This window comes from Excalfactoria chinensis, chromosome 12 (genome assembly GCF_039878825.1).
Source record: "Excalfactoria chinensis isolate bCotChi1 chromosome 12, bCotChi1.hap2, whole genome shotgun sequence".
NCBI lineage: Eukaryota > Metazoa > Chordata > Aves > Galliformes > Phasianidae > Excalfactoria > Excalfactoria chinensis.
In genome coordinates this window covers 3,837,934-3,908,642 of record NC_092836.1, presented here as the reverse complement: position 1 = coordinate 3,908,642, position 70,709 = coordinate 3,837,934, and the positions used below count along the sequence as shown (strand labels likewise).

At 47.8% G+C, this 70,709-nt stretch overlaps 3 protein-coding genes and 1 long non-coding RNA gene across 6 annotated transcripts; 1 reads left to right on the top strand and 3 right to left on the bottom strand.

The window, feature by feature from the left end:
• Positions 1-14,913: 14,913 nt before the first annotated feature.
• Positions 14,914-40,428, bottom strand: EIF4E3 (eukaryotic translation initiation factor 4E family member 3). Of its 3 annotated transcripts, none has more exons than XM_072347174.1 (7): positions 40,147-40,428; positions 23,878-23,950; positions 22,001-22,095; positions 20,361-20,421; positions 17,399-17,465; positions 16,647-16,802; positions 14,914-16,316 (listed from the first exon to the last, which is right to left on the bottom strand). In XM_072347174.1, the coding sequence occupies exons 1-7, from the start codon at positions 40,317-40,319 to the stop codon at positions 16,270-16,272; spliced, it is 672 nt and encodes a 223-aa protein (XP_072203275.1). In that variant the 5' UTR covers positions 40,320-40,428; the 3' UTR covers positions 14,914-16,269. The 3 variants fall into 3 exon arrangements, with proteins under 3 accessions (XP_072203275.1, XP_072203273.1, XP_072203274.1); XM_072347172.1 differs by lacking the exon at positions 40,147-40,428 and adding an exon at positions 30,047-30,405; XM_072347173.1 differs by lacking the exon at positions 40,147-40,428 and adding an exon at positions 30,022-30,333.
• A 181-nt stretch (positions 40,429-40,609) lies between these two features.
• Positions 40,610-42,634, top strand: GPR27 (G protein-coupled receptor 27). The gene has a single exon (XM_072347171.1). The coding sequence runs from the start codon at positions 40,610-40,612 to the stop codon at positions 41,750-41,752; it is 1,143 nt and encodes a 380-aa protein (XP_072203272.1). The 3' UTR covers positions 41,753-42,634.
• Positions 42,635-44,121: 1,487 nt separating this feature from the next.
• Positions 44,122-49,154, bottom strand: LOC140257694 (uncharacterized). The gene is made up of 5 exons (XR_011905104.1): positions 48,932-49,154; positions 48,167-48,215; positions 46,406-46,544; positions 44,950-45,126; positions 44,122-44,233 (listed from the first exon to the last, which is right to left on the bottom strand). It is a non-coding gene; the product is annotated as an uncharacterized lncRNA (long non-coding RNA).
• A 1,135-nt stretch (positions 49,155-50,289) lies between these two features.
• PROK2 (prokineticin 2) lies at positions 50,290-54,976 on the bottom strand. The gene is made up of 3 exons (XM_072347446.1): positions 54,841-54,976; positions 52,002-52,127; positions 50,290-51,205 (listed from the first exon to the last, which is right to left on the bottom strand). Exons 1-3 carry the CDS (start codon positions 54,916-54,918, stop codon positions 51,080-51,082), a joined length of 330 nt encoding a protein of 109 aa, XP_072203547.1. The 5' UTR covers positions 54,919-54,976; the 3' UTR covers positions 50,290-51,079.
• Positions 54,977-70,709: the final 15,733 nt, after the last annotated feature.

Sequence of the window (70,709 nt, the reverse complement as noted above, 5' to 3'; positions counted from 1 at the left end):
CTTGTAAAATGATTAACTTATTTGATTTCAACATCTAATCGTGAAATAATTACCCAGCCCAGCCCCGAGATACCTTGGCAGAGTTGTTCGAGATACTTTGGCACAGACAAAAAGCTCCCTCAGGAAGGCATCCATCTTCCTGCACCAATGAAACCGGTCCTTAGAAACGAAGGGTGCAGCTCTGCCCCGGCTCCGGCACACCCATAGCTCCCAGACATGTCCCTGCACACCAGCCCAGCCGGCTTGGGCTGCATATGGCAGCATGACCTAATTTATTGGGCTCTGCTGGACAAAATCTGCATAGTGGAAGGCTTATTGGCCACCTCTCACGGGTTCTCTCTAATTTGCCCAAGGAGCTGCTGGGCAGGAAGCTCACTTAACCTCAATGATGGCAAGGATGGATTAAAGAGAGTCAAGCCCCAAAAGAAGCAGGTCTCAAGCACCCTTCTTAATAAAGAAAAACAAACCACAGCACTAATTGGAGCAATTGGATGGAGCAGCAACTGAAGCTCGAGCCTGGGAGAGGAGGGACAGCCTAAGCTCACATGGGACGGAGGCCACACTGGGGGTGTTCCAGCACAGAACAAACCTGGGTGTGCCTGCAGCAGACCAAGCAGAGAAAACCAAGACCACCACAGGCAGAAATCCACCTGCAAGGTCCCTACCCAGCCTTCTGCTTTTCGAGCAGCTTGGTGCTTGGCAGCACCAAAGCATAGCGCATCACACCTGGGGGATCAGATCACCCCCAGAACACACAGATCAGCCCAAACTGGCCACTTTCCTTGTTGTTCAGCCCTTGTGTACTGTGGCTGGGGTGGGATGCCCATCCTGCCCTCAGCAGCAGGCAGCTGGTGAGGTGAGATGGCTCATCCAGCCTTGCCCAGATTGAGCAGGAACTGATGCCAGAAAGGTACCCAGCCTCCCAGGTTTCTGTTTGTTTTATAAAGTGATTTCTCCTAGTAGATCTCATCTTCCTCTTTACATAATTCTATCAACAATAGCAGGTAGGACTACAGCCATTGTGACCATTGAGCAAACCCAGGTAACAAGCAGCACACTTGGCAGAAGGAGATCCCCTCAACTTCTGGAGCAGGCTCCAGGAAGGTTGGTTCCCTTGCCAGCCGCCCTATTTCAGACTTCAGTGCTTTCCATTTTGTTTCCAGTATTTTTTCCACTTATATCATCAACACTTCTCCCCCCGTTGTTTTATTTGTAAGTCACACTTGCCATAGGGCTGCCATCTCTGCATTCTGACATTCACATTCAGCAGAACTGAGTGAGGTCAGCAGCAGGACTGCTTCGCCCACTGAAACGAGCACAAGCATGGGGCAGGAGCAATATCAGAGCTGCCGAAAGCTTTCTTTATCAGCTCGACCTGGAGACCAGATGTTTTGCTACAAACTCTTTGGCTCTCAGCGGTTCACAAGCGCTCTGTGCCATCTTCACACATCAAACATCAGCTGAGCAAGAAGTGTTTTGAATCTCAGCAAAATTTCAGACTTTCAGGAGGGCCATTATTTCTGGGAGAAGAAATCATTTAAATGGGATCCTCACGCCCAAGAGCCTTCTGGCTGTTTTTTTCCTGCTCAGGGTAATTCTCTGGCGGACGCGTTGCAGCTTCCACCCCGATACTGAGAGGCTGAGGCACATCCCTGCCAACCCTCGGACTGCCTTAATCACATGAGATATTTTGTTTACGAAGCTCAGCTCTATGAAGCCCAGCCTGGAAGCAGGTATTCATCCTGCCATAGACAACCACTTTTGCTGTAATTTCTTTTAAAGTCAAAGCTGATCCTTATCTACAAAAGGCCGGAGCAATAAGGATTTAATGTGTTTAGAAAACACGGCTCTTTCACCACACCTGCAGCCTGGCTGCCAGCTTTCCACCATCTGCACTCTCTGCTGTTCTGGGAGCCGTGCGGGAAGCAGGAGAGCTTTCCCTGCCATCCCCTCCAGCCGGCACCTCTCCCAGATGTCTGCACACACTCACGTGCCTGAAGGGTTTTGCTCTGGTCCAGCATTTCCAAGGGCTCACATCTGGCAGTGGGAACCGGTGGCACTTGGTTTGGGTTTTTCCTGCTCCACTTTCTCCACCTCCTCATGACTTTGCAACAGACACAGAAGAGCTCTCACTGCCGAGCAACAGCAGGACCCGTTTCTGGAGTTACTCCTAAGATTATTTTTTTTTCCCTCCCTTTTCAAGGGATAGATTAAATTCCCTTTTTCAAGCTTCCAGAGATCGCTTATCCCAGCTCCCCAATTTGCTCCTGCCATTACCTCTGTCCAACACAAGGCAGTGTCCCGTACATCCCTCCCGTGGCACTTCCAGTGCTCATTTTGGTCCTAGTGATGCCACCAGGCAAACTTCAAAGCAAAAAGCAGCACGAAGCCAAGGAGAAGTGCTCAGGGTGGGGCAAAGGGTGAGAGCACGCTGGTGACAAGTCTCCCAGCACCATCCTCATGCCAACAGCTTCAAGGTTTTGGTGCCTCCCAGTCCTATTGTGGTTTCCCAAGATCCCAGTTCATTATGGAGAAGAAAGGAGCAGGCAAGGGTTAAAGCCCAGCCGCGCACCCCACCCCCAGCCCATTCACAGCAGAAGGAAATCTGTCTCTCCCACCCCTCAGCATCCTGTCTGGGCTGCCTTGGAAAACACAGCTCCCTGCCCGCATCCGGAGGTTCCGGACCTCAGCACGACCCCAGCCCCTGCCCTCCCGCAGCAGCCCCTGGGTGCTGGCCTGGCTGTTCCCATGGCCAGGTGCACAGACCCAATCCCAGGTGAACTCCTCCCAAACAGCTTTCTTCCCCCTGGTCACTCTCAGCAGGTCTGCCCCAATGGCTCATTTCCCCTGTTCTCTCTCCAGCTGATGTGATCAGACAGAAGGGAGTCAGAACTGCTCCCATCCAGCTGTCCCAAGCTGTTCCCATGGGTCTCCCAACTTTCCCATCTCACTGATGTACATCCAGTGGTTCAAAGGAGCTGAGACATACAGTCCACAGGGCAACAAGCTGTTGGAGATGGGGTATGCGTAGTTACAATGGCAAGTGAAGTCCCCCAGTTGGTCACACAAGTGTCACTGCTTTCCCACAGAAGGCCCCTGGCACTGCAGAGCACACCTGCCTGGCCAAGCAGAAAGACCACAAGTCTTTATCCTCTTCCTTTCCAACAGACCCAGAAAATGCACTGATCCAATTACCCCTTGACACAAAGGTTCCATAAGAAGCCAAAGAGGGAACACAGCACTGCACTCAGCGTGTCTCAGAGCACTCTGAGCCTGAAGGGCTCAACATCCATACAACAGCATCATCTAGGAGCCATGCCCATGCCAACAAGAGCAACGCAACATTCAAAGTTATTTCTGGTCCACCACCACATGGCTGCCAGCTAGAGGGGCTCCAGCGTGCACACCCCAAATTACTCAGAGGCATGTCCTGAGACTGCTCCCAAAGGGCAGGTACGCAGGGAATGCATGCCATGGAAGCAGGGCACCGCGGATTCCCAGCCCAGCTCTCTGTGCTGGGACTTGTTGGTGCAGACAGACGAGCCCCGCGTGGCTCCTTCCAGCGCTCCCGGCCACATGGGAGCAGAGCTGTGGCCGTGCCAGAACTGAGCACTCAAAATCATGAGTCACAGTTTCCAAAAGTTATCTAACTGGGATTAAAAAAAAAATTGAAAAAAAGGAATTTAATGAATTCCATTTTTTCATCTTTCAGATGACACCCAAAAGTTTATCCACAGCTCTCGGTGCTGGAAACTGAAGGAAAAACAAACACATGACAGAAAGCAGAAGTAAGAGATTTACATGCATTCTCGTGATCCCAGGAGCTGGAGCTTTAAGGAGAAGGAAACAACAAACAACAAAAGCATATGATATAAGAATTATGATTTGGCTGGCAGCAGAAGGAAAACCTCATGATTTATGTGACAAACCTCAACTGAACAACCCAGCTCAAAAACTTGGAAAAAGGTGAAACATTCCAGCATCGTTCAGGCTGCCAAAATAACAGCAACAATCATGCAAAAATTCCAGCACAAGAAAAAAAAATAAAACGAAATGAATGAGATTTTCTCCACTTTCATGAACTCAAAGACAAACAGATGTTGACAAGAAGATGTTGCAAACAGCTTTGCTGTTGTTGAGCCGAGCCCAGCTCACAGCAATAGGAGCACATCTCTCCCTCACTGCCAACCCCCCTATTCCTGGTGCAGCTCAGGCAGCAGCCAGTGCCTGATGCTGTGTGCTCTTCCACATCTTGTTCCAACACAAGGGGTTTAATTCATATGCCACATTAAAAGTTGCAATTAGTTATTAAGCATCACTCTGCCAGTAAACACCGGCACTGGGTACTTCCCTAAAAGTGCCCTAATCAATAACATCTACACTTCTCAATGTGATCCTACAGTTGGGACTACAAGTTCTAAAGGGCCCGGCAGTCTCCTGTGTGCTACTTTCTGTGCTCCTTTAATACTGAAGAAGCCATTAATTTTATTTAGCAGAGATTAGACTTGCAGGACCCAACCTAACTGATACAGAGCTCCAAGAGGCCCTCTCCTGGAAAAAGGCCTCAGAAATGGATCCCATATCCAAATGGAAGATGACGCCAGCACTGGTTTCATTTCAAGGCCATCCAGATGTTCTGTAAAATGATTAGGAAGTGCCGTGTATCAAATATAAGATACCCTGCACTGAACTAATGCATTTATTCGCTCTGAATGGTTTTCCAGTTCAGGGCAGCACTTTGCCTGTCACAAGTAAAGTGCTTTGACAGAACACATGGACATTTCTGCTGCTTAAACTGAGCCAGGGGACAGAGTGGCCAGCAAGTCTCAGATCTCAGCAAGAGTCCAGAGAAGTACTGTCACTCTGATATATTTATTTTCTGGTCAACTAAAAGATGAGTTCAAATCCCATTTGTCAGCATCCTGCACATCCATGGCCATTTGAAAGGAAGCAAATAAACATAATGTTATCATGGAGTCATTGAGTTTCTACTCTTACAGGCTAGCAGGTGTTCAGAACATCACAGAGATTGAGTAATGCAGCTTTCTGCTTTGAAGAATGAGGACTGAGAGCTGGTCCTGTCTATTAGAGACACTGAATCTCTACTGACATGCTTGGTCTCCTCCAGCACTGGATCCAAGCACACTTGATGTGGTGAGGTGCTGGTACAGATGTCCTGTCCCTAGAGGTGCTCAAGGCCAGGCTGGATGGGGCACTGGGCAGTCTAAGCTGGTGAGTGGCCATCAGCCCACAGCAGGTAGAGAGACCTAGGTGACCTTTAGTGACCTTGGAAACCTTAATGTCCCTTCCAACCTAATCCAGCTATGACTCTGATAACCCGGCCTCAGCTGTGTGGCTGTGACAAGGCCATAGCCATGGGGACCTGCTGCTGAGCTCCTTGCAAGAAGGGGTAACAGAGCTGAGAAACAGCAGGGAAGGCTGGATGGCTGGGTCTTCTATTTTGCTGCCAAACAAAATAGACCTAACCCCCTGTAACCAGAGAAGGGGTAGGTCTCTTCTTTCCCTTCCTTCTTTGGTGGAGAAGCTTTCAGCAGATGTGCTGCCTATCACCTCTGTCACCAATATATATATACATATAACATATATATACATATATATATGTATGTATGTATATGTATATATAATTATATATATATATATTTAAGAATCAGTTATAAAAAAAAAAAAAAAAATCAAACCAATCTCCAAATAGTCACACAGAAAAACCCACCAACCTCTAAATCTGGAGACACCACAGCCTATGTGAATGTGGCTCCATCCAGCTCAGGAAGGGCAATCAGCCACACCATCCCATCCAAACATTGCATCCACTCACGTGCATGGGATCTTCTGTGCCGTCAGGGACCCTTCTGACTTCAGCTTAGGTCTCTGTTTTCTCACCAAGCGTCTCTTTGCACCTTCTACTTGTGTACAGGAAAGAACTCACAAGCACATGGGAGGAAAAATATCCAGATAAGAAATTGCAGCTGGATTGTAATTTGTAGTTTCACAGTCCTCTGTGGATAAGCCCCTACACAATACATCCATTTGCCTGCAAATTGAGAATTGTGTTAAACCCACAGTAGTTCTGATGTAACAATATCTTCATGCTGAGAAACTCGAAGACTGCTGAGAAATACAGCACTTAAGCAGAACAAAAAGCAAATTCCCAGCAGCACCTTCCACCCCCATGTTTTTATTGAGTTTTAGTAGAAAAGAATTCAAGAATACAGAGGGCCTGCCGACCAGACTAGGCATTGTCTGCATTAATTTGGGGTATACATTACTTTCAGCTGATACTCAGCTGAAGAATTAACCCAGCATTCCTCCATGGCTTGGGATTTCGCCAACAAGTGTTGCAGACACATCCCTGCTCCCTGGACACAGAGCTCTTCAGTTCCACAGGCACGTGGCGAAGGAGGAGCAGCTCTGGGTGGGTGCATCAGGGGGCTGAAGTCTCCCAGGTGGGACAGGGCTATGCAGAGCAGCCACAGCTCTGAGTTCAGAGCCCTTCTGCAAGCAGTAATAACAACGGGACTTCTCACCAGCTTCAGTGAGCACAGACTGTGGCCAGCGGGTACCTGACCTGTGCTGACCACACAAAAGCAAGCACAGGGAAACGAATGAGTGGCACTAAGATCTTCAGCAATGCCCGAAGGAGCTGGAGCCCACACCCCATCCCCTCAGATTGAGGTAGTGTTGATAATTTTTATCCTAAGCTTTTTTCCTTAAGTCAAAAGCCAAAGTATCCTAAAATATAGAGGTGTCATGCTCCCAGCTGCTCTTACACTACAATCACAAGACTTTTATTCTCAGTATATGTAATTTTATAGTTGTCATTTCATTAGCTTATACAGGATGCAAAGGAAAAAATTTATCAGGGGAACATGCTGACATTTTTCTAGTTTATTTCTGACAGGCATTTTCATCAACCACATATGACTTAGAATTATTAAGGTTGGAAAAGACCACCAAGATCACCAGGTCCAACCCCAACTCATTCTCACTAATTGCATTCTTTAGTGGGACATCTACACATTTCTCCAGTGCCTCCAGAGGCAGCAACTCCTCCTGCAAGCATCCAAGGCCTTTCCTTTCACCAGAGGTTACACAGTTGGACCCCAGCCTTCTCCAGAAGCTCCACTGAAAAAAAGCTCACTTGAGCCGCACAGGACTCCAAGGCATGCAGATCACTTCCAGCACTACCAAAGCTGCTTCTCCCCGGCAGCACCTAGGAAGAAAAGAGCAGTAAGACTTACCTTCCCTTCCTCACCCTCAGCCCACTTCCCTTGGAGCTGCAATTTCTTCCTACAAATCCATCCCCAAGGAAAGAAAGCTCATCTTCCTCTTGAGCTCTTATAGCCCTGGGGAACTCTGGGATAGCAGCACAGGCCCATTCCATTACTCCCTGCCCACAGGTGTAGTCACTTCCCTCTCCTGACCATGGCTGCAGAAGCACTCTGAACCACCTCCATCCCACTAGGAAAGCTGAGCCCTTTTTACAACAGATAAAGCCAATGTCCGTGTCAGGACTAGAGAAAGTCAAGCATTCAATTTTCAACAAAATACAATAAAAGCAATGCTAGCAGCAAGAGGTTGGCAAGAATTATCTTGGGCACCATCACTGGAGCATGGTCCAAAGCTGCAGCCTCTAAATGTGCCCATTTCCATCGAGCATCACTCTGTAGATGCCCAGTGAAAGTGAATCATTGGGTGGGAAATGAAAACCGAGGAGGAAAAATATACCTATGTTTCTGATTATTCTACCCTAATGTTGTGTTCTGTCATTACGGCAGATTGCTTAATTGTGCTGCTGATTACTTTTCCTGAATTCTTCCTACAGCTGTAGTTTTTGCAGTGCCGTAGAAACACTAATTAGCAGGAGGAATGTTGCCTTAAATTCTGTTAGAACATCATACATGTTAAAATATATATGTATATATACAAAACCACAGTGTTACTTACTTGGTCCCCTCTCTTGGTGACTTAACTCAGCACAAGCACCGTCCATCCATCCATCCGTCCTGAGTGAGGTGTGGGTGGGAGAGCTGTGCCAGTGATGGCAGCCGTCACCCAGACAAGTAGCATAGATCAGTCCTTTCCACCCCACAAAACTCACCTTGTAGAACAATCCAAACGTGCACTCAGCATAGGACAGGCTAGACTTGGCCTGCGTTTGCTACTACCCGGAATTATCTCTATACTTTGCAATATGCAAAATAAGCTGCTGGTACAGGAACATCTGCACGATGCTGTAATCTTACTGCACATTTAGGCTCCACATTCTTAATGATCCATCACGGGGAATGATTTGATGTTGTTTAACTCTTGTTTCACTAAGCTGGGCCGTGCATTCCCCCTGCTTGTTCTGCAGTATATCCACACGCTGAGGAGAAATGCTTCTTACTGTGTGAAAATTGAGCGCTGTGACTTTTTATTTTGGATTTTTCTGTCCCTAAGTGTTAGCTGCTGGCTCAGCCAGCCTTACTCTTCTTTCTTCCCAATCATCCAATGGGCTCAATTCAGCACCTTCAGCAGTGGGGCGTGCCTAAAAGTTGCCAGAATGGGGTTTGGCCATCTGAAAATCAGGAAAGAAACTGGAAATCTGGGCCCAGCCAAGGGCGGATCACTGGGCCTCATCTACAAGTGAGAAGCCAACCAATGAGTGCTCCAGAGCAGAGGCGATAATGCACTGCCAGGTACTGCTCATGGGTAGGACATTCATTGGCTTCTTCCTGCAAATGGTTTCCTACCAATACACTGCTCCTGAAACACTGCTAAGGCATCGAGCAGCAGAGCAGGGATGCAGGATGCACCCCCAATGGACAGGGTGTACAGGCAGCAGCCAAGATCAGGACCTTCATCCCAGCAGCAGTCCGGGTTCTTTGGGGTTTAGCTGATGTTACCGGGCCTCTGTTCTCAGACCCCAACCAAAAGAGGAGCGGGAGGCAGGCAGCAGGTATTAGTGAAAACCATCAGCACACACAGCAGATTGCTACAAACCAACACCAGATGCACCTCCTCCAGGAGAAAAGCCGCTCTCTCTGCCTGTTCCTGGTAAGCACAGGAAGAGGTTTCGTGGTCACCGTAAGTATTAGGATTGAATAATGTTTGGCTATATTAATCCAAAGTGCACAGCAGGGAATAAGGTAATTTTTCCATCCTCTTGATTATATGTAAAAATTGTATATGCACTTTTTGTAGATTTGATTGCAGCAGCTTGGGACGCTTCCCAATTCGCTCCTCTCCCAGGACACTCTTTCTGGATCAGCTGCGAGCGAGCCCTGGAGGAACACATGGTATATAGTATTTGTTGCTTTAACATCTTAAACAACCTAGAGAGACAAGGTCATGCTCTCCTGGCACACGGCCCACGCGCTGCGCCTTCTTGTTCTGCTTCACTCTCTGCTGCAGCCGAGCAGCCGGAGCAGCGAGCTGGGGCTGCCATCCCCATGCACACATACAGGCATAAAGCCACGCTTCCCTGCCCTGGCACTCTTGCCTTTGCCAACAGCTTTCTGTTTGGTTACGGTGATGACATTTGACAACACCTTTCTGTTTGGTTACAGCACTGGCACGTTGGCTAAAAGCAGCCTCCTCCCTTGCTGAGCATGCAGGTCACCTTGTTACTTAATTTCTGTGTTCTTTTATTAGAGGAGATGCTGCAAAGTACTTGAAATAATGTTTGCAGCTGTGAACCGTGGTGCCCGATCAATGAGGGACACAGCAGCCAATTACCCTTCCACTTTCTGATTGTCCCCAACAATCAGCCCAGATCGATGCCTTCAAACTCAATTGGCAGCACATATCAAATCTGAAATAATATGTTTCATTGTTTTGGAAGTGCTGTTGTGTTGCACGCAGGTGGATGCAGCATTAATTTAGCCATTCCTTTTGCACCCACCTGGCCTGGTCTGGCTGACTGTTGCACTTCCAAGTGCTTGAGTGCAGTATTGCAGCACAAGCACCCATCAGCTGCTGCACTGCACTGTGTGGGGACCCTCATCACAGGAACAGCTGCCCAGAGGGAGAAAGATGATGGAAACGGGGCTGGGTGGTGCAGCAGGGGAAAGCAGGAACAGTGGAAGGGAAACTCGTGGAGAAAGGAGATGGCGAGCACGTATTCTGTCCATGCATCTGCCTTTGTTTCAGGAGACTCAGCAAAGCTTCCAAGTACTGGAAGCAGCACCGTGCCAGGAGCTCCTTCAGAGTTTCCTTTACAGGTGCCAGTTCGCACAGGCTTTTGTAATTGAGAAGGAGCATTTACATGCGTAATGGTTTAAGCCAAAAAACAGACACCGTGCAGGTATGATGAGCCCCTCGCTGTGAATCAATGCAGAGGAGCACTCCTGTGCTGCTGACCTAAAGCCCTGTGGGTTTGGTGCCCCTGAGCATCCCTGTGGATGCAGGCTCTCTGCCTGCTTTACAGCATAAAGCTGTGGTCCCATATAGGTGCTCCTCAGCCATACAGGTGCGGCTGCTCCCTCTGAACCTCTGAGCATCCTTGCCCTGCCTGGTCACCCAGTAAAACCCCCAGGGTGATCCCACAGGGGGACAGCTGCCTGCCCCAGGGCATTCTCCAGCTCCTCTTCCGGCTCCTATCCCCACTCTGGACCCAGTACTGCCTTTAGAGACCAAGGTAATGAAACAGATGCAGATAAGCTCGCCATGAGTCGCTTCATTGAAGTGCCTGCACACAAGAGAGGCAGGAGCTAATGGGGCTGAAGCATTAGTTCTGCGATCGCAGCACGGCAAGGAGCCAAGGCACTCCCTTTTTGTTAATCCACAGCACTTGTTATAAGATTGAATATCCATTTGGGGGCAGAATTCACCCACTTTCCTTCACCAGCTCCCCTCTGAAAGCATTGTAATGCTTTACTTATTGGCACTTTGTTTTGATGAACAGACTGCAACTGGTGCAAAAAAAAAATATCCCAAACTGCATTAGGAGGTTCAGCCACGTGACCATTGGCCCATGTGCACTGAGTACCATCAATCACGGTTCATATTGCTCACGGGATGCTCCGCCAAATGTTTTCCTACCATCACCACCGCCAGGAGCATCAGCAGGGAAAAATCCCACTGCTGATCCCCATCACCAAACCCTCCACGTGCCACAGGGCAGGCTCCGAAATGCCACAGCCCACGTGCTGGCAGAGGGAAGGCTGCTGCAATGTGTGGGTTGTGCTGGGTCCTGCCAGGATCGCTCCTGACCTTGTCAGCTCCACAGCAAACCACGCGGGCGCATCCCACTCTCCTGACGGCACGGAGCCATTGATGCACCGCAGTTTGCTTTGGGAGTGCAGCAGAGCCAAGGCCCCGCCTGAGCACCGCTGGTGCTGCTTCTGGGCAAGGGAAGAGGGGGGAGGCAGCGATTCAGAAAGCAGTTCCTCTGCAGCACATAAAGAGGAGTCCACCGTGGTTTAGGCTTCCCCATTACAATGAATTAGGAATCGTAGCTGTCGCGCTGTTTCTCATGTGGTTTCGGGCAGGACTGCTGGCAAAAGTTGTTTTCAAGAGCATTTTGTATCAAATGCACCATCGATGCTGCTACCATGGCCTGGGCGTGTGCTGGGAGAGGGGGAGCCCAGCAGAAAACGATGCCATCGCTGTTCTGATCGTGCTTTTACACTCAGAAACGCCCCCACCAACAAAAAGCTTTCTGAATTCACCAGCCAGCGGTTTAGAGCAAACCCATTCCCTTGCTGCTGCTTATAATTCAGAGAGCTTCCCCCACTCCTGCACTGTTGATACACGAATTCCTACAGCGTTCTGTGCTCTGTGTAAGCAGGAAAAGTCCGGTCCAGACACGGCAGCACTGAGTGACAGCACAGCCTTCCCCCGCGAGCCGCGGGCAGCCCCGGGCTGTGCCGCCCATCCCCGGTCTCGCACTGCCATCTCATGGCAGCTCCGGGCCCGCACCGAACCCATCCGTTTTCTTTCAGCTCTTTGCAAGTGTTTGATTCAGTTGTTCTGCGATGGTTTCGAATCTGTACGTTCAAACAAAATGCAGAGAGTAAATGAGTTTTTAATTACCGAAAGCTCGCCATCCAAAACCTAGAAACCTTCAAAGGCGGCTCTGGGATGGAGCACACCAGCACAGAGCTCATTTATCTCCTTGTGAGACGTCCCGTTCAGACTGCTATATACATGTAACACTATCCAAACATGTGTCTTCCACATTACAGTCCATCTCTAATGGCTCCTTTATTTCAGGAGAAAGAGGGGAAAAAAAGGGGGGGAAAGATAAAACCAGACTGGAATCTGGAAGCCATTGCAGCCTTCAAGAAGGAAAACTATCGCAAATGTGGAACTTCCAACATCACCTCCCCGTGGCTCCAAGGAGTTTCCAGCAGTAAAACCTCCCCATCACAGGGACACCACTTGCTGCACCTCTGGGTGCGCAGTGATAGCCCTTGATCCCCTGCTCAGAGGAGGAGGTGCAGCCACCCTAAAAGCTACCACCCCCCCATCCCACAGCATGCTGCTGAGCCACAGAGGTGTGCCAGGAAAGCCGAGCTGTCAGAGAGCTTTCCTCTCAGGCTTCAGCTCTCCCTGTGCCTGCAGGAGGATCAGAGGAGGCCTAATCCAGGGATTAGGAGCTGGATGCAGGCGGAAGGAAAGGCTCAGCGCTGTGCTGTGGGAGCACAGTGCTGCAGGGGGTGGCTGCCAGAGCAGCAAAGCCCAGCAAAACTAGATGTTTGGCTTTGTTGTTCTTTTCCCCAACAGCTCAGGATCCTGTTACAAAGGACAAAGCCACGGTGGGAAATGTGACATTAGCAGAGCATTGGGGACGGAGCACAGGACCCATCCTGGGGCACCCTGGGTGTCATCTCCTCCATGGAGCAGCACCCAGTCACAGCTGTGGGATTTCACAGCATGCAATGCAAGGAACAAGGAGCAAAGCCAGCCCAACCCACAGAGAATTCTCAGCCCGGAAGGTGGCTGGAGGCCTGGCACCACACATAGCTACAGTAAAACCAGGAGCAGCAGTGAAGAATCTAAGTTTCTCCCATTTCATGTTTCAGAGATCTGAAGATCTCTGACTGCACCAATAAGTCCTTCCTTGGAGAAACCCTGTTTTTACACAGCTCTGCTGCTGAACCACCCAATGATCAATTGCATGATAATGCTTTGCTCACCCAGCACAGCACCAGGCAATGCACACTGCAGTACAGCACAGGGCTACACACACTGTCTTGACACCTGCTGGATGCCTTGTTTTTCCTTTGCACACTTGTATGGAAATATAACTACAAAACATTCCTTCAAACTACTCCCCAGCACGCAAATATAGCTTTATATGACTTCTCTAGGAAAGAATCCTCACTATTTTATACAAATTGTCTCTCATGTTTATTGCTCAGAATCATGATCCAAGAAGAAGGGGATTCATCCCATGCCTATTCATAACACTGCTCTCCCAGACTCATTACGAGCTGAACACAGTCCAGGCCCCGCACATGATGGATGATGCCTGCTTCGGGCTCTGCTTTCAGCCTGCTCTGATTTGCTTATTTATGGAGCTGGACCAGTGGAAACCCCTCTTGCACAGTTTTACCCTCTTCAGCTTCATCCCCTCCAGTCAATCCCACCATAGGAAAAAGAGAAGCGGTTATTTCTCTGTGCCATCACCTGGCTAGAGCAGGGCATTGCCTGAGCCCCTCCTGCCCTGCAGAGCTTTGTGTTCCTCTCGCTCAAGTACTGCGTTTATTAATTACTACTGAGGACAGCATGTCATCCTGCCCTGAGCCTGCCAGGCTGCAATAAAGGCCCACAGAGGATCCAGCAAGACCCATAGCAAAAAGTGGCTTTAGACTGAAGATGCCTTGATGCATTCCTCCACAGCCACAGAAAAAGAAGAACAAAACACAACAGAAATAAAAACAGCAGCAAAGCCAAGCTGGCTGAGTCACTCGTGTCTCTGCTGGAGAATGAAAGAACTAAGCCCTGTGGCCAGAAGCAACTGCTTGGGTACGAGCTCTCGAGGCAACATTGCCTATCCTTGCTTGCTAACTCTTAGGCCTTCCACACATTTCATCAAATAAGCTATGTTCAACAAACTGCTATTTAATTAGCAGAGCAGAATCCTGCTAATTAGCCTGACCCAGAAGGCAGCCCTTCATCCCTGCTAAGTGGTATTCCCAGGTAACCCCTGTGGGCACAGCCATGCTGCAGCCTGGGGAGCTCTCAGCAAGAGATGGGAAGGGGCTGCACACATTCTGCATGGTTCTTAAATGCAGCGCTTGCTAAACTCCAAAATGCCATTTGTCTTGTACCTGAAAACTTGTTTTGCATGTTTCAGTCCAAGCTCAGTTTCAGACATGTGGCATACATGCTGAATTTTAGATATCACCCATCAAAACGGGTATTATTACCAGAGTTTTAAGATGTACAGGAAAAAAAAATACACAAAACAAATTAAAAACCCAAACCCTAACTTAATTTTACATAGTACAACAGGGATACAGTGTAAGGAAAACCTGACCAGTTTGCAATGTACCCTTTGGTAATGAACAGACAGCTCTTCTATATCGTGACTAAGACAAAAGCACCACACATCCAACATTGGAGCAGCTAGAAAAATCCTTCAGTGAGATGAACAAAGTAATAACTATTCCATGACACTGACAGACATCACTGAAGCCACGAAGCAGGACCATTTCATCCTGGAAATACAATTTTTAGGGTAGTGACACACTGGAACAGGTTGTCCAAGGAGGCTGTGGATGCCCCATCCCTGCAGGCATTCAAGGCCAGGCTGGATGTGGCTCTGGGCAGCCTGGGCTGGTGGTTGGTGACCTTGCACACAGCAGGGGCTTGGAATGAGATGATCGTTGTGGTCCTTTTCACCCCAGGCCATTCTGTGATTCTATGACATGATTCAGAAAGCAGCCACAGAAGCAAGACACTGGACTTTCGAAACTCTGTTTAATGAATAATGCTCACTAACTGCACAGTTTTAATTCATAAATACAAAGTTGTAAAAAATAAAAATAAAAAAACAACCCAAACAACCTCTCCTATGTGTGATTCTTACTGCTCAATTTGATTCTAATGGCTGCTTCTTAATACACCAAACATGTGGAGATCAGTTCAACTGGACCATTTGCCAAACAAAACCTCTTACCCACAAGGTAATGCTGAGCAGAGTGTACATCCTTCTATCTTACAGCTTCTTATTGCAATAGGAGATAAAATAATCTTTGGTAGAACAGTAAAGCAAACCAACACCTCAATTAATGCAAACATTTACAGATTAACATCATTATTATTCACATTTGTGCCATAAAACAAAATCCATTTGTTTCCTGTAACTTAAAGAGATGACCTAAAGAGCCACAACAGCTTGAAAGAATGAGGGACAGAATTTCTTCCTTTGCACTGAAGTAAACAGCACTTCTGATCTGAGCCTCTATAGGGGCAGGCCCAACATCTCCAGAAGTATGAGGGATGGATCAGGTTAGGCAAATGGGTTAGAAGGAAATTGTGACTCTTATCATGAATGTACAGGGAAAGACCATGTGGTGAAAAGATTATAATCATCATCCCTTCTTAAATAAATAGGAGGTGGGGGGTTCACAGGGTTTCTTACTGCAGAATCTCCAAATTCCAGCCTGAACCAGGGTTCTCTGGAAGTCTCCACACTTTAAACATTCACCTCACCCAGGGTCAGGCCCGTATGAATGCAACTCTTCAGTTGCCCATTCAGTGAATACTTTGCTATTTACTTTTGCACGATGTGTGCTGTTGTCAGCACAAGAGCAGATTACGCAGCCCATTAGGATAATGCCGTGCAACTCCTTCATCTCCTGGGGCAAAGACAGGGGAGTAAATCTTCATGTGATAGGAATGTCTCAAAAAGAAAATTGAAAACACATTTCTCCAAGGCAGTATTTCCCCCATCTCAAAAAAGCAACATACCACGTCTGTGCATGTCTGCACTTAACTACGAACAGTTCAGAAGAATCCAAAGTGTTGTATCTCAACAGGAATCAATACAACCCGATTGAAAAAACAAAACAAAACAGGCCAAGTAACTTTTTAAAGAAAAAAACCCAACGAATTAAAATCACAACCAAGCAAAAAGTAATGAATGGCACATTCAGCAGTCAGGGCAACTGCGCTTCCTCGTTTTCAGTAGCAACAGATCAATGAGAAGCATTAAATTCAAGAGGACCACTGTGTGAAGTGTTTCTGCAGGGCCTCCTGCCATCCTTCTCACTCAGACACCTCACCACACTGCGAGTGACAAATGTAAGGCTGCACTTAATGTCTCCCACGTTGGCCTTCAAAGGCATGGTGCTCTCTGTGTGCTGGGGGAGAGAGAAGGGGAAAGATGTACAAAGAACATAAATCCTGCCAAGGAGTTAAAAAGACAAACAGAAGACAATGACGTCCAAGCAGCCTAAGAAGACACAGCGTGCTGAGGAGCCTTTGGGAATGCACTACTTAAATACACATTTAAATAGAGCCTTAAGAAAGAGATCTCTTCAATTCCATAAATTATAATTTCAGTGCAATGAGAGATGTTGCATTTCCAAATAGCTGATGAGGAACCAGAGAGGTTATTCCCATGGAAATATCCCACCAGCACACCTCTTCTCTCTAACAAAGGCAGAGATCAGCCAGCAGAAAATACTCACGTTTGTAAAACACGGCTCTGAAAGAGGTGTGTGGCAGAAGTTTATGTATCTTTTCTAACACTTTTGCTTCACTTGCTAAGGATGCATTCCCATTCCAGACCTGTACAACATCCTCACGGTCACGAACGCTGATGCTCACCCCTATGACTTCATCATCTGCAGAGCACAGGAAGCATCATTAAAAACTACTTTAAGTGAGACATGTTTAATTCAATACTTATGTGCTGTGAAAGCGCCCAAGAGTTGAACAAACTGAAGCAACTGAAGAGCAATCCCCAATGAAGAGAATACCAGTGTTCAAACCAGACAAAACAGTTACGAGAAAGAAACAAACATTGTATTTATAGAAACTTTTGTACTACGTAAATGTTACCTCACTGTGGCTTTAATGAAGTGCCATAGAATCATTCATCTTTAATATCACTTCTGTCCTTGCCTAGGAAGGAATCAAGAGCTCACGAATGCTAACAGGGGCATCTATCCAGTTTGGTTTCTTCCAACTGTGACAGTACAAATGATGATAAAGAAGCATAATTTGGAGTTCCAGAATTGTGGTGCTGCAGAATTTAGTACCAACCATTTCAGTGCTGGCTAAGAGATGTTTACAACCCTGATAAGCTGCCAGCCTCCTAGGAAGACAGGCTGGTAAGCTTGGGACCAGAGGCAGCTCTGTGCTGGAACACCAGAATGCCTCGTCTTCCTCCTCCTGGTTAATCACATGGACACGACAGGAGCAATCACTTACAAGTTACCTGCAGCACAGCAGTCTGTGAACTGCTCTCCAACAGTTGCTAACAGGAGCTCTTTCCAAACTGCTGCCTAAAGAGAAGAAAAAAAATAGCAGTTACTTTTGCCCTACTACCTCAGTTTAAAAATTCCCTTTGTTATCTCAGTTTTGAGTGCATTCTCATTATCAGGTTGTACAGACAATAAAGAGTATTTGCAGCAAGTACGCCTTGTGCTATATAATTTCTTCAATACATTTGGAACAAGAATTTAGACCTTGACAATAAAAACTGATAAAAATATATTTTAGAAGGAAAAAAATTGTTTAGTATTTAAACTCTGAATTTACCGTCACTATCTCCATGTCTCCTAAGAATTTCCCATGATAAAAGACCATAAGGCTTCAATTGTGATCGTTTGTTTCTGTGGAAAGGAATCACTGTCTGTGCTAAGAAAAGTGCCAGAAAAACCCTACCAGTAAATTAAATGGATGTATATTTAAGCATCACATCTGATTTGCCTTGCCTATGAAATAAGCCTGTCTTTCAACAGTATGAGTGCTCACCAGGCAGTTCAAATAAGAGGGAACAGCTATCTGCAAGTTTTCTTTGGCTCTGTTAGATCAGTTACACTCTTATTTCCTTTTGACATTTGTTATCACCTAAGCCAAAGCCCATACAAAACTTGGAATGCCTCTGGACCAACACATACAGTAATATGTTACAAGGTGAGCATTTTGAGTGACAGAATATATATACATACATATATATATAACACATCAACATCTGTATTTGGCTGTATCACCATAATACATGCTGCCTTTAAAGAATGTCTTCTCTGCTGTTTGAGATTGAGTTTTAGTGCTATTAAAAAGAAACAGCAACTGAACACACCAACGTTAAAGCAAAAAGCAAGCAGCTATGAAGACAACCAACCAATAAACTGCTTTAAGGAGTCTCCAAGCACTGCTATACCTACTCTTTGGGAGCACAGAGGGCTGCACGTTTCTGTAACTCATTATCAACTCATCCTATATAATATATAGTCAGGCAATGGGAAGAACTGATGTTCTAGAGGTGGGACAGCATGCAGGGCAATGTCCTTGCTAGTGACCAGCCCAGACATGAATGTGGGATGACCATGCACTCTCATTACCAGGCACAGTGCTCACTACTGAGTTGTCCTAATGGTCTGGGTAGGAAGCACTTCATCCAGTAGTAAGCAGTTACAGGATCAGGCTTATGAGGATCTAAAAAGTATTAGTTTTCATACTGAAAGGCAGCATACAGAAGCATCACTGTACACATGCAACAACACTTCAGTGTCAGTATTTTGTCAGTCAGTTTTTCATACCACTAGAAAGACTGATTTCCTCAGAAAAACTGCCTTTCCCTCCCACCCTCACCAAGCTTTGCTCAAGCGTATCAGCTTTTCCAGCAAGGGCTGTACAAGATGGTTCTTCCTGGTCTAAGAGATGCTGTGGGGATTTGTGATGGCTAGAAGCACAGAGTCAACATGGAGAAATGGGCATGCGTTATTATTTATGCTATTTACAGAAGTACTAAATATCAAGTCAGGATCTCTTTCAATTAAACCTTTCAGAGGTGAGTAGGGATATTTATCATTTGAGATATCAGAAAGTATCCTCGTCTCAAGAAGTGGTGATCATTCAGCCTCTGAAACATGTGGCTTCTCTGAGCTCCCTAAACTCACCACCCAGCAATGCAGCTCCCAGAACCATTTGTCACCTCTGACCATCTTCACACCTTGGATTATAACAGAGAAAATAATATTTCAGAGGTTTTTTGTGATCACTTGGGATTGGAGGGAAGAAAGCTGCAATTCACATATGGAAGAAAGTCCACAGGCAAAACCAATTAGCTTTTGGCTGAAGTTTCAAGTACCATCTTTCAGCATTTAATGCCTTCCTCAAGGCTGTCACATTTTTCTTACACCTCACGTTCACTGCTTGAAGGTCTGACCCAGCCCCCCCTTCACACACAAATAACACATGTGAACAGCTCAGACCTCCCCCCATGACAGGTTGCAGGGAAAAATCACTCAGCACGCATTTGATAGGGGCACAACACTCAGCACAGTCACTTGTTTCAGCAGGGATAGAACAACAACATGCCTGAACGTATCTCTTCTTTCGTGTTTCCAACTACCTAAAAGAAAACTAAAACACTGCAGTTTCACAAGAGATACGAACAGTGATCAACAACCAAAGGGGATGACACCACTCTTCTCCTCTCCTTTACCCCATATACTTAACAAAAAACTCCCCTGGCTACACAGTCATATTACAAATAAGCACAAAAGGCTTTTTATGACATTACGAACAGCCTGATAAGCAGCAGAGCCATGACAGGAGGGATTGGGAAAGGAGACTGAGCAAGATCCTTCCCTACCAGTGAGAGATGCTGGATAAGACCCACCACCCATGGAGAACATTAGTCCTCATTGGGCACAGCAAGGCACAGTTCTCCTCACCCCCAACACATGGTGGGCACAGGCAGTGCCAAGCACAACACTCCTATTGAGTTGGATAGTTTGGGAGCATTTGGTGCTCAGTGAAAGTCTGGCACTTGTGCTGAAGTGTGTGTGTGGAAGTCTTGAGAGCATTATTGAGGTTCTGGCTATAATCAGGAAGAGATATTTGTATGTTTTGAGTGCCTGTAGGCAAACCAAGTCTTGTGGACACAGTTAGGAAATACCTTGTTTGCCAAATGGAAATGGAATAGAATGCTGCAGCTCTCATTTGATTTGTAATACATCAACAAATGTGACTGAAAGCGCAAAATACTGAATCATCTGAAAAGAAACTTTTGCTCACTACCTTAAAGCAAAACATCGTAGATTTCAATGGTGCCTGGCTGTAACTTTGGGTAATGTCAAACCTAGAAAGTTTTACAACAGCTACTTTGCATGGAACTTAAAGAAACTCCCTTATTAAGCATTTCTAAATAAAGAATCAGTATTACATACCGTACTTTCTTTAGCGACCTTCATTTTCCATATACCTCCCCTGGCATTGCTTTCCTCTTCCCTGGTTATGGGAAATAGATCAGTAAAATAAGCACTGAAATGCACATCTAGATAAAGCCACGTCTGGGGGTTAATTTTCCCAGAAAATTCCCTTTTGAAATGCAATTACCGACTCTGGGTAGCTTGACTCAAGTTATGACTTCTGACATCGGATATAATTCTTTCATTGTTCATATGAACTGCATCTCTCAACACCTAATCTCTCTCCTAAGGTTTGTGTGTTGGAAAACGTACATGATTTCCCTGGCTACAGACAGGCTTCAAAGTGGCTGCACACTCTGTGGCATGGGAACCAGCCACAAAGCAAGTTCATGCCTTACTATGGTAACCTTTTATTTTGGAAAAACTCAGGCATATTTTCACAGAACCATCTTATTACTTTCCCAGTTCAATTAAAACAAAACAACAACAAACACGAGCACGTTTCATTTCAGCTTTGTGATGACCAGAAATTAATTGCCCTATTCTTACGAAATAAAAATTGCAGCTTGAAGCTTGTCTGGGTGAGTGGTGGCATCAACCTCCTGCAATCCCTCCCCAAAACGCAGCATCTTCATTTACTTGGACGGCCTTAACACAGATGCAGCACCATCAGGAAAGGACTCTGCGCTTTACTTGTCTAATAGGGACTTACCAAACCAAAACTAAAGCTAGAGGAAAACCAGAACAGTGTTCTCACTCATCCTTTCCAAGTTCCCAAGTACTGCACACAAGGGCCCAGCTGGCTTCCACAAACATCAACATGTCTCTGTAAACCACCTTAGCTATTCTGACCAGTCACAGTATTGTTAGAAAAGTAACACTGATCTTCACATGAGTTTCCCTTTAGAAAAGCATTTACTTATAACACAGGGTAAGCCAGAAGCCTCCCAGTGTAACTCAACATCCAGTTATTGAGACTATGATCTGGTTAGGAAACCTTAATCCAATCACAATCTGGTGCAAATGATGTCCAAGAGATCAAGTCTCTTCGGTAAATGGCTCGGCTAATTCAGATGTGAAGGAACTGGATCAGGAAGAAGGCATGCTAAACTCAATTTCCGAAAGGAAAACATCAGTGATTCATACATTACTTCATTACTGTTCCACAATCAAGTGGGAATTTGCTGCAGTGCATCACTTCATAATGCCTTAAATTATTTTTAACCTAAGCCCATGTGCACATCTTTATGCATACATTATGCTTTTGTACAGGTGAAGAACAGTTAAGGACACAGTCATCTGCATCACGATTACACCAGCACCAGTACAAAGAGGAAAAAGCAATAGAGTTATTTCAGATACAAGTAGTGTTCCGTGTATTCCCAAACTGGATTTCAAAGCCACATTTTAATTCCTTAACTGTTAACTCACAATTTAATTTCTTTCTGACCTCTGTGTTCCAAAGTAGACAGATAAATTCCAGCCTGCATTTTTAATAAAGATTCCCTTTTGAGCTCAACACGACCCCAAGACACTCCTTGTAGCTCCCACGTTCTGGCATTGGCTGGCAGCAGAAACGCAGCCCATGCCCACCACCTCCCTCCAGGCATGGTTTGTCCCTTCCCATTCCCAGGAGCAGCACATGGCAGCACACTTACCACAGGGGCCGTCTTTCTCCACGCATCAGATGATAACTGCATCGCAGGGGCAAACTGGTCACGGGAGGGATGTTGTTGTAGACACTCCAGAAATCCTTCAATTGAGCAAACACACAGAAATGCTAATTGCATTAAGAGAGTGGATTCGGTGCAAATTTACCTCTGTGGTCATTCTCTCTAAAACTATCCCTGCCAGAGACCCATCGCCTTCTACACTACAATAAAAAGCTCCAAAGTCAATTGATTGCTGCTTCAAGGGGGAGGGTGGGGAAGATGCCAATCCTGCTTCAGGTGGAGGTAGAAAGAAGGATGCCAATGACCTTCTAAAATCTAGCAAATGTCTATCAGTAACTGAATGACTGCCACAGTGTGTGGAAAATATACGTTGTAGTTATTTAATTTGCTTTAGAGCCAGAGCTACACAGAGGCCTGCCAGAACAAACCAGTACTGAGGACTTATTAAACATACCAGAAGTACGTAATTATACAAAAAAAATCTCCACTTTGCATCACTCAGGACTCATCTAAAACCTCACTGGGATCCGCCTGAACTACAACAAATAAACAAAACCAAGCAATAATTCTGCTGAGCCAAGTGCCTAACTACAATCCAAATACTCTGCCTAGATTCACAATAAAAGGTTTCATGAGACCACGAACCTGAGATGCACACATTAGTGCAGGAATGGGGGAGAATGAAAGGACCCAAGACCTACCAGCTCACTTCCCAACTTTTCTACTGGAAAAAGCAGAAGCTGTGATGCATCTGGGTGGATAAAAGGCACTAACAGCAGCAATGAGCAACAGGGAGGTTAAAGAGATCCCAATTCCCTTTCTTCTTTATCCAACAGTTGGGATGAAGAAAGGCCTTTAAAGACTCGTGTTGCACCGACACGCAGAGCTGTAACGCTGAGCATTAGTACAACTAATTAAGTATTAGTTCATCTAATATGTAATCATTAGCACAAGTTTATAAACAAAGATTGCAATGCTATACGGTAAAATCCCACAGCCCTTGGCTATTCTCTCAAAAAGCCATTACCTTCACCAGCAGAATCACTCCAGTTTCCCTCCCACACTCCCCTGCTGCCTCCCTGCACTCCTGGTCCCAAACCCCAGGTCTGCAAAGAGCCTCCATGTCCTGTGTCACCTGTCGCCTCATCCAGCACCTCCTACATGCAGGCAGCTGGAGACAACATCACACACATCACAGAGCTGACAGCCATTAATGAGGAAGCCCAATGGAAACCGCCCATAGCTCACTGCCATCAGAATGATTTCAGGGACTTCATGAACTGAGTGTCATGGTAAGACAAAGACTAATCCTCTAAATTTCATGCTAACTCTGGTATTAAAAGAGAAACCTGATTTACTCGCAAAGATGCCCACTGATTGGCACCAACAGATGACACTGACATGCAGAACTCCTCATTGCTACAAGTGCTCTGTGATGTAAGAGCATTTTAATGCAAGGCAGCTTGAAGGAACTATCAGAAAAATTCATGCTCAAAAGCAGAGAAAAAAATGAGCACAGGCTGTAATACTGAGCCTTGGTGTAATGATTTCCTGCCCCCAAACTTTGATAAAAGACAGAAAACACGCTGGAAATCACCAAGTGTAACAGTGCAGCACGGGCACCAGTGGAAACCCTGGAACTGGCAGAGTGGATGTGCCTGCTCTCATCACCAGGGTCCTTCCATCCCCTTTTGTGGTTGGCAAAGCCAAGGGCATCAAACAGCAACTAAAGGCCACCACACACAGCCCATGGTACATTTCCCATCATGGGGAAACACAACCAAGTGTGGCTGACCCAGATGGGTGTTCGGGGAACTTCACACCTTATGTTCAGCGTTTGCTGTGGCAAAAACGTTCCTCACCTGCACCGTTTGTACTCTGTAAATCTTCTTCAGATTTGAGGCACATTCGGCTGCCGTGGTACCAGGAAGGGACCTTGCGGGAAGAAACAAAAACAAAGCTGTCCAATTCGAGCATCGCTCCTCCCAGCAATCTTCAGCGTAACCGCAGTTGACACAACCCCGACCCGTCCCCGGCCGAACTCCTCGCTCCGAACCTCAGGCAGCACCGCCCGCGTTCGCTGCGGTCACGGCGCTACCCCGTCCCGCCGCCAGGTGGCGCTGTGTCCCGGTCCGCACCGCGCCGACCGCCGCGGCGACCGACGGGACGGGACAAGCGTCACCCGATGCATCCAGCACGGGGCAGCGCGACGGGTGTAGAAAAACAGCGTTACGTGTCGGAATTGCTGCTGTGAGCTTAACTGGATTTTAGTGGGAGAAAGAAAAATACAAAAAAAAAAAAAAAAAAGGAAAAAAAGAGTAAAAGGAGAGTGATGAGAAAGGGGAGAGAGGAGAGTGAGGGAAAGCTATATAGCTCATGAACAACAAAAGCACACAATTGTCCCTAAGTGGGCAAAATCTGAGCTAACTTCACTCCTTTGTGTCTCACACCACTAACCAAGGAATGACCCACGTCTTGCTACCAGCCTGCAAATCTCAGAGCCTCCACTGCATGGGGGTAACTGCAGTACAACAGCCCTGTGTGTCCCACAGAGGTGCTCAAGGCCACATTGGATGGGGACATGGGCAGGGAGTTGGAAGTGGATGATCCTTAAGGCCCCTTCCAACCCAACCAGCATCTTCCCCCCTCCAGGTGCTCACGCTGACACTGCTCTGAGGTGCTGCCATGGTAAGGGCTACTCTCTTAATTATCTGCTCTGTAACAACAGCTTTCAAAGGTTATCCACGTAATCACAGTAGTCATGTAGCTATTTAACACCACTTTCAAGATCAGCTAAAAATAAAAGACAGAATATTCCACTCCCAGGCCAGAAGGAGGTTCATTTTGGTGAACATCTATCAGCTGAAAAAGTCCCACCTGACCATCAAATTATTGGCTTTGGAAGTTAAGGTGATGGACTGTTCATTTATCCCTAGCTAGGAGCAGTCAGTGTGCATACTAAAGGCTCTTTACACAGGATAGGAAGCTTCATTTAAGGGTCAGTATTCGCAGGTTATTATGAAGTTTTTCCACTTTGGATAATCTTACTGCTATCAACAATAGAACTGAGCTGATACACCATACTGAACTTCCAATTACCGCCACTGTGAACAATTAGTTTTGAATTAACTCAAACATAACACCATAAGCAGGAGGGAACAGCCCGGCCAGCCGTGCCAGAAGCAGCAGCAGCTGGACACAGAAAGCTCTGCTGGAGATGGGCATTAATGGGTTGGTGGCCCACTGGACTTGCCCATCTGGATTCCCCAATGAGAGCCTGCCCATGAAATATCCAGCAGCTCTCCCACCTGCCCACTCTGTGCCCTGTGGCTCCCAGCACTTTCCTGCACCTTCTGAATATTCTGAGGTACCACTGAAACGTCCCCCCAGGGTTGCCTGAGCAGATCAGAGCCACCATCCCACATCTCATAGGGCTGTTTGGTCAAAGCATAAAGTGGAAACAGGAATAACCACCCAAACCGAGCCCTGCTGCCAGCTTCCTTTGCTGCTCCTTCGTTATTCCAGCAAGAATAAAGAACAAGAGACAAAGATAAATCCCATTGTTTTACCCATGAATAAACCTCCAGGTGGTTGTGCTGATGTTAATGCTTAATGCTGAACTGTAGCTCTTCTGTTTCCCTGCACAGAACCCAGGATAGGAGTTGTTTTCAGACGTTCTCACACTGCCCTTTGTTTCCCAGTGGGAATCAATCCCTGCCTCTCCCCAGAGCCTTAAGAGCTGCTGAGCACTTGTGGAGACACCACTGTCAGTGTTCAGCCCCAGTGGCTTTGCTAGGAATAAGCAAAATATTTACTTACAAAGCATAGGCTCAAAAACATGCTGTGGCAACTAAATAAATCCTGCAATCCATTCTGAATGCAGACAAAGACTGATTTCAAGCCATCAAAGCCTGTCAAAATGCATTTACTGGGTTGAACGTTTTTATAATATTAACCATCATTTTTCATTGTAAGCCACCTACTCATGAGCTTTAATAGATGAAATAGATGATTCTAGATAAATAGGATTTTGCTATAGGGAAAAAGGGGAATTATTAAGCTTAGTTTCAAATATTTGATGTGCTCAGTTATAACAATTCCCAATTATTATGGAAACGGCTCGGTTATCAGAATTTATCCACTAAATGACATTTATATGGATCTCATCAGTATAACCTGCAGAGAGAAAAAGCAGCATAAGGGAACATTTACCAGCAAATGTTTACTCTTTCCTCCAGTTGTCTATAAATATTACTTTACATTTGACAACACTTATTAGCACATTTTTCCTCTGAAAGTGACACAGAAGTTGAGCCACTGTTACAACAGAAACAACAATGACCCAAAGAGCATGGCTGGAGCAAAGCCAGAAGTAAAGCAGTTGGGCCAGAGCCCTGCAGTGCAACCTGCACCACCGTGCACAGATACGCTGCCACTGACAGGAGGGCACCTTTGATAGAGTTTATCTAGAAATGAGGCTTCTGCAGTGGGCACTTGTGTGAGCTCTGTTCAATTTCTGGTAGCACTGATTTGTAAAGAAGGGCGCTGGTGTTCAGCTGTTGGCTGGAAGTGACCAGCCAGCAGAGCTGTAGCTCAGATACACTCTGATCCTCCAAAGATGCCTTTTTGCAAGGATGTGCATCATCTCCAACCCTGCGAGTACACACATGTGCTGGACCAAGAGCTGCTGCTGCCAAAACCTGAAGCCTTCCATGGGGAAAGAGCAGGCAGGTAGCAGCACTGGCACCTTCTTATTTCAGCAAGGAAGGACTTACCTAGCATAGCTGTAAACATTTAAGGGCACGCTGAACCAAGCAGGCTGTTTGCATCACACCTGCATACACGCATCAGAAAACAAAATCAGTTTCACCATCTATGTATTTACACAGATGTACAACCCCAGCTCCTGTTAAGGGATGGTTTCAAGTTGCCAGCCTGCTCCGTCATCCACGACATCTGAGCCTTTTGCCATTTCACTTCAATTCCCACTTGTGCAACCTTCATGTTGAATACACTGCCCAATACGAATACAATGACCAGATTTCTAATCCTTGTTTTTACATTATTAGATTTTGAGAGGCATAATCACAGTGTTGAGTTTATATATATATATTTATCTCAACCTACACTACTGCAAAAAACAGAAATGCAACCTTTCATTTAAAAGGCAGAACCCCACACCATCTCCTCACTGTGACAAGCAGGCATGTGACAAGCCACCAGCAGGAATCCTGCTTCCCAGTGTGACACCGAAGGCATCTGCAAGGCCTGCTGACACTGCCCAGGCCTCCAACGTTACCAGGGCACTGCATGCAAAGCACCACAGATACGTCATACCAGCATGAGCTTGGGAACCTGCAGATCTTGACCTTGAAGCACTTTAACAATTTAAGAAGGAAATCTCATTTCTTTCAACAGAAGGAAAAAAAAAAAAGCCAGCTTCTCTGTCTCACATGCATTGCCTGCCTATGAGTATCTCCATGTCATACATGGGATCCTGCTTGTCAGAGTGCTGAATTCTGATCTCCCAAACTGCTCTCATTTTCCTAAAGCACATATAGGGTTAGGTATATTACCAGGTGACCTGCCTGGTGGGTGAAGGAAAGGCTGCCAACACAGCCTACCAAGACTTCAGGAAAGCCTTTAATACTGTCTCCCATAGCATTCTCCTGGGGAAGCTGCAGCCTGTGGCCTGGACAGGTACACTCTGTGCTGGGTAAGGGCCAGGCCCAGAGAGCAGTGGTGAATGGGGAGCTGGTGATTCCCAGGGAGGGTAATGGGGTCCATTCTGTTTAATATCTTTATTGATGATCTGGATGTGGAGATTTGAGTGCGTCCCCTATTCCAGAAGAGCGGTCAGGCTGCCCATGGAGGTGGTGCAGTTACTGTTCCCACAGGTGTTTAAGGCAAGGATAGAAGTGGTGCTAAGGGACATGGTTAGCAGGCAATATTGGTGATAGATGGACTGGATGATCTTACAGGTCTTTTCCAACCTTAATGAATCTATGATTCTATGATAAAGAACATTACCAAACTGAGTATTATAGACACACATTAAGGAAGGCTCTGCACTTACAGGAAATGCACATCTCCCACGTGTGTGATATAACAGCAACAATCCTGGGCACAGGATCACAACCCCCAGACACTACACTTGTGCCACGGCACTTAAGAGAAGCAAGTGCTGATGTGGATCAAATAAAGCCATTCACTACTGAGGCAGGAGCTACACCCAGGAAGCTAAGATAAAAGTGAAGCCATTGAGCCCAGCTGAATCACTCATATCATTAGCTGCTATAGGAAGAGCTGCTTTCTGGTTATTTTAAGTGTGACTTAATAGAATGACATGTTGGTGGTGTTAGAACATATACCATGGATCTCTCTCAAAAGAGCATAACTGAACAATACACATCTCTACATACTCCTCCCAACTTGCATCTACCCTCCAGTGTCACTTCCTCCTGCATGTCAGCCTAAATGCCAGGTAACACACAGCTGCAGTCAAAGTCAATACTATCTCATAGCTAACAGCACAGCTCCATACCGGGTGTTACTGAGGAACAATAACAACACCCAGCTGTACTCTGTGGTGTGTTCATCCTGTATGAGCCCAAGCAACACCTCATCAGCAAATCTATACCAGTGCACCAATAACATAACAGACCCTGTAGTGACACAACAACCTCAGCACACTGCAGCTCCTGACCATGCAATAAAGCACATCTCTTGTATGCTTTTAAATGCCTTAGATGTTTATTTTAATGCATGGAACAACTCTGTTGTGTTTTCATCCCTGTTCCCTGCCATCTTTCCATTACTGTTGGTGGTAAACACAACTCAGTATATGTGTATATGTATGACTAAAGATATGCAGAACCCTAGTACCACTTTTGTGATATATATATATGGTTTAATAAGATAAGGGAGAACAACGCTACCTAATTACATGTACTTAGAAGGGGTCAGAATGACAAATAAAGTAAGATCATGAAATCTAAGACTCTAAAATATAGCAGAAACAAGATATAACGGAAAAAAATAAATCATCATATACCTCCTTAACTTGAAGTGGCCTTTAACTTCCAGCACTGGTTGTACAGCCAGGCTGCTCCTCCCTACCTGACTTGTGGACACAGCACAACTGCACAGCAGCTTCAGCAGCACACAGCAGTGTTTAGGAGTAACCAAACTGTAAGCACAGCTTAGACCCTGGCCCTGTCTGCAACCAAGTCAGGAGGTCAGAAATAACTGCTGGGGTTATTTGTAAGACTTGATTTGCAGCACCTGCGATCACCTGCACACTTCCAGCAGTTCCATTCATAAAGACATCTGAGTTGGAAGGGACCTTTAAAGGTCATCCGGTCCGACTGCCCTGCAATGAACCTGCTCTGTTTCTCTGTCACCATGTTTAAAAGGTACAAATGGAAGGAGAACAGCTTCGCAGCGTGAGAAAGGGCCTTTAGAGCAGAGGAGCTCTTGAGCGAGGGGAGAGAAGAAACAACATTAACAGGGGAATACAGAAGATTAATATCAAGGCAACAAATGCACAGCAGAACAAGATAAATAAACAGAGCAGGACCCAAGCTTTCTGTTTCGGTTTGCAGCGCTGTATAAGCAGCACGAGGGAGCACCTCCGTGAACTGCAGATGGGAGATAAAACTTGAGGCACACGAACTGCGGTACGCACGGCGGCACAGCGCTGCTACAAGGCATTTTCGCTCACCCTCACAACTGTTCGCTTCCCAACCGGAGGAGCCCCGTGGCCGGGGTGTGCATGAAGGGTTACGGCCCTACGGCCGCTGCCCCGAGCCGTGCCACTGCTAAGACTGGGGTTTGGGGATCGCCCGCACCGACGTGCGGCTGTTAAAGGACGGCAAAAGCGGCTCGTCAAGTGGCTGCTTGAAATACCAGCCCCGCAACCCGGCCCGTTACACCAGAAGTTTCCCTATACGCAGCACACCGACTCCCGCTGTCCCACCACCAAGACAGAAGGAGCAGCGATTTACCCCCCAGCCGCCCCGCCCCGCTCACTTGTCGAGCCAAAAGGTCCACGCTGAATGCAGCGGCAGCCCCGGGGCTTCGGCCCCCTCCTCGTCACTGCTCCGGGAACGCGCAGCTTGCGGGCCCAGGGCGCTCAACTCCATGTCCTGCCCGGCCGGGCCTGCAGTACCGCCCCCGGGGGATGGGGCGGGACGGGGGAGGGCGCGGGGTGGGGACCGCGGATGGTCAAGTCCAACCCACGGCTGCTCCGCGCAGCATCACCCGATCCAGACCTATCGCCGTCCGGGAGATCCGGCAGCTCGGGACGGTGCCCACGGCCCCCGCCCTCCCGTGGTGCAGCTGAACAGACCTGAAGAAGTTAATTCGTTTCTTCTCATCTTCCACAGCACCTGTTTAAACAAGCATGCAAATTAAAGGGAGGCATTTCTCATAATCCAGCACGGCATGTGCTTAAAAGGCTCGTGTTATTTTTATAGGTGTTTTTTTTTTTAAATTAAGATTCTCCCCAGTGGGACTGCATGCAGTAGTAAAGTTAAACACCCACGTATGCAATAGCAGGATCAAAGACCATGAATCACATAGGATTCTTTGCAAGCACCGTTAGTAGGATGAATAATTTTATCCGTGCTCCTTCCTAAAAGAAGGACCAATGGAGCTGCACTCCTGCAAAGAAATGAAATGCGGCAGGAAGAAAGGGCAGAGATGGCCCATGAAAAGCAATCTGCGCGGTGACAGCGAGGAAACAAAAAAAGTTAATGATTCTGTTGTGCAGATGGAAAATGCTAACTGCTCAGCCTAATTAAATAAGGGCTGGAAAACCAGTTGCACCATCTCCTGCAATTTAGTTTACTGCTCTTTAAATAGAAGGCAAGATAATGGCTGGGAGAGCTCTGAAATTCATTGGTGCTCCCTGTTTTAACGGTGGGCCCATCCAAGATGTTAATCCTGAGCAAAGTGCTGCAATAGATGGCTGTATCTGGGCACAGCAGCCTGGGTTTTCACAGAAGAAGAGAGCAGGAGAGCATGGATTTGCTGTGACCTAAAGGGGCCCTGCTCTCCCCTGCGCCACCAACAGCCCTCACTCATGTGATGTTTTTATTGTCCCTCTGCTGAGGCTGCTGATGAAGTGTTAATTTTCTACTATGCTACACAGCCCCTCTGGAACTAAGGCCAGAGCCAGCAGCACGCATTACAAACACCCAAATCCCTTTGAAGCCACCTCTAATGGGACCCACACACTTAAACGAAAGCCTCCGGATCCCATCACCAGAGAGCTGCTCATCCTCTAGAACATTACAGCTGAGGCTGAAAACAAACAATTTTGTTGCAAACAACCTGAGCTGTAAGGAACAATATCAAAGCACAGCCCCCACACTTCCAACACAGAGCAAATAGCAGGCAGCAAGCACAGCCTGTGTCATTATGCCAAACAAGACATGCAAACCTCCGTTTATTCCTTGTTTGCAGCAGTAAATCGCAGGCTTTGCAGGGGCACAAGGTGCATCGTGGGAATCTCAGATAACAGTACATTAATTTGGTGGGGCGGAAGGGCAATCACAGGATGCACTGAATTAGCACGTACATCCCACGCCCACAGAGATTTCTAAGAAGGCGTGACACAGAGGCAAGAACGCGTCTCCTGAGGGGATCTCACAAGGAGAAACGAAGGTGAGAGCAGCACCCTGATCCTGCTCAGCCTCCTTGCACTGAACAAAACCAATTCAGAGATTAGGAGGTTCCAGGAAATTGCTCGCACTTAGAGAGAGAGATTTATAGGCGTTAATTAACAACGTATTTCATTAATATTTGCCACATATCCAGAATGTTCACTTTTAAAGAAGCCCTGCTGATGCCATCTCCTGTTCCTCTGCATCTTCTCCAGCAGATTTGCAACACACAAACTGTGTTATGGTGCAACTCTGTTCTCAAAGGCTGTGCAAAGATGGGGTGACCACAGCTTACCACTGCCAGAAGAGAGAAAAAGAAGTATTTTCTGCCACAAAAAGTTCTTACACAGCAGAACTGGGTGGCTAAGAGGAGTCAGCAGGTAGGTCAGCTCAGCTGATAGCAGACTGGTAACAGCTGAATTCTCCCAGCCAGGCACTGGCAAGGTGGATTGGGAAGAAAGAAAACAAACAACAAACAAGAGGGGTGGAGTGGGAGATACAGTTCTGGCCCATTCTGCATGCTCCTAGGGCTGCTTTCCTGCACCCAGTTTTAAGCTCCTCTCTGCTATAAAGGCCTAAGTGCTTTGGCATGGATCTGACTAGCACTGAAGCAGGCACATTACAGCTGGAAAAAAACACTGTAACTCCTTCCATGGTCTTGACATTTAAAGCCCTGCCCTTATCATCCTCAAGCCTGCCAGAAACACACGCTCGAGGCATTATCTGCCTGCCTGGGTGGCTTTTCCACAGCTTCTGCTCCCAGCTAGAGCACAGGTCTCCTGCAATACAAGCAACAGAGGCTGGAAGGGGCAGACATTAAACCATTCAGGACCATCCTTCCCCTTGATGGCAGTTGTATAACATCACTGTGGCAACTACAGTGCTTGAATACGTGAGAAATATTGGGAAAGCATTAGGCTTATTTTAGCTATGTTTTAACACTGTTTAGCACCTGCAAGCGAGGAAGAGAACAAGCACCATCTGAGCAGTCATGTTGTACTGCCACACTGGAAGCCTTCCACAGCTATTTCCGAGGCAGTAGGTATGACACCAAGCTGATAACCAGCTTACGCTTATTTGGTTCTCCTAATAAAAAAGGGACTTTGTGCAATGTTGACAAAGACCTCTGTCTAGATGAAGCTCCTCTTCTTTACTTGGAGCCAGGGCCAGATGCAGCATAAGCCTTCCTGGCCTTGATTGCTGGCTGGAGCACAAGGCCTAGTTGCTGTGCCCAGCTGCTGCTGGTGCCCTGCTGGTGTACAGAGCCAACAGCCATGAAATGTGATTCCTTTACCAAAGGCTGCTGTCACGATCACTGGCTCTTGAAACACTGCCTGTGCCTTCAGAAGCATATTAAGTAACACAGGAGCTGCTTCTGATCACTTCTCAGGAAGATAAACTGATCAAGTGAAAGCCAAAGCAGAGGTGAAGATGAAGGGATTTGATTTGATATTTGCTTCCAAAGGCTTAAATAAACATTTTTTTAAACCTATAGCACAATATTAAAGAGACAAATCCAAATGCTTTTGGCAAAAGCTCCCCCATCTAGGAATGATTTCATATCAGCCAAGCTGTTAAGCAGAGGTTGTCATGGAAACAAGTTATATTCAAATGATATGGCCAGAGATATACTGTATTTAGTGAGTTCTTCATTTGCTGCATGTTGGGAACATGTCAGAACTTAATGATATTGCATAACTTTGTTTTGTTCAAAACAAACTGGCTCGCACCCCCTGCTTTTCTGGCAGGCACGAGCCAGCGCCTGGGACAGCCAAGAGACTGAGCACTGCTCTGCAGGACAGGCTTTTCCCTCCTGCTGCCCACAGCGGTCTCCCTTCAGAGGCACAGACCTACCAAACACATGCATATGTGGACATCCCACAGCTGTCCTCTTTGCAAACACAGCCTACTATTCACTTTCTGTCTGTGAATGATGCTGGAGCAAATCTCAGACAGGACTCAGGCTACTCAGTTCCTACATCCACTTTTTTCACTATTAAGAGGTTCAAGGAAAGTACTTAGGGCAGCCTCCTGAGAGGTGAAGTCCTGATTGCCCGATAGAAGCTGACCATTAGGAAAAAGTTAAACAAAAGTAAAACTTTACCCATGAAGACATCACAGAACTGCATAACCGCACTGTAGAAGGCTGCACAGAGCGGTGACAGCACAGCACAACCTCTGGTTCCAAGGGCCTGAGAAATCCAGTGGGGGGTTGCTCACTCTGGAGCAGATGGTACTAAACTTTTCTCATCTTTTCTGTGCCTTTAGTTTATAAAGCAAAACTGTAAGGTGGAATGATAGAAAGATGGTAACAGATATTCAAAAGGTTATTTATAAGGAAGAACTCACCGATATGGATGCCTTCACTGGGAAATGCTGGGGGAATCTCCACCAGAGAGCAATCTCCAAGAGGTGCTGCCTTAGTGGTGGTCAGCCCTTAAATGAGGTCTACAGGAGGTGGAGTCAAGCTCCACCCCTTCTGGAAGCACAGCTACATCACTCTCACCTGTGCTCCCACAGCTGACCCCACACTTGCCTCAGCTGATTAATCAGAGGTTCAGGCTGTGATTACCAATTTCCCATACAGAGGCATGACACCTATCTTAGGTCCTAAAGAAGCAATGCCTAGTGAAGGTACAATCATGGGCAGAAATGCAAGAAACCTGTGGACCTCAAATTTGAGCTGAATGATACATTGGGCACAACTTCCAAACAGCTTTCCTTTGCATATCTCCTAGCAAAATATCTGCACAGTGTTTCACTTAGATATTGCTTCCCCAAACACAGGGATCTCAAAATAGCATCATTCACCATGCTATTCAATGTGTTACATTAAATCCAAAGGAATATTATTGGCACCACATCTGGCAATTGCTTTGATGTGGAACACGAGCTTAAATACTGATCTTTTTTTGACAGGCAGCCCAGTGTACAGCTGAAGGAAATAATATGGAAGAGTCACATCCTACACGCTGAGCAGAACACACTGGGCTGTGCTGCAAAGTGAGCCACGGGTGGAAGATTCATCTTGTACTGATACAGCAAGAGATGTAAGAATTATAAAATAGAAAAAAGAACACATGAACTCATTTGTAGGGACTCGATGCTCATCTCGTGCACATTAGGAGTTCAATACCACTCACAGAGGGTCGCTGAACTTTTGCATTGCACTCGGGTACGTTGTACCTATTGAAGGCAGTGAAACCAAAGGCCCCTCTGGAAGCGAACCACTAGAGGGAGACTGACTTCACACTGTGACATCGATCCCGCACCTCCAACGCCAGATTCAGATTAAATGTGCCTATATAGATCGGGTCAAAAACACTCGTGTGTGGCTTCTTCTCAGCTAAAAGTGGATGAAACGAATAGATCAAGTCTGCCTTATTACTGTGAAGTGGGAGAATGATGTGTAAATGGGATCAGGCAGTCGCATATCCTACTGTTTGTAAGAGAGGTGAGACCCAGCCTAAGAAAAAAAAGCACACCAAAAAATACCCCAGCCACTGAAAATACTAATAGCTGTATCCTAGCAACGTCACAGATTCCTTGTGGACTTTGTTCTGGAGCCTACAGTCTTATTTCATCAAAATTATTGACTTTCTCAAAGTCTCTAAACGACCATCAAATACCAGTTAGTGCTTAAAAAATACAAACATTTAATTAGTCGCATTAATAAGCAAAAAAGAAAAGGAGTGTTTAATGCTAGCAATGCCTTCTCATGGAGCTCAGTTTAGCATCAGTCAAAATCTGCACGTTATTTGTTGGTAAAGGAGCCAGGTCCCACCTGGGGGAAGAAAGGGTGCAAATGGGGGTTTGCAGATGGGAGCAGTTCCCCAGGTTGGACTCAGACATTGCTCAACAGAAAGCCATACAGCTCCCCACGGCTCTTCTAATTGTCATGTTCTTACTGGGAAGGTAAAATGGCATTTACATGGTATGCAGGGGCTGTGCACTGTGCACATAACCAAACAAAGGAGAACAAAAAAAACAAGCAAAAAACAACTTGCAACAGCAACAAAACCCAACGACAGAGAAATCGGCTGCTCATTATCCATAACAGCTTGCACGATGATCCGAGCAGTCCTGGGGGCATTCTGGCATTTAGCTCAGGGTTTGGGTAGGCTCAGATTTCAGGCACAATTTTCACTCAGCTCCAAAGTACATCACAGCTTTTCTGATAGTTTTTCCCTGTTTTTTCAAGCTCAGCTTTAGAAAGTTAGCAAGACCTTTTAGCGGAGGGAAAGTGCCATTAAAATAATAAATCCCTTTTCATGAGGCTGCCTTAAAAGCTCAGCTGATAGAACAGTACAACAAAAAAATGCTTCTCATGCTTTACTTGGCCCACAAAGTTGCTTGAGACTCACGAACACTTCTAAACTGCATAAGCTTTTTATGTGCTATTTCTGTAGCTCAAAACCAACCAAGAGAGTGCCTCTGTTGAAGCAGCAATTTAAAAACAAAAGTGTTAGTTAGTGGCTCTCAGTCCTTGAACATGAATCCAACAATGGCGTGATTTTAATTCCAGATGTGGGGCTCAATTGTTTGCACTGCTTCAGAAGTAGTTTGGGAAGGAGTGCCACTGATATCCAAGTAGCTATTCTTACTTACTTAGGATCATGGCAATGCATTGCTGGATTAGCATCCCACTCCCACCTGGCACAAGCTTTGCCGCACTGAGGACTTAGCACTGAACTGACACACTCTCATCCTGTGAGAGACTGCAGTTTTAGTCACATTGAAAGGCTCTGCACTTTCAGTATTGCTGCAAAGGGGAGTAAGAGGGGAGGAGAGAACCTATACTTTATAATTGCAACTGAAGTCATTATTTTCTATCCCTCATTATAGATTATATTGAAAGACTGTTACTGGTAAACCAACCTTTGAACTGATGCCACCAATGGTACAGGATTTCACTCAAGTACCTCCACCGCCTTCGATAAGTCAATAGTTCTCCCTGACAATTAGATTTATCCCCAAGATGCTCAAAGGTAATCGGCTAATGAAAAATATAGAGATCCGTCCCAAGTTCTGCTCCCTGTTATACCCTGTTGGGCTAATTTATACCTAGGCAATATATGAAAAGGGAGAAAAAAACAAAAATGCATCGCATGTACCACCAAGACAAAGGTGTAAAGCACAACCTGGGCAGATGGCTGTAACCCCATAAGGAACAGAACAAACAGGAAAATCTGTGCATGGGGAGATGCTCCTGAGACCTCAGAGCAAGGACTTTCTGTAGCTTGCTCAGCACTGCTGTGGGCCTGGAGCAGCAGCAGAAAGGCTCAGTGCTGTGGACAGCTTGTGTCTTGCTGGGGCTGTGCCCTGCAGCAGGGGAGTGCTGCTGCAAAAGCTTCAGAAGAGCAGCATGTCCCCGGCCATTCAGCTGCTCAGCGGAGAAGAGGCAGTGAGAGAAGCGAGCAGGAGGCAGCTATTCTTCCCCTCTGCTTTCTTCCCTCTCCATTGAGTGCACTTTAAAGGCCCGCTCCCTTTGCAGGGCGCTCAGAACTTCCAGCAAGTGGCACGCACGGAGGCACTCAGCCATGATACCTGTGTCTGGTTATTTCCAGTCAAAATAATCTCCTACTCAATTATGGAGAAGAATAGAGGAGCTCAGCCTGACTCACAGTCACATGGGGGAAAAATGAGAGGAGTTGCTGGAGTTCAAAACGTTCCACTGCTGTGGAGGAGGATCAGTGCAGCGGGAAGGAGCGACGCTCTGCAGCAGCGCATCTCTGAGGGATGGAGGAGACCCGAGTCCGCTCCCCGCTGTGCCAAATGCACTCCTCCACTCTTCTCTCCTCCCTCCCCAGGAGAGCACACGGAGTATTGCATAGCCGAGGAGAAGTCCTTGGAAGATGTGAGGGCTGTCAGATGCTGCTCTCCAAATGCATGCAGAGCAATTTTGGGTTCAGCAGTGACACTAATGTTCCATCTGCTCTGCTGTCATTTGTTCATTTGGTGCGCCCGTGCCAACACTTCCGTGAACAAAGCCACATCCAAACCCTTTGTTATTGCCCTGCTGACCATGGAATCATACTCAGCCTGATGGCAGCACCCTGTGCCTGCCCTGCCCCGACACCTGTGCAATGCCTTCCCAAAGCTGCTTCAAAGCTGCCCTCCCACATTTTGCTGCCATGTAGCACAGCTGTGCCCTGCTTAGAGGGCAAGCATGACTCCTGTACAAAGCATTCGAGGTAGTAGCATACATTTTGCAGACATAGAGCCTCTCACTCTATTTTCACGTTAGCCAGTGCCTGAACATCACCTTAACGTGTCATTTTATTATTCTGCCATTGTCACCAAGTACTGATGAGACCTTGTAGCTCCCTACAACTCCCTGAGAGTGTAGCAAGGTAGGGGTCGACCTCTGCTCCCAGGTAACAGCTGTAGGACAAGAAGGAATGGCCTCACGTTGCACCAGGGGACATTTGGACTCTATGTTGGGAGAAATTTCTTCTCAGAAAGAGCAATAATGCATTGGTACAGGCTGCCCAGGGAGGTGGTGTGGTCACCGTCCGTGGAGGTGTTCCAGACCTGTGGAGATGTGACACTGAAGGACATGGTCAGTGGGGATGGACTCAGGAATCACAGAAATCTTTTCCAACTTCAATGGTTCTATGATTCCTCAATTACTGTACCTGAAAACTTGTCCTTCCCTGGATCGCATGTGATGGCAAAATGATTGTGGCTGATTGCTCCCACCTACCCTACTTCCCAGAAGTGTCTCTGCCATGACAGGAGCTTAGATTTTAACCTTCAGGCACATCCTGACATTTCCTGCTTCCCTTAGATCACCCAGGAGATAACACTTTGGTTTCTGCTACAGTGGTGCCAAGGGACACAGGGGATACATGGTGGAGACACTGTGGCTGTCCCTGCACTTTCTTCTGACTAAAGCTATTTCCAAGCTACAGGTGGAAGAAATATGAGCTAGTGGTTTGCTGGCAGCCTGGCACAGCAGCCATGAATTACAGCAGTGCTCAATCAAGCTCATCTGCTCTGGTGTGTGTGCAGGGAGGCACAGAGGAGAGAAGCAGGTGAGCTGCTACCTTGCTCACAGAGCTCCCATAGCAGGTAAGGTCCCCTTTACTCTCCCAAGTGCCCAGGAGCAACCAGTCCTGGGCTGCTGGCAGTGGCCCCAGTGCCCCAGGGATGGAGTCCCCCCATGTCCCACAGACAGCTGCTCCTGGTGCCAGCTGCCAACAGGGCACCACGCACCCAGAGCTTGTCACCGCCCGCAGTGCCCACGTGGGAAACTGCAGAGAGCACTGAGCAACCCGTGGGCAATCCTCTGTCACAGCACAACTCCAGTGCAAATGAGAAACCTAACTACTGAGAACAGCTCAGATGTGTTGGTAGAAAGCAAAAAGCAGCATCAATTATCTGCCTTTGTGTATGTGCTTTTAGAATGTTCTTTGCTCTCCATAAATACCAGATCCAAACCAGACTCGTGGGCGAGGGACACGTTGCCCTCAACCACCCTTTGGGCTGAAATCTGCTATGGGCTCCACCAGTGTCCAAACACTGTGCCTGCTCCACATGTCCGAGGTCAGCACACAGCCCCAGCACAGATTTCTGACCCCACTCACAAAGCCCTTCTTGAAGGCTGCTCCACCTGAACCAGCATTTGGGGCCGATGTGGATAATTTAATTGCAATTGTTTCTGGAATAACACTGATTTTACTGATGGCTTTTAATCCTTTGAAAAGGATTTTGGATGTATCCTTCATGAGAGGCCATGATGGAAACTCAGCAGCAGCACAATAATTGCATTAGCAAGTTCAGCATGCCTAGGGCCTTGGCCTAAATATCCTTCTTTTCTGCCTGTTTAGGTGCATCAGACCCCACATGTCAGGGTTCTGACTCGCAGAGGCGACATTGCCTCGGTGTTCCTACTGAGACGTCTGTCCATCAGCTGGCAGCAGAGCTGCACCCCCTGAAGCACTCCTTGCCAGCGGGGACACCCGCAGCAACAGGCGGCATCTTCCCACCGCACACAGACGGGAAGAGCTCCGGCACGGCTACCATTCGGCAGCAGCGAGGCGAATCTCTTCTGACCGCGGCACGGCGAGCTGAATCTCTCCCACACGGATACCCGCACGCTGCGGCTCTCAGCGAGCCCGTCCGTGGGTTCGCACCCACCTGTGCCGCGCACGCACCTCCAGCCATGACTTCAGCCCTCCGCCCCCACCTCCCCGAGGCCGCCGGGCAGCGGCACCGCACGGCCGTGCCCTCCCGTCCCGCACACCGCCAGCGGCTCAGTCCCGCCGCGGGGACCGGCGGCTCCGCTCCGGGCCGCGCTGCGGCAGCGCAACCTCCGCACCGCTTCGGCGCCGCTGCGCGCTCTCCTCGGTCCTGCGCTCCGCAGGGGCCGGGCTGCGCGGGGGGCGGAGGCAGCTGCGGAGAGAGGGAGGGAAGGAAGGAAGGGAGGAAGGAAGGGAGGAAGGAGGGAGGGGGATTTACCCCATTGTCCTCGCCGGGAGCTGGGCAGAGCCACCGCCGCTGTGCGCAGGCTCGGCCGGCCCCTCGCCCCGCGCGGCGGCGGAGCAGCTCGGCGGTGGTAAGGGGGGGAGGGGGGTCCGCTCCGCGCCTCGCCCCGGGGCCCCTTCCTTCCTTCCTCCATCCCTCCCCTCCATGGGGCGGCGGCGGCGCGGGGCGCGGCCCTAGCGGGGCGCGGAGCCGCATGGCCCGCGGGGAGTGCGGCGGTAGCGCCGCTCCTCGCCCGAGCGGCGGCGGTGGTGGCGGTGGCGGAGGGGGGAGAACGGCGGCGGCGGGGATGGGGGCTCCGCGCGGCGCGGGTTGGGCGGCGGAAGGCGGCGGTGATGGCGGGGCCCGCGGCTCCGGAGCGCTGCCGCGGCGCTGAGCCTCCGGGCCTGCCGCGCGGAGGAGGAGGAGGACGAGGAGGAGGAGGAGGAGGGAGGACCCGATGGCGAATAGCAGCGAGCTGGGGAGCAGCAGCAGCCCGCACCTGCCCAGCGCCGGCGGCCTGCTGAGCGCCTCCGGGCTGAAGCTGGCCACGCTGGGGCTGATCCTCTGCGTGAGCCTGGCGGGCAACGTGCTCTTCGCTTGGCTCATCCTCAAGGACCGACACCTGCACCGTGCCCCGTACTACCTGCTGCTGGACCTCTGCTTGGCCGATGGGCTCCGCTCGCTGGCCTGCTTCCCCTTCGTCATGCTGTCGGTGCGCAGCGGGGCCGCCTGGCCCCACGGGCTGCTCAGCTGCAAGGTGCTGGCCTTCCTGGCCGTGCTCTTCTGCTTCCACGCTGCCTTCCTGCTCTTCTGCGTGGGGGTCACGCGCTACATGGCCATCGCCCACCACCGCTTCTATGCCAAGCGCATGACAGGCTGGACCTGCCTGGCCGTGGTGTGCATGGTGTGGACTCTCTCCATGGCCATGGCTTTCCCTCCCGTCTTCGATGTGGGCACCTACAAGTTCATCCGGGAGGAGGAGCAGTGCATCTTCGAGCACCGCTACGTCAAGGCCAACGACACGCTGGGCTTCATGCTCATGCTGGCGGCCGTCATCGCCGCCACCCACCTGGTCTACATCAAGCTGCTCTTCTTCATCCACGGCCACCGCAAAATGAAGCCGGCCCAGCTGGTCCCGGCCATCAGCCAGAACTGGACCTTCCATGGGCCGGGGGCCACAGGACAGGCGGCGGCCAACTGGACGGCTGGCTTTGGCAGGGGACCCACGCCGCCCACTCTGGTGGGCATCAGGCAGGCAACCCACAGCCAGATCAAGAGGCTGCTGGTGCTGGAGGAGTTTAAGATGGAGAAAAGGCTCTGCAAGATGTTCTACATGATCACCTTGCTTTTCCTGCTCCTCTGGTCCCCCTACATTGTGGCCTGCTACCTGCGGGTCTTCATTAAGGCCAGCTCCATCCCCCAGGTGTACCTGACCACCTCCGTCTGGATGACGTTTGCCCAGGCCGGGGTCAACCCCATCCTTTGCTTCATCTTCAACAAGGAGCTCAGGGTCTGCCTCCGAGCCCACTTCCCGTGCTGCCAAAGCATCCAGAGCACCCAGGGCACCATCCTGTGCGATCTCAAGAGCTTTGGGATGTAGGGGGGCTTCCTCAGCCTATAAAAGAAAGATGGATACTATTTTCCATGTTTCTGCATATGATCTCAAGAAAGCGTGACCCGTGGGGGACGTACTGAGCCACCACCTGGCACCAAACCTTAGGCTGTAAGAAGCTATTTTATTTATTTTTCTATACTTTGCGTATGCTCTCCAGAACATAACAGGTTGCTGTCTATGGAAACAGGTACTTGAGCAGAACACCCCCAAACCTTAGGCTGTACGAAGCTGTTTCTCTTTGTGATTATGTGGTTTTTAACAACAAAACAGGGCTCCAAGTTTCTGGTCTTGCTTCTAACGTTTCTAGACATGATTCCAACAGATACGGATTAAGGCCATGACATTTTCCTTTTGTTTTATTTTTTTTCCTATTCCTGTCTGTTTTGATAAAGGCTTAACAATTTTACTCATGTAATATTTGATAAAAGCCAAGACAATTTTATACTAAAGTTATTTTTGATGACCTCAAGAGGCGTTGTTTTCTTATCATTTGATTTCAGTGAAGAACAAGAGGACGTTCCTGGTGTGGTTTAGTGGAAGTCGGTTTTTGGTGGGAGCTGTGAGTTCATTCGTTCTCAAATGGTTTGAGTATTTGAAGCAGTTACTTATAACTTTTGCCTGACATGCAAACAGTGTAGAACTAATTTCGGTTTTCTCGTTGCACTATTTATTTGGTAATATTTCAGAACTATTTGTGAAATGTGATTTTAAAATACCAACTTTAAAACCGATCAACTATAGCAGTTTTTAAAAACCTAGATTGAAATTCATATTTTACTGCCTTTATAGGAAGTTATCTACAAACCTGGGTAACACTTGTACATTTTGACTGTTTTCTTTAATAAAATCTTGAAAACCTTTACTGTATGTAATTGTCTCAGAATGGCAGCATTCTGCTTTGCTGACAAGTAGCTTGTGTATCTGGAAGGTTGTATGTCTTGTGTCTGAGTAGATTTCACAGCCGAGGTTATTATGGACAAGCACAATCCTTACTTGCTGTTAGATCTCAATTTAGGTGTTTTTACCAATAAAAATGACTGATGCTATTTTTAAGGAGACTTAAGTTCATGATGGGCAACAGGTTCATATAGCGCAATGGTAGATCAGGCGACTGTGGATCACTTATTTTAGTTGCAGAAGCAATTCCTTAATACAATGTCTTAGGAAATACTGGTCTCAAACTGTATTCTTAATGGGTAACTTAAACTTACTCAGCATGGCACATCCTAACTTGCTTCATTTAGAAAAACTTTGGAAGTGCTGCAGCTGGCAGCACGATGGCAGGATCGTGATGTGACTCAGAGGAAGCTGTGCCCAACGCGTTGCTTTCAGGTGCATTGTGCAGCATTTAGCAAACATCAGTCACCGCTGCGCTGCTGCCTGTCGCAGTGACAGCAACAAGCTCCGTTTCCATGAAGAAATCTGCACCTGATCTGGAAGCAGATCTGCAGAGAGCAGTCAGAGGCTGTTAGATGTCAGCTGAGCGGCGGCTGTTGTGTGGCTGTTAGGGAGCGTGGCTTCTGGGTAGGGTAGAACAAAGCAGGGCTATCGCTTCCAAATCCATTAGTGAAAGCGCATCTGGCTATGGCAGGAACGCTGTCAGAACTTCAGGTCATGGCAGAAGCTGGCTATCAGCACTCCTCATGTTTTCATCCTCAAGTGCCAGATTGTGGCTTAGTAAACCTGGATGAGTAATCAGGTAAAGCTGTTATGAAGAGGAACATGCAACACATTGATACTGTTGCTAGTAATTGCATTCCAAGAGTCCTTTGTGCACCTGCTTTACTGTTAGTTCTTTTCTATGGGTTTCCAACTTGTGCAGAATAATTTTCTTAACGTTTAAGAAATCTCTTGTGCAGATAGAAGTTTCTCCCTGGGGCCTAGAACTGTGATCTCCAACTGAAGTCCTGCCTTCTCGTGCAGCCCAATTAGGAAACAGCCAACGTTTCCTCACTTAAGCTATTAAAAGTGTCAGATATTTTGGCATCCCAGCTATAAGTAGCATGCTTATGATTCTATTTAAGCCCCAGAGATGGGAGAACAGTTATTTTAAAGCAGCCCTAAAAGCTGCAAGGACCACATTTTCCTCTCTGCCAGGAAAATTAAGCACAGGTTGTGTAGTCAGTTGGACATGCGGGAGGTGACAAATCACCTTTGGGTGGGTTGGTCTGGTTGCTGCCTGCTGGAGGAACTGCTGCCTTGCTGTCACCATTGATGCCAACCAGACCCGTAGCAAAAGTACACAGAGATGTGAAATGGGTATCTCTGCTGTACCTTTTGTTTGCACGGACACCTGTCAAGACTTCTGATATACATGAGGGCAGAATTGGTGCCTCTTTAAAAGTTAATTTGGTACCTGAGGTCCTTCTAATATCAGGCTGATGACAATCCTGGCTACACCAGCACGAAGGAGAAGGAACTCCAGTAGCTTTAATTCAGGATTCAGATAGGTGTTGAACAATAGAGCTTCATTCCAAGAAAAAAGAAGAATGAAACTTAAGTATAAAAGAACAGATAAGTGGCAGAAAATGTAGCAGTGCTCATTGACCAGCGCTGCTCTGCAAGTCCAGCCTGGGGCTGAGCATGCCAAGGAAGTGTGCAGGCCAGAGAGGGCTGGAGGAGCACCAGAGGATGAGCATTCCTTCTGGAATCTGAGAACAGATAAGGAAGTTTCAAAAAACAAAGAAAAGCCAATCTGAGCATCACCAAGGCACAGCATCAACACGCTCTCACAGCGTCCTTCAGTCTGGATATGGGGAAAGTGGGTCACAGAGATTAACTGCTTTGGCCATGCTCAGAGAAGGGGAGTCAGAGGAGGAAACCTGCTCTGAATAACAAAAGTGGAGGAGTAAAGCAAAGGAGAATGGGCTGAGCCCTGGGAGCCCTCCCACGTGCTTGGTGGGACTCCTGAGGAGCAGCTGTGAGCTCTGTGCCCTCAGCTGCTCATGGAACACCAGTGCTCTGCCTCAGAGTGCTAATGGATGGAGCTCAGCAGGAGCTGAGTGCAATAATTACCTCCTGCGGCCACACGAGAAGCTATTGCAGCTTGTTGTGCAAGTACTGGGCTCACGTGCAAAAACTCAAATGCTTTGAACCCATTCCCATCCCCTCTAACCACAGTGCAAAGGTATGGGGGGCTCAGTGGGCTGTATGGCAACAGGGCACACGCTTCTCTCACTTACCTGTGCTCCAGCCAAGATGCAGATCAAATCCTTTCTGTAACCCATAATAGGACATATGCGATGGTTTCTTTTTCTCTGGGCAGCAGGAGTCAGCATCATGTGAAATGCCATCATCATCACCCCTGGAGACTCTCCACTGTCTGGCTCAGAGCTCACAGCACGCTTGCTGTTGCATGGCTGTGGTAAAGAGTTGCAGTTGCTGTGGCAGCTGTGCTGCACTGGGAAATCTTATTGCTGCTGGCATCGTCCCTCACTCCCCAGGTATTTAACACATTCCTTGCAAGCATTCCCAGCAGAAATCTTGCTGTGCTGTGTCAGCAGAGGTTTTAGCACAAATTTCTATATCAGGCCAGCGTGAAAAGTGACACTGATCTGAAATCTCAACAAGTACTGCCTTATGGGCATCTCTGCTTCACAGCGCTCAGAGCCTGTGAATACTGCAGGGTGCCTCTGTTGTTCAGCTTTGGAAAGTTTGCTGGGAAAAGAGCTGAAATATTTAACCCTGGCACATTACATTGATGTGTGAAGGTCCCACATTTGGCGGTAGAGGTGAGCAGGGGACATGTAGCCCATGGGCTCTTGCTGTTTGCTCTGACAGCACCAAGTCTGCACAAGGGGAGACAAAACTGCCTCCCAGAACAGCGTGAAGCCAGTCGCCTTGAGGGAAAGGGCAGGAATTTGGCTTATTCCTATTGCAGCAATTCTTCCCTGGGGCTCTACCTGGCTGTGATACAGCTCCACCTCCGGCAGGCTGCTCCACCATATGCTGCAGGACTGCCCCAGGACATGCCGAGCTCAGCTCAGAGCTGGCACTGTCCCTCCCTTCCAAGCAAAGGATGCACAGCGTTGGGCTGGATCTCTGCCATCTGCCCACATGGTTACAAACAGTTACGTTTCTTCTTGCAGTGCTGGCACTTGCTCAGAGTTGCCAGCAAAGCACCCAGCAGAGCAGAGGCTCGGGCAGCGATACACACCTACAGGCAGAACATGATGCCAGGTGGCTCAAGGCACTGCATCAGCTGCAAAGGAGGGATTCTGTGACATCAGAATATCCCAGAAACCATACAACATAGCTGTATCTCAAACCAAAGTGTTATAATAAACATGGCAAGGGAGCTGTTTTCTAATAGACCTCCCCTACAATCCCCATTTTTAGCACAGCTTCTTTTGTAGTTACTCAAGCACTGTAAAGGCTACAATTAGCCACTGCGATAGGAACCAGGAAGCATCTCCTATGCTGTGGTGTTGGTACACGCCAGAGTATTGTAACATACACAGCAACCACAGCAATGGAGCCATCAATGAAACTCCATCTCTGAAGGACCCACCCCTCCTAAAAGCTGGCATAGAGGAGTGCTGGGATGGGGCTGATAGAAGCCCTTGTCCCAGTGCCTTCCCATGCTGGTGCCCTCTAATGATGCTATGTCATTGGTAGGGCCTCACAGTCTTCACTCACCCAATGATTGTAGAACTGGCAACTGAGGTCTGAATTTCCAGTGGGCCTTTTACACTGCTCTCTTTCCCTAGAGCTGATGCTGAGCATCCCGAAGCCCATTTTCACTTGGCCTGTGTCACCAGTTGCCTTGGTGCTTTATCTGAAAAAAATTGACTAATTATTTTGGCTCACCTTTGTAAAGCCCAGAGCCACTGATGGCCAGAACAGAGCTTTATCACAGGCAAACAATCACTGACTAAAGAAGCTTTCATCACTTAGCTTTAAAGTCAAAAGCTAAGCCTTTAACGGGAGCTGTTGCATTTCCGTATTTCTATTCATGTTTAATGACCTCAACACTTGCACTGCGCCTTTGATCTCATGAGTCATGCATGGTCTGCATTTATTGGAAGGCCACTTTCTTCAGCATTGCCTTTTTTTGTTTTGCTTCTGCTGTGACCAGGTTGATGCCGCAGAGCACTTTGTGTAGGAGGCTTTCAAGTTCAAAGTGAGTCTTGCAAGGACACAGGGAGCTGTGAAGTCCCAGCTAATTTTAGGCAGTCATCAGTACTGATAGAGTAGGCAGCAATCAGGCGATCACCCAGTGAAGAGACACCCTTCCTAAAGCATTATTTACCGGAGTGCCATTAAAAAATGCAGTCCCATGTTTGTGGAAGGATGATTAACCATTGGAACAAGTCATCCAGGGAAGAAGGGGTGCTCCATCTGTGAGAGGCACAGCAGGAGCCCACATGCCCATCCACAGCCAACCCAGCCTGCAGCCACACCATGCCTAGGGCTCTGCCTGAGTGCATGGGGTGGCAAAAAACCAGGAGAACTGGTGCACAGCATCACATCCTGTCTGTCTGACAGCAATTCGTTCCTTTCTTTCACTGCCTGACAACACCCTTGTTATCACTCCTTGTAAACACCAGTGCAGCTCTCAGAAAATTTAGCAGAGATAGAGCCAAAAGGGCTTTGCCATTAAAGAAAATATCCAGAATGGGAAAACACAGGCAGGATCAGAAGTGGAGCTGAAGTCTGGGTGCTTTCTGACAGTGAGAGAAAGAGGGATGATTTAGTGAAATATTACCTCCCTCCATCAAACTGCTCAATCTGTTCCCATCTGTCACCCAGGAGCTGAAGGAGGCAGCAAGCAGCCCAATAGCTGGGTGAATCAGTGGAACCCTCCTGCTTGTTCCCCCTCCATGGGCTCCATATACAGCACTACACAGCCAAACCCAGCTGGGCAGAGGACATCTGGGTGCAGAGGAAGGCAACTGAGCATGCAGTGTACAGTCAGACCAAGGGGGAACATGGGCACTCAAGCCAAGGAACTGACAGGGCAGCACAAAGCCATGGTGTGATATCCCCTCTGGGCATGAAGGTGTGCCCACTTTGTCCCTGTAAATCCCAAACACTCAGAGGACAACTTTTCCTTACTCTGCACTTACACAACTTCTGTCTGAGCAGAAGTGCTGATGGAAGGCAGCCCCAGGTCACCAAAGGCTCTGTTGCAATGCGTGAAAGGTCTGTTTGAGACTTCAGGAAGTTAAGAGGAACCAGAGAGAAGGGTGACAACACAGCAGCCAGAAAGCTTTGCCATTTAACCAAGAGGACTCAGGGATCCTGCTGGTAAGGCTTCATCCACGTGTGTGGGGAAGAAAAAGTGAGAAAAGAAAATCTCCTTTTTGTTCTAAGAAGGAGCCCTCGAATACCTCCATGAAGCACAGCAAAGCATGCTCATATGCACAAGAGAGGTAAGTAGGGCTTGGTTCTGCTCACCAGGCGGGAAGCCAGCCACCTTTCAATCTGTTGCTGAGAAGTGTTCCAGCTGTGGGTTTACAAAGCCACATTACATTTAAATCAGATTTGATCCCTGCCATGTGCTGTGAGGCAATGTCAGAAACACAGATCCCAGCACGGTGAGTTGGGTCCCACACAGCACCTTCTGCCCCAGGCTGGTTCTGTGCACACCCAGTCCTCCCTTTGGCAAATTGTAGGTGATTTCCTCTACCTCTGATGTGCATAAAGCTCATCTCCATTCCTGTGCTCACAGCATTGATCAGTAACAGCTGTACCCCCGCTGCTTTGGCATTTCATTTCTATCTAATAGAGAGAGGCACATTGATTTTGCTGTTATCAGAATCCCCTTGTATTTGCACAGCCTTTTCTCCTCCCGCAATTTTCTAATTCCTTCTGGAAAAACATGTTACACATTGTCAAGATCAAATTCCTGAGACATCTTGTTTAAATCAAGGGACTCTCAGCACCTTCTGTTTCTTTTGAATATCCATCTGTGCAGTAATAACAAATCAGAGAGCTGCCGGAGTGGGAGGGTGTCCACAAGGACCCGGGGCTGCGCTCTGCTCACTGGGGCTGCACAGCATCAGAGCTCATTGTGCTGACAGCACAGATTAGCAGAGGGCCTCTTTGTTGGGCACATTACAAGATCTCACATGGTGCAGCCACAAAACAACAAGAAGCCCAAGGTTCCCAACCTACCTACATAGCAGCATGAGTAAAATCACAAATACCCACTTCACGTACCTTACAGCAGCTCCACGCAGGTACAGGTTGTTTATTCCAGCTCTCCAGCCTACCTGGATGACCCCCAGCCTTGCACTAACTTCAGCTTCTCCTGCACAACCCAGGTCCTGGTTAGGGCAAGCACCTCAGATCTCAGCCCCACTGACCAAGCAACCAGGAGAATTTGCTACACACCACCACCTCCTACACCTGAAGCCTTTATAAGGCTTTTAAAAGGGAGTACTTCCCAGTGGGGGATTATATACAGGAGAGTGCAGATGAGGCCATGCTCCAGCTGGGTTTTGTGCTTTTCCCCAGCCCCCAGGCTCACAGGTGCTGCCTGCCCAGCAAATCACCTCGCCTTATCTGCCTAATTAGCAAGGAATCAAATTAAGCCAGCAGCTTGTTAGATTTTGCTGTGCCCTTTCCTACAATGGCTTTCTGCTAAGCCAAAATCTGGTGATAAACAGGGAACTTCTCCCAGCTTGGAGTGATAGCATCATTATTCTGTAACATGTCTGTCATATCAATATTAATATAACATTAAACATTAATGCATGTATTTGTGTTAATAATTAATAATATTTCTCCAAAATTAATAAAATTGCACTCAGCATTAGCATGGATCTCCTAAGTGGAAAGAATGAAGGAAAGCCCTACAGCCAGAAGCTGTTGCAGACCAGGCCTACACACACACACACACACACACACACACACACACCTATTGGCTACTTCTGTGTTCCTTCCTAAAAATGGAAGCCCAGGGAGAACCTAATCAAGTTTTAGATGGCAAAGCGCAATGCTGGCATCAGGACAGAAGCCCTGGGCTTGGGCTGCTCTGAGCCAGAGGTAGGATGCTCTCTCTCCAGTCTCTCCAAATCTCTCTATTTTTCTAATGCCAAAGCAGCAGCTCTTGTGGCTGCTTGCTGTTTCCAGAGGGCCATGAGGCCAGGTGCCTGGTGAATGTACTGGGACATGTGTCCTCTCAGCAGTACAGGTGTTTGCTTTAGTGTGAGCACGCTAACTGCTCCATCCCATCACCACCACCAGCAAAGGCTTTGATTGTTGGAAGATGAACAGCTTCCCTTTCCCAGAGTCAGCATACGTTTGCATGTCTGAGAGCAGAAATGTGTGAACCTCACACAAACTATAAGAATTCCATCTCCAGGGCCACAAGTGAACATGGAGCCGCATGGTACTCCATGCAGAACCCACCAACTGCATGTCTGACAGGCTGAAGGCTTTGAGGCATATGCAAAGACAAACCTCTCACATGAACTCCTCCAACACTCCCCGTCCTCCACCTCCCAGAACACAGCTTGGTTGTGATGACAGGGATGCGATCACAGATTACACTAAATAAAAACTGAAAACCACAATGACAAAATAATGTTATAATATTAAAATAAATCAAATAATATACTGCCATTATTCTGATACAGAATTTTTACACAGCAAATTCGGTACATATACAAGAAGTCAGGCAGCCCATTACAATAAATGTCAGGGTTCCTTTTTTAATATAAACTACATCTTAATACATGGTTTGGGGTGATCAGGTAGTTTTACAGAACTCCAGTAACAGCGATGTTTTCTCATCTCAGAGTATTAAAATAGCAGAGTCTTGTAATGCTTTGAGTATTGAAGTGCTTTGGTTCCGTCTGCCACTTTTTAAAAGTGTAAAATCTACATCTATTGGTTAAACGTTTAACATGGAGGTGTGCCTAACTTACAGATACAGTTATATTAACCAAGGAGTGAAATGGAAAGGTGAGTTTTTGGTAATTGTCATATGCTTCACTCCGTACGATTATTCAAATCTCAGTTCAATTCAAGCATTCCAAAGTGTAAAAACACAGCCAAAGTTTTCCAAAAGTGATAACAATTGTGGCTGGTTTCATTCTGAGGTTAAGCTGGAGCCACACAGACAACAGGACTGTCCAGCAACAGAGCTCCCGCTCTCTGAAATGGGCACTGCGCAGCAAATCCCACTTCACCCACCCCAAAATGAAAGTCCTTCAGAAAACTTTGGCCACTACAGCACAGTACAGCATCTTCACTGTGATGTTGGTGAGGCAGGAAAGGATGGGAGAGGGGTCCCCAGCGAGTACCTTGCTCGTCACAACAAACAGAACACAGGCGGCTCCTCCTCACACCGAGCAGCTCCTGCTAAAAGAAGACGTCTTCTTTCCTGAAGTCTGGCAAACACCTGAACTTGCTGGGTGATGCCCGTGTGCAGGACAGGCTGGGGAGGCAGGGGCAGGTATGGTGCATCCGCCGCCCTGGGAAGGGCACCTGGAATGAGGAATGTGGGTGTCAGCAGGGCACGGCCACAGTGGAGCTGCAGTACGAGCGCTCAGAGAGCAGTGCCCTGCAGCCTGTGCCACCAGCAGGATGTGGCACCATAGGGTCCCCCAGTGGCCCACTCTCCCTGCCCTGTATCCCTTCCCACGTCCCTGCACCTTACCCCAGCCCAGCCTGGGTCACCAACTGCAGAGCCTGCAGGAATCGCACCTCTCCGCTGCCTGTGCAGCACAGACCCTGCAATCATAGCTCTGCTGCTGGCAGGGCTGACTCATAGCAGCCTCCGGCAGCTTAAGTGATATGTTCTAAACCCTCCATGTGCATAGCTCTGGGTTTATGATGGATGATAGCAGCATGGTAACACAGAAACATGGGAGGAATGCAGGGGATGTGTGCAAGATGCACAATAGCAGTGATGCCACCTATGGACATGCTGCAAAACCTGCCCCATGATGCCATCTGTTTGCTAATAGCCATCAAGTTGACACCATCTAGTTGCTGAGAAGGAAAGCAGAAGGTGGGGAGACAACCACCAGATATCTGAAGGACCCCTGGAAGTATCCAAAGTGGTGGTGTGGCCATGGAGTCACCACTGGTGGGGACACAAAGCCCTGTCCCACCTGGTCCCAACCAGGATGGAGCTGGAAGCTCCAGAGCCTGAGGGTCTGCTGTCTCTATCCCCACCAGGGGTAAGGATGCTGTAATGTTCTGCACTACATCACAGGGTCTATAACCACAAGGGCTATGACCATTTGCAGTTGCAGCCCCACAGCCCAGCCCTACTCACCCGGTGGCTCAGAGGATGGCACTCCTCTCCTACATTGCCCATCGGTGTGCACATCCGAAGGCTGCGGATCCATAGGCTGACAGCACAGCACATCCCTCCTCCGCACTGCTGGTCTCTGTCGCAGGCCTGTGGTTCCAGAAAGTGGAATTGTTTATTCTGTTTGCATAAATACCTTCCACCCATAACCAGATCCTAAGGGAGCCCAGGGAGATGTGAGGACACCATGGAATCCAATCTTCCAGAGAAGCTAGGAATTGAAATTTCCCATAAACTTAAAGACTTCTAAAAACCTATTTCTTCTAGCTTCTTATGGTAATGCCTGATGGTTGAGTGCCTTTCAAGTGCAAGTGCTTGATAGTTCTATTAGCAAACTGCAAGTGGAGGTAGATAAAATACAAGTTTGAATAGGGAATACAGCTGTTACCTAGAATTACATGTAACTAAAAGAGGTCCCGAATGTATAACAGAAAATTCTTTGTGTGAGTGCCCATACCAAAGAAAATGTGACTGGGGTAGCACACACCCTGCAAGGGGGAAATTAAATTATCAGTCACTTACCCAACACGTTTTGTGGCTGAGATAAGCACAAACTAAAATACAAGCTACTGGGTATATTTCAAAAACCAGAAGCCATGAAGTGCAGTTGACATATTAGGGCTTGGAAGCAGGTTACTGCACACCTTTCTCTTCTCCTTTATGACCCAGAAGACCATCAGACTGTCAATCATACAGACTCATTGCCAAAGCAGTGAGAAATTCCGTTAGTTAAAGGTTCTGATGATGCCCCAGCAGTAGGGTCAGGCAGCTCGCTGCTCTCATGTCTGGCAGCAGGACTGGGAGCCCAGAGGCACTGCCAACAGGCAGCTGCTACAAATGTACTTAAAAACTGAGGAATGCTGTGCAGCAGGATGGTCACTGAGTCAATACCTACAGGTCTCACCTTGGGATCTACATGATAAACGCCAATAGATTGCACTCTGCTGAGTAAACATTGCACTGCTTCAAACAGCAATGCCAGATCAGCGAGTAATTTAGGGAAAAGCTGTTGCAATTATTGTCAGTATGTATGTAACCCAATGGCCATCACTTCTCCTCAGTACATAATGAAGCAAAGAGCTCCGTGCCATGAGCGAGCCCAAACATGCAGAGTATTTACTTAAAAGAATAGCGTGGCCGTAAAACTACCAATGCAGCCTTCCAGGTAGGTAATGCTTGCTTTCTTTCTCTTCTCTCTCAAAATATAATAAAATTATCCCTCTGATGGTGTAATTTTACCCTAGACACAGGACTGGTGGTTTGGGAGTCACTCTGCCCACAGCAGAGCAGTGCAAGGGGTGCAGAACAGTTAGAGGAGAGGCAAGCAGTGCTGAACAATGCTATGGTCTAGAACTCATTCTCATACACACACATTCATGCATCTAGCAGAGTTTCTAAGACTCCCAAAATGACGAGCTATTAAAGCATGCATCCCCAGGGCTGCTGCTCAGAGCAAGCCACAATGTAAGTGCACCCCGACCCTCCTGCCGTGCTCTGGGCACAGCTCATCCCCCCGCAGTGCCCCATTTCACACAGCTTTGTGGAAAACGCAGCCTGAGAAAAAGTCCCTGAAGAAATGCTGGCTCCAAAGCAAGCGGAAATCAGCACATGAGCTGCCACAAGGTTCCGTTTGAGTCTTAAACTGCAAAGGAAGAGCACTTTGTCTCAGAGGATATGGATGAGAACACGTATGTCAGCTTCCACCTGAGATTTCCCTATTCGTTTGGAAGCCAAAAACCCATCAGAGCAGCTTGAGCAGAAACACGCTGCAATAGTTACCAACGTAACATTTCTAGTACAAATGCTTTTGATTTTTGAACGCCGTGTGTCTTTAATCTATGATTCAGAGCTTCGCAATTATTCAATTTATTCATTACTCTTTAGAGGTGCAGCCACAACCTTAACGCCAGGCTAACCGTACACCGGTCCTCGTTACTCGAAATAGGGCTGCTGAAAAGGAACATTCGTTCCTCAACTACGGGAAGATTCCTTCCCGCTGACACTCCGCTCCGTCCCGGGAGCTGCTCTGGCGCCTAGAGGACATCCGCAGCCCGCACGGCCCCGCAGCGCCTGGTGTTTCCAGCAGCCATGGGAGCTGCCGAAAGAATGCCAGAGCTGGGTCACCGACCCAAAGCAAACACGAGAAAAATCATTTCACTTCGGAGTGGTGCAACGCTTCGGGTTAAATAACGTCTTTGGGGAAAAAAATAAAAAAAATTCTGAAGCAAAGTAAATCTCAAGGCTAAACACACAACAACAGAGCGCTCGCTGGCAATGAGGGAAAAAAGCAGCACGGTCGTACTTTAAAAAATAAATAAATAAATAGAGCAGCGTTTAGCGGTGCCGGCAGTAGCGGTGCCGCCGTGCGGACACACGGCTGCGGAAGCCGCGCGCACCCCGAGCCGGGCAGCGCCGGGGGCAGCGGGACGGACGGAGCCCCCGGCCCGCCGGGAGCAGCGCCCCGGGCACAGACTTCGTGCTGCGCATCCTTCGGCGCAGCGCCCCGCTGGTCCCACCGCCACCCGGACATCTCTCATCCCAGGGAGCCCCCTAAGTTCTGGTGTCGCTCAGCGCAGGGAGACCAGCAGTTCCGCTCATTCCCAGCCCCAGGGAGACCCGCTCGTCTCTCTGTCGCTTACCCACACAAGTCCCAGCGCTACTCCGGCTCCACACAGCCCCGCGACCCCCGTCCCGCTATCGGTTATCCCGGAGACGCCCAGCCCGGCACCCTTTCCCCCCGCACAGCCCTGCGCCCGCCGGCGCGTCCCGCGGTGCCGTCCCGGTGCCGTGCGGAGGCGCTCACCCCGGTGATGACGGCTCCGCGCCCCGCGGGCAGCAACGCCAGCAGCAACAGCAGCGCAGCTCCGCGCAGGCTCCGCATGCTGCCGGCCCCCGGCCCCCTGCGTTCCCCGCGGGCGCGGCGCGGTGGAGCCGTCCCGGTGCCGCCCCGGCCGTTATAAAGCTGGGGGCTGCCGTGCCGCGCCGTGAGTCACCCCCGCCCTGGCAGCGCCGCGGGACGCCGTGCGCACCCCTCCGCGGGGCCGGGGCGAAGCGGGGGGGCGCACCCGCGGTCGGCTGGGGACAGACCGGGGCACGTCGGGGGGTGTCCCGCCGGGTGTCCCGCCGGGTGTCCCGCTGCGGCCGAGGGACATCCCTGGGGCTATCGCTCAGTGGGTCCCGGGGGACGTCCCACAGTAACTGAGGTCTATCCCAGGGAGCATCCTATTACAAGTAGGGAGCATCGCGTGGCAGCCAGATGACATCCCAGGGGGCGTCCTGCGAGATGAAGGGAGAGTCACACAGAAGGTCCAAAGGGACCCTAGAGCAGGTGGGAGACCATGCTGCAGGTTAGGGCACATCCTAGGCTAGCGGCAGCCCAAAGTGGCTGGTGCCAGTCCGGAGATCTCTCTACTCCAATGCCCGAGTCCTCTCTGCTTTTGCTCCTGTAGGCTCCGTGGTTCTCCAGTTCCCCCCGGTCCAGCTTTGGAGGAAGAAATGGGAGGAGTGGGGTTGGGGGTCCTCGGCACTGCTTCCAGCCCCAGCACCAGCGCAATAGCGGATCACCTCTGTGGGCTGCCGAGGTGTAGGGGCTGATGGTGCTGCCTTTGGGAACCTCTGTCCCCTCTGGAGAGAAGACAGCAAAGCACAGTGAACGTGCGAACTTTCAGAGAAGCAGGGAAACATGCAGAGCTCCCTTCTGTGCCCCTCACTGTATTTTTGTCTCTATTTTCTTTTCCTTATTTTTCAACTCTCTATGCTTATTTTCACCTTTCCTCTAACTCCATCTCCATTCCCTTTCTGCCTCCCTGTCCCCACGTCGCCCATCCCTCCTGGCCACCCCCTCCGCTTCACCCCTTCCCACACGTAGCTCCCTGTTTTCTCAGATTTTTCAAATTCTCTTTTTCCAAACAGGAAGGATGAGTCTTTGCGCAGCCCGTATTTACACGAGTCCTGAAACAGTCTCATTCTTTGGCTGAAGTGAGGCTAAGTGCAGCTGAAGGGGAGCATATAACGCACTTATTGTCTGGGCACAGCCCCGCTCCGCTCCGCCCTGGTCGGGAGCTGTCGGATCGATTTGTTGGCGGCACCCCCGGGGGGGGTCGGGCTGTCTGGCACTGTTTGCATTACAGACGCGGCCTTTTTGGTGCTTATGGCTATTTCGTAAAAGTGCACTCAAGACAAATACTGTCTGAGTAAATGGAGCCTCACTCCAAGGATGCTTTAAAAGCAAATTGGGATAGGCCAATTTTGACGCACAAAAAGTATTAAAAATAACTGGGCTGGATTTGTGGCTGTTGTAAGCCCATGTGGCTGGCTTGAACTATCACCAGTTGAGCCAGCCAAAGGGACCAGTGTGTTTTAATTCTTATTTGTATCCTAGAAACAAACAACAACTAAATAAATATAAAACATGAATTAGTATTTCCGTAACGCCCAGGAGGTCAGTGCTGTACCCCAGAATGGCTGCAACAGACTTAACAACATTCATCCTGATGCCACTCTTCTCACAACCAACACACTCTAGAGCTTGTCTGCTATTAGAAAAGGTCTTACACATCTACATGGCCTGTAGGTGATTGCAAAATTGGTATGAAAAATACATCAGGCCCAATTGAATGGCTGATGTTCTAAAAACAGTCCAAGCCTGGGAGGTAAATCTCCACATTTCAATGCTCTCACCCCCCTTGGGGCTTCTGTGGAGCTGCACCTTCGGCTGCTCAGGAAGGATTAAGTTTCAAAAGAAGGAACCCCAAAAGCCCAGTTTTCAGATCACCTTTCTAAATCCACTGAATGTCTCCTATTGTAAAAACTCAAACATCAGAATTAGGAAATACCATTCTGAAATACCCGCTCTATGTTGTATTTGATACAGTACATTGACGATCATGTAAAAGACCTCAGCTCTTGAAGATCCCTATTTTTAGCTCCCAGTGGGGTTGGTAGCTCTCTCTCCTTGAAGCCTCAGTTTCACTGAAAGCCAACTGTCTGTGAGTAGGCATTCAGATAATTATTTGGCCTATTCAAGTGATAATGCACTACAGGGTTTACAGGTTCCTGAAAAAAACTAAGAATGGGAATAAATCAGCCATCTAAAAAGGCAATTTTCTCATAAAAGAGCTGAGAAAAATCAGATAGTGTGAGACAGGAGAATTAACTTCTTGTCCTAAAAGCTCTCTTAATAACAACAGTATGTAATTTGTTTAATCTTTCACACTATGTGTCAAGCAATGGGTGGAATTCAGTGCAAGTTTGCTAACTCCAGAATGGGAACAATAGCATCACCTGTATCAGGTGCTTCCATGGACAGGCACAGGGCCATGACCAGCCCTCCCCAGGGCTGCAAGCTCTACTTTTCCCTAAAGACTGCCTCAACTGCACTCTGTATCTGCAGCAGAAAGGGTCCAGGATGTGCTGCCCACAGGCACCTGTGTGAGGTCAGCACGGATCTGCCCCACCACGGACGCTGGCCACCAGGAGGGAACAGCTTGCAGCCCGCAGGCCAGAGCAATAGCCATCTGTTCTGTGGTTACCACACCATGGACTCACCTCTGGCACCAATTGAAGCAGCTGGTTAAACGACAAGTCTTAAGAGATTTGCAGGTTTTAGGGTTAGAAGAGGGCATTGTGGTCTGGGTTTCTAAATGCCATTAGTGAATACTAAACATGTAGAGCAAACTTGTTTGCTGAACAAGAGCATATCTCAAGAAAAATCAAGCCTGGACTGAAAACATTAAAGACTTCACCACCTCCGATGGCAAACTGCTCTGACCCTGAAAACCTCATTTCAGTTGAATTTCACTGACTTGGAGCAGCAGGTGATATCACAACCTCTAGCACCACAGGTTTCCGCCTTCTGCAAAGAAATAGTCTGAGAACAGCTTCCATAACACCTCAGTGTTGATCCCAGGCCCTCTCATTCTGTTTCTCTGCAGCCAGGCTGTGCCAGCATCACACCCCTCAGCCCATCCCATCCCCAGCCTTTCCCAGCACACCCACAAGCTCCATCAGGTCTCTGGTGTTATTGCAGGAGCCTCCTCACTGCAGAGGAACAGCCACACGGCTCTGCCCTGCTACCTTCACAGACCCAGCGAGACACGAGCGCACCAACAGAAGTGGCCCTGTGAGCACAGGAATAAAGTGAGAGCTGAAAACATAATTAGCAACCAGAAAGCATCCAGAAGTGTTTTCCTTCCTGAGGTCAGATAAGAATAGTTGCGATGAGCTGCTGTTCTGGCGGCGTGTTCCTCTCACTCCTTGTATCTCATTATGCCACTTTTCAGGGCCGTTGTCATAGTAGTCTACGAAGAACCTTATGTAAGAAGCAAGATGATGGTTCCGCAGCTTGTTAAAAAAGAGCATTTAACAGATAAGTGCTAATGTTCTAGATTAGGGATTCTTGCTCCCTTACCCTGCGCTGGATCGTGTAAGAGCATGAATCACTTTGATTGCAAAGTACACATCCTCCCATCAGCTCAGAGTGGAAGATTACAGAGTCTGCTCATGGAACCGTGGCAGCAGTAGACCAAAAATAAAAATAAAAAGCTGCAGTCACACACACAAAACTACCCATTCCTTGTTTCTCATGAGAAATGACTCCTTTGACTTATACCCAGACCGTATTTACACTTCTACAGTTGTGTCACTGCGTTTCCACATTCCAGGCGGCACAACTTCGAGTGATTCAATGGGATTTATGTGACAGGCAGGGACTCATTGCCCTTCTGCAACTTTCAGGTATGTCTTTTTTAAAAATGCAGCCTTTTGCCAAGGAGACGCAGTGTTGCTTTGCAGAAGCTCGCTGGACTTTAGGGAAACATTCTTTCAACCTTCATTCTTCCCACTGATTGCTTTGGGGAGGAAGCTTCTCTCCTTTGAGTGCACACCAGCACGGCTCCTTGGCAGCCCCGTCTCATTGCAGCCAAGCAATGGACACGCTGGGCTGGTGGGAAGGAGATGGAGATGCTCCTGCCATGCCACTGCCAGCCTTGGGATGCTTCCTTCAACTCTGCTCCCACTAGGGATGGGTCATTCATCAGCAGCTCCAGGCCAGAGCATGCACCTGCAGATCTCATCTGCTTTCTGACCCGTGCCTTCAGCTCTACCATAAGATTCTTTTCTTGCACTATCTTTTCCACCTTTCTCACTTCTGTCTTTTTTTCTCTTCCTTTTCTCTCCCTGCCACCACTGCTTAAAGGCAGGGCTTCCACTCAGGGCCGGAGCTGCAGTACCACTGAATCCCTTTTTCTCCTTTTCATCCATAAGTGAGATTCAGAAAGGTGAAAATCGCAGTGAGAAGGCACGTTAGCAAATAGCACGAACTGAAAGCCCCGTGGGGATGGCTGCAAAATGTTTCACCTCACCAGAGCCATCACCAGTGTGAAAACTTCACTCCTCGTTCTTTGAGGATTATAACATCTCTCTGGTGACACGCATCTCTGAGAATCCTGGAGTACTGAGCCAATTGCATGCTCCTGAAACACTCCAGCCATGGCTGGGGTGACAACTGGCATCTCTCTGCCTTCCCAGGCTCACGTTAAAGAACAGCTTTGGATGGGAAAAGGATTAAAACCCTGGCTTGGTAGTGGTTGGTTCTGGGGCTTTTTATGGGCTTTTTTCTTTTTTTCTTTTCTTTCTGTTATTGTTAGGATACAGAAAATAAAGTGCTGACATGGACCTTGGATCTCAGTGTATTGGGGTTACTCAGAGGGAAAGCTGTGGTGTCTTTCTCATCTCCAGGAGGTTAGCATCTTCTCATCTCTCCCAGGGACGCTGGGCTGGGCAGGGACGTGGCAGTGGGAGGCTGTAGGTGCAGCTCCCACCCAGCTTGCAAGGGATGAGTGCAACTTCCTGCGTCACCTATGGGCGAGATACTACAAAGGACAAATGACCCCGCTCAGCCTCCTCACTCTGATCTCCTGCCAGCTCCCATTTCCACAGCCACTAGTGCAAAGGGCAGCTCGTTGTTGCAGAAATTCACATGGGTTGCTTTTATGGTAAAGATCAAACGAAAGCAAAACCCCAGCAATGCAGGCTGGGGCTGGCTCCCTGCCGCAGCAGCGAGCGCCATGCTGGGAAGATGTGCTTCATCCCTTCAGCATCTCTCTGTTTGGGGACATGGACCACAGATGGGGGTGAAACCCAGGGGCACAAGGCCGTGATGTTTTCCATGCCTCTCCGCTCACCAAAAGCCAACATTTCCTGTCCCCAAAAGTCCCACAGAAGCAGCTCTGCCCCAGGCAGCATGGTTGTGGGCATGAGTGAGACCATCACTGAATGAGAGCAACGTATACTTTATTGTTGACTTGACAATATTCTCACACTCTATGGCTCTATTTTAACCCTGTGCTGGAATAATACCAGCAGATAAACCCTGGTGGAAACCAGTCCAGCCACTATACTTGCAAAAACACGTTCTCACACATCCAGTAGCATCATCGGGGTGAGTGGCCCTTTGCCCTGGGAGAGGGGCTGGGTGCTTGCCAGGAAGCAGCCACACTCCCACTCTACAGGCTGCATTATCAAGTGCTGTGTAGCAAATCCCTTTCCAGCACATTGTGTTGAATATAGGGTTCAAGAAGACAGAAGTAAGCCCCAATGTTCAAAATGCTTGTGTTCTTTGAGTAAAATTTCCTCCAAACCCTGCTGAGTCTGAAGAAGGCCCACAGTTGACTTCTGCAGGTGCTGTGTGAGCACCCAGTGGGCTGCTGCCAGCGTAGTGCTGCCATTAGTGCTTTGCAAGTGTTGCCTCTTTCATATTGCTATTAACTCCAATCATGGCCCTTTAATTCAGGAACTCCTTGGTGACCAATACAACTTGGTGCCATGATGTTCGTGTGCAGCAGCAAGGAACAGTCCATCATGTTTTCCTAACCTCATGCCACTACAGAGCCTCATTTCCTAACACTGTTCTTCCTGCAGCAGATAAATGAGGAACAGGTATTATTATGATTGTCATAAGCCCAGCCAGGTTCATCTTGCAAGGCAGGAGGTTTGAGTCCTTTTTCTGAGAAGCACTGAGATATCAGCTTGAGGCCCCCCAGCACACAGCTGCAGGAACTGGCTGCATTCAGACTCAAGGATGCATGGAGCACAGTGGGCAGGTAGTGTTCCATTTCTTTCTAAAACCAGCTCTTTCTAAACCCAGTTGCTCAACTTCCTGCAGCAACGAGGAGTGACTACACTATAGATGAAGAAATATTTCCTTCAGTTTACCCTAAATCCCAGCCAGTGATGTAACCAACAATTCCTTGTTTTGGTGTTGCCGAATGCTGTGATGAGGGTTCTCAATGGATTCTCCAGGGACTACTCCAGGGGATATTCAAAACCCATGTGAAATCCTTTCCATTTTCCCATTTCAGTCCTCATGACAGCTGCCATCACAGTATCCTTACACTTCGTCTTGCCAATGGCAGCAGTTGGAGCTGGGACGCTTCCAGCTCGTTTTGCTACCCTGTCTGAGATGGCATTTTAAGCTGCAACTTCTCTGTGTTTAACAGGCATTGTGTCAAGGGCCCATACCCATCCCTCGTTTGGTCAGGAAGCTGCTAAATGCTTGTTCACATCATGGTGATAACGAGAAGAGCTCCTCCATTTTGCATCTTCCATTACACAACTGCACAAATCCAAATTCCTGCAGCTGACCTTTTCCTTTTCTTTCCTCCTCCTATATGAATGAACATTAATAGCTGAGACTTCCCCTCCTCTGCTCCCTGCTCTGTCCTTCCTGAGTACAGCTCAGAGCTACGTGGTCAATGATTCGCACAGATCTGAAAAAAGCACAAGCAATTTTCATAGATGGGGATTTTACTTTTCCTTAGTGGCATAAACAGGATATTCTGCTCAAAATAAAACTAAATGCCCCAGCGTTATCTATCATGCACATAATATTCTCCAACCGAATGTTCCTTTTTGCATGATGTTAAGCACAAACTCGGGGAAATACAACTTGTTTCAATAGATAAGGAATTTAAAGAAATCACTCCATGCGCTAGCATCTTTATCGACATCCTAAACTTCCCCCAGCAGAAAGCTGCCCAGAAAGAGGACAGCGAGAGCGAGTTCATCTCACAGCATCCAGGAACCAATTGCCTCCCGCGGGAGCTGGGGCTTTCCTTTGGCCTTGGAACCAAGGAACTTGGTGCTTTGGCTGCGTATGTTTATGTTTCCATCCCTGATCCAATGTCAGCTGGACAAAAAAATACAAGGCTCTGGGGGCTGTCTGTGCACAAGGACAAGCTCCCAGCCCACTGCTGCCTGGACAGCAATGCCTGCAGAAGAAATGCTGGCTGATGCCTGGCATCCACGCACCTACCAGCGACACCAGGATTGGCTCTGCAGGAAAAGCTGTAGCTGCAGCACAGAGAAACCTTTGAAGTTGACATTAGTGGGGTTGGAGCTGGTTTGAACTGCGGAGGAGAAGCGATACGAAAAGAAAAGGCTTTTATGCTGACAGTCAAGCTTAAGCCTGCCCTCGCTGCATGCGAAGTGTGAGCTCGAAACTTAAAGAGGGGAAAATGAAAGGGCTGGATTCAGTGGACACACAGCTCAAGCTCGGCTGTCAGGGGAATAAAGCCTTTGATAAAGAACAAATCCCATCCTCAGCTATTCCCACGGGTGGCACCAGCTTCAGCAGCTCCAAGAGCCAAGCTGTGCCACCAAGGCAAGCATTCAGCAACCTCCCATGCACTTCTGCTCCTCCAGACTCACAGGCAGTCTAGTGCAGAGCGTGCCCTCAGCATCACAGCTCCCTCCATGTCCCACCACAGCTCCAGCAGTGAAGATTCATTCACAAAATGTGCATGTAGCAACAGCACGTCACATAGTCAAAGCTGAACCTTGAGAAAGAGAGAGAGAGAAAAAAAAAAGAAAGCAGCTCATAATTACTTGGGTTATATTTGCCTTTCCAAAGGGCATAACATTTTATGTGATTCATTAAGATCAGGGCCTTGGGTATATCTGTGAAGGCCGTGCTGGCAGAGAAATTAATCATCCAAAGGCATGGGGCTGGGTTTGATGGTAGCTCCCGTGCCACCTGGCCCTTGGGGACACTGCAGTGCCAGCACTCAGCTTCAGGCACTGCAGCCCGCAGCCAGCCCCAAAGTATTCATGTTCTCCCCTCCATGACCCTTGTGTTGTTGTGATAGCAATCAAAGCGGTTTAATTAGAAGGAAAGAGCTGAGCCACCGCAGCTCTGCTGTAATGTGGCTTGTGGGTATTTTAGGTCCCAGTCCCCACAGTTGGTGCTTCCATGTAGCAGCCAGGGTGGGACTGGCTCAATGATAGGATGTGCTGGGCAGCTGCCAAGGTCAGGGCTGGGGACTGGCAGCTCTTCTGCAAATGCTCAGGCTGCACCCAGGTGGGTCAGAGCTGGGGGTAAGCAATGCACGTATACAACAGTTGATCTCAGCCATGGTATTTTTGAGATTGTTTTATAATAAACTCAAAGAGCTACTGCTGTTCTATTCCTGCATAGTTGCATGAGTAATTACTGCTGTACAGCAGCCTAACCTTTCGAGCATTTGCATTTCACATTGCATCCTTACTGGGAATAAGAGGTAACTGCACTCATCTGCAAAATGCCTCCGGTAACGTTGATCATCAGGGGAATGGCAGAGTAAGGTGCACGCTGTGTGTGTCACAGTGCCACTTCCCTGTCACTTCAGCTCTGTTTGCTTGTAGAAAACATACTTTTACTGCACTCCCTCCTTCAGTTCTAATTTCCTGCAGGAGGAGCGGAGCCACAGAGGGTTTTGCTTTGTGAGATGCTGCTGAGCTCTCTGACAGCAGCCTGTGCTCCATCAGCAGGAGTTGTTCTCTGTGCTGGGGCAGGAGAGGAGGCCATGAACTGGTGCAAGCATCCCCGGGGCAATGTGTCTTTTGGCACAGGGTGAGTCCCTGATGAGTTCATTTGGTAAGATCTTGCAGACTTTCCACAAACACATTCCTGACATCGGAGCAGAGAGACAGCTCCTAAAACCTTCACAAAGGTGGCATTAGCTCTGTTCTTCCATACAGGAATGGGGTTTGATCCAAATGTTATAGGAACTTTTCTGCACACTTCAATGCCTTTTTGATCAGAAGCCTCGGTCCTTCTGGCACAAACATCCCTCCCCAGTGCTAAATCTCATTAGGAGTTGAAAAGACTGATGGAAACCGCACCACTGTAAGGGGAGGAAGGGCTGGGGTTGTTGCTCTTGTTTCCAGAGCATGAAATAAGGTATTGAATAATGAGTTTTTCTGGTGTTGCTTGAGTTTTGTGGGCAGATTGCTACAGCTGATTCCTAGCCACACACTGTACAAACTCACAAGCAAGCTCCCCTGGTGGCACATCAGGTCAGGAAGAGCCACCCTGGCCTTTTGTGCACAGGGAGGCAAAAGGTACAAGTGCTGAGCTCTAGGGCTGTAACCCCCAGCCAGGTGGTGCTGGCACAAAGCATCGCTGTGGGTGGGATACGCTGTGCTGCGTGGCTGCAGACTGGGCAGGGGCTGCTAAGCAGGCGGGTGCTCTCAGGGCAGCAATGGTCATCCACAAACGCCCCAGAGGAGGAAATAATAACCGCAGACTTTCTCAGTTCAACACCGCAGGGCTGGCCACATTACGACTGAACTTTCCCCATTCAGACTCAGGTTTCATCACATTAAGAAGAAACAGAAGAAAGGCTGGAACTGGAAAGGGGATGGAAAGAAACAAAGAGCAGAGCAAAGCAGCGTTAGTCATTAGAAATAACATGTCAGGAGATCCTTTTCAAAAATAACATAAACAGCTCACTTCGCTTCCTACGTCAGAAATGGTGATTCCATATCTGTTATTCTAGAGAAAGGGCTGTTAACTATTAATAATACATACAGACATTAAAGAAAGCAGAGAAGTGATGTTACACGGGTAAGTGAACTGACAATACATTATCTTCAGCTACACTGATTATTATTAAGCATTTAAAGAGCATCTTAATAAGCTTGTAGCAAGACAGAAGGCCTCCTTCAGAATGCTGTGCTTGTACCTACAACAGAACCAGATTTTCTCAGGGCAGATGTGCAGCACTGGCTGGCCATGACTTCTGAGAGACCCTCTGTTCTTTCACATTCCAGCTCGTACCTCAAATTCATCCACTGCTCTGTTCTGCCTGCCCACCCCTGACTCTGTATCAAATATATTTTCAGCTTGTCCTAATGAAAAATCTGTGAAGCAACAGGAACGAGGACAGGAGAAAGGCAGGCAGCAGAGCAGTGAGGGGCTGTCTGGGTGGAGAGCAGAGCTTGGAAAGGGGCAGTGGTTCAACCTGTCTTCATTTTGCTGTTTGAATGTATTTTCCTCCCGTAACTTTACAGCCCTTGAGTCCATTACTCCTCCAGTGAAGCTGAAATTATGGGGAAGAATGGATCAGTGCATTTACTCGGTATCGTTATGTGTCAAGTACTATAGAAGTATTAAATTGGGAAGGAAATTTTAAAACCATTCTCCTGACATGAGTCACAGGAGTAAGCTATCAGGAGCCATGTCACAGGCTGGCAAGAAACATACAGCATCTTTATGACTCTTCCTTTTATAGAGCCCAAGCCATAAACAATAGAAACAAGGGAAGGGAGCGAATGTCATTTCATTAGAGTAAACGTGACATAAATTTAATAATGAATAATAGCTGTTATCTATAAAAATATGAAAAGCCATTTTCAAAATCATTAGCTCTAATTGCAAATGAATTTTGCAGCTTCTTTTCTATTTTGCATCTCTGTAATGAACTCTGATAAATTCAAGGGACTACATGTTAAATAAAGAGATAGAAGAGTCTAATTTGCTGCTTCATTAAACTGGCTTATTTCTAGAACATCTTGCTGTTGCTCTGAATTTCCCATCTCTGGAAGGTGGAGACAATGGAGCTATCTGTCTCTAATGTAGTGTGGCACGCAATTAGGGATTCAAAAGGATGTGAATCTCTTTCCATCAGAGATACATGCAGCGATTATTATTTTATTACCAAATACTGTCAGCATTACATATTTCCAACGGTTACTGTGACACCCGACTTGCATGTTAAGTTTGCACAAAGCATTATAAAAAAAGTCAGATGGAGTTTATTTATACCACATTATTCCTTCTTACGTAGGCCTTCACTGAGTCTGGTACAGCCGAACGTTCGTGGAGTTCAACACTGAACATTTGCAGTCAGAATATAAAGATGATGCTCTGTCGTGTGGACGCGGTTTTAAGGCAGTGATATAGCACAAGCTCAACCTTACAAACCATGGTCACAAATCAGCAAAAAAATATATCTGAACCTCTGTTCCGCACTTATACACATGAATCTCAGGCACTGTCCTTTGCAGGGATAAATTTTAATGCAACTAAGGTCTTTCAGCTTCAATCAAAACTTACCTTTAGCATTAGCCCCAAAGGTCTCTAACCTCTGCTTGCACCAAGTGGCTCTGCCTACAAGCAGGTACACAATGGGAAAGTGGTTGAAAAGGACCTGGAAACACAAACAGCATCTTTATAAGCTCAAAGCTAAAATCTTTCTTAGATGCAGTATGAGCTTAGGTTTTATAACCATGATCAGAACACGGTAAGTTATCCACAGGAAAGACTCACTTGGTAACCTGAAATACATCAAAAAGACATGATTGAGGCATTTAGGGTTGTATTCTATCTCCATATATCTATTTCATACCTCTACATACATAAATTCCCCTTCACATACCTACTGTGTGATCAGCATTACCACTCATGTACAATGGGATTACCAAACCAGGTCTGCAAAGTCCTACTTACATAGAATCATTAAGTTTGGAAGAGAAGGTTATCAAGTCCAGCCACTAGACTCATGATCACTGTGCCCACTGAACCATGTCCTGAAGTGCCACAGATAACTTCTTGGAGAAAGCACTACACAGCCTCCACTCTGGATTTCATTCTCTTCTGAGCTCTACTCCACTGGAGGTTCATGCCCAGAAAGCTAAAGCAAACAGGACCCAAGCTCTCTTGCCCTGCCTTACATCAATACACATGTGTTGTGCTGACAGGAGACTGTCACCTCTGTGAATGTATCCATGCATGGGTCAGGTCAGGTGTCACATACACGTCCAAGGAGAGCATGATGAACGCCATTCAGATTCCCATGCAGATTGCCAATGGTGTGTGCTTCCCTGTCTCACCATTAATGTCAGAACTGAGTGACAGCTCAACTTAAAAGTTTGTGGTACAAGGGAAGATGGATCCAGCCTTGACAATTCTTTGCATAACTGTGATCACTTTCTCATGGAGAAGAGAGTCTCTAGCCAATCACATAACCCAAATTGCTGTGCCAGCATAATGGAGACCAAGAGCTGTAATATAATTTATAACTACACAGAGTAAAAAGGAGGGAAAGAAACTACCCAGAATATTGGACTAGAGAATTTAAACTCACAAGTCAGGACATTCAAAATCATGGCTCCCGCAGCACCCATAACTTAGCTCCCTGCATGTATGTAGCATGTACTGCTGAGTGGGAGCTCATATTTATGCCTCGCTCTTGCTCTGCCAGAAGCAGAGTTATGGCTGCCGAGGGAACCATCAGTTTGATTTTCATGACTTTTGTGCATTGAATCTTTAAGAAAGGGAAAAAAAACTCACCTGTTTGGATGGTGGCAAATGGTTCTCCTTCATTTGCCCATATTTCCACTTTGTCTTCTCTCCTCCTGCCCTATGGATTTTACAAAATCAGAGAGGAACAGTTGTTGAAAAGAAGTGACCTGTGCTTTCTTTGGAAGAGATGGCATCTTTGCATACAGTCCCAACCCACACAGGACCTTGGCAGGGATGGCAGAGAGGCTGCCTTAAAAACACAAGAGCCTTGGGAGTGAGTTTTTATTTACAAAATGGTGTTCACAATCACCATTTAAAATAAACCATGCCCTCACCCCACAATGGACTTTCACTAACCTCCTAGACGCAGCTAACTGGAAGACATTTACAACACTGGTTCTAAATTCATCAAGATGAACATAATCACAAATGGAGCAAGCAACGGTGAAAGCCTGAACCTCTATTTCAGAGGCATTTACCGTCACCAGTTGCACTGTGGCTTTGGAGAGGTGAAGAAGACTTCATTTTCCCTTCCTGTCTGCAGCAGTAGCAGCTCATATGTGGCCTTTTTGCTGGAAATGCTACTTGGGAGATTGGCACATACCTTCAAAGAAATTTTCTTCTGTTTCTCTTCTCAGCTCTATTAAGTAATGCCTGTTGCAGTGGCTCAGATGTGGTTGCAGCGAGGGGAGCTGTGCCTTTGCCGAAGGCTGCACAACCAACAAGAAGCTTCCTGATGGCTTGGATAACATTTGGGTTGAGTCCTAAATTGCTTTACCTCTTCAGCTTCTCCACTGCCTCCCCAGCATTCCCATCACCGTGCTGACAGCACTCGTGTAACAGCAGCAAACACAGCAGTGCATGTGTCCAGGCCCTGCTCACAGCTAACTGCAAGGAAGAAAAAAATAGGTAGTGCTGACAAGGTTAACATTTGGTGTTTTGAAATGCTGGGGCACACTGCTGGGATGGTTGGTTTTGTGACCAATGTTTCTCATTCCATTGGGTCATTTATTTATAGGAGGAAGAAAAGAAAAGAAAATTAACCTAGACGCTGCCTCTGTCTCCCTGCACAGCAATGCTTTCCTGTGGAGGCCCCACTGATTTAAAAAAAATGCTTTTAATTTGACTTCCTGGAACATTATGTTATTTTCAACTCCAATATGGGTTTATTTCAGGCATATTTCAGGAGCTTTGAATGAACAAAGATGCAAGAAAATGTATTACATTTGGGAAAATCATACGAATGGTAAATGTCTTTTCAAATAAGTTATAATGATATTTCAAGGGCAGTTTAGACCTATTCAAATCGCATATTCTCATTACCATTCTTAGCAAGAGGCATAAGTCCTTCAATCTCCGTGTAGTTTTGCTACTCTCTCCCCACAATTTTCAATTTCCTTACAACTATTCATCTGATTTATTACTTCCCTCCTGTATTTCAAATGCACTGTAACCCCATACATTTGTTTCACTCTCTCAGTTTCAATACTCAAGGTCATTAATACCCCCAAATCTTCTTTGCTTATAACACAACTTTAAATGTGCTCTTTCTTGCCCAATGGCTTGTTACGCAATTACCAGTGCCAATATCATCTTGTTTTTATAGTTTTACGATTAAAGAGATAAAAATGAACTCAACTGAATAAAAGGTAAGAGCATTCTTGCACTATCTGTGGCAAGGCTGCTGCTGCTCCTATTGCACAGATGATACGGAGAGATGCAAAATTAATCTTTTTCAGCACAGTCCCCAAAAGTTAACTAAGACAAAATGAATTACGTAGCCCTAACATTTGGCCCTTCTGATTAAGTACTGCTTAAACACTTTTCAAGTTTTAAATCGATCACTTTGCACAAGGAGGCGAGGTGCACGTCAGTCGGGATGGTCTGAGTTTGCCTTGAAAACTGAGCATCCTCAACAGCTGTGTCTCCAAGTGCCACCCCACATCTTTGCCTCCACAGCCCAGGCATCGTGCCCCAAGCCATCCCAGCTGGGAACCACACAAGGCCCCAGGGATGCTTGCCCCTTCCCCAGGAAGGAAAGTGCACCCAGAGACAGAGAGCCCCTGGGGCAGCTTGCTCCAGGTGCAGGACTGAGCCTTCTCCCCTCTTTCCACACCCTGTACCCTCTCAGCTCTCCAAGGCGCAGCTGACGCAGGGAGCCCCAGGAGCTCTGCAGGTCTGGGGGAGGAGTGCACTCACTGGATGAGGAAACCAGACACAGCAGGGATGCATCCGTTTTCCCTCCTGCTAGCCCAAACCCTCCCTTTGAATCACAGCTTTGGCTTAAGAAGGGGAGGTTAATGTAAACACATAGCTTGTTTTCAGCCCGAGGTGCACAATTCCTTCCTCTCTACTGAAAGTTGTACTTTTTTTCCCCATGCAACCTACAAACACAGAATCACACCCAAACACAGCTGACCTTGCTCTTCTCTCCTGGGAGATACAATGCACCACACCTGGATACTGCTGTCACTTCTGGCTGGTAACAAAGCAGGCCCCTGTAGTTCCTGGAAAAGTTAAGTCAGATGCAGCCTCAAACCAACCCTAGCCACATCCACTCTCCCTTACTCTACAGCATCAAGCAAATGTTGTGCAAAGTTACCAACTGCTACACCCAGTCATCAGACAAGACCTCTCCAAGCTGAGCTCTCCTCCTCAGAAACCTGCTCATTTAACATCCTCTAACAAGGGCTACAGCCCCACGCGGCTGACCGGCTCGTTGCTAACAGACCGTTAAAGCACTCATTAGGGAAGGGCTGTGCTTGCTCTTTGGCCTTAGGAGCTCAGATGAGTTGCCAGCTAGGCTCCTTGAGGAGCATCCTTAAGAGAATAATGTCTGATGATAAATTTACAGCTACAGCAACTGCATGCTAAGTGCGTTTTACCCCAGCTAGTCGTGTGTCACAAGTTGTCAGTACAGATTGGTGGGAAGCGGGTATGAAATATTCATGAAGTTATCAATGGCACCGAGATACCCAGTTAATTATGCTGCTTAGCACTTCCTCGCAGGCTTAGAGTGCCCAGCCCCACTTCCTCGTTAAGGTAACTACGGTTTGATTGTGCCTTTGTGGCAGCCTCCGGACCACTGACACACTGCTTTGCTCTTGGAC

What these genes read in the sequence shown, in the direction of transcription:
- EIF4E3 (XM_072347174.1), bottom strand. Translation starts at nt 40,319, where the DNA reads ATGGAGGGGAGGGATGGAGGAAGGAAGGAAGGGGCCCCGGGGCGAGGC. An exon ending in CTCCCGGCGAGGACAATGGG is followed by an intron (nt 23,951 to 40,146) that starts GTAAATCCCCCT and finishes TCTTCCCGCAAG; the next exon opens with GTCCCTTCCTGGTACCACGG. An exon ending in ACAGAGTACAAACGGTGCAG is followed by an intron (nt 22,096 to 23,877) that starts GTGAGGAACGTT and finishes GCTCAATTGAAG; the next exon opens with GATTTCTGGAGTGTCTACAA.
- GPR27 (XM_072347171.1), top strand. Translation starts at nt 40,610, where the DNA reads ATGGCGAATAGCAGCGAGCTGGGGAGCAGCAGCAGCCCGCACCTGCCC.
- PROK2 (XM_072347446.1), bottom strand. Translation starts at nt 54,918, where the DNA reads ATGCGGAGCCTGCGCGGAGCTGCGCTGCTGTTGCTGCTGGCGTTGCTG. An exon ending in GCGGAGCCGTCATCACCGGG is followed by an intron (nt 52,128 to 54,840) that starts GTGAGCGCCTCC and finishes CTGGAACCACAG; the next exon opens with GCCTGCGACAGAGACCAGCA. An exon ending in GCCATCCTCTGAGCCACCGG is followed by an intron (nt 51,206 to 52,001) that starts GTGAGTAGGGCT and finishes TCCTCATTCCAG; the next exon opens with GTGCCCTTCCCAGGGCGGCG.